The sequence below is a fragment of the Hemiscyllium ocellatum genome, chromosome 23 (assembly GCF_020745735.1).
Source record: "Hemiscyllium ocellatum isolate sHemOce1 chromosome 23, sHemOce1.pat.X.cur, whole genome shotgun sequence".
In the NCBI taxonomy this organism is placed as follows: domain Eukaryota; kingdom Metazoa; phylum Chordata; class Chondrichthyes; order Orectolobiformes; family Hemiscylliidae; genus Hemiscyllium; species Hemiscyllium ocellatum.
In genome coordinates, this window is record NC_083423.1 from 18,537,437 (window position 1) to 18,609,525 (window position 72,089).

The 72,089-nt window shown below is 41.5% G+C and overlaps 1 protein-coding gene across 3 annotated transcripts; it reads left to right on the top strand.

The window, feature by feature from the left end:
• Nucleotides 1-14,635: 14,635 nt before the first annotated feature.
• si:dkey-5i3.5 (uncharacterized protein LOC565091 homolog) lies at nt 14,636-36,180 on the top strand. Of its 3 annotated transcripts, none has more exons than XM_060843123.1 (3): nt 14,636-14,715; nt 31,069-31,549; nt 35,736-36,180. In XM_060843123.1, exons 2-3 carry the CDS (start codon nt 31,123-31,125, stop codon nt 36,098-36,100), a joined length of 792 nt encoding a protein of 263 aa, XP_060699106.1. In that variant the 5' UTR covers nt 14,636-14,715; nt 31,069-31,122; the 3' UTR covers nt 36,101-36,180. The 3 variants fall into 3 exon arrangements, with proteins under 3 accessions (XP_060699106.1, XP_060699108.1, XP_060699107.1); XM_060843125.1 differs by lacking the exon at nt 35,736-36,180 and adding an exon at nt 33,007-33,120; XM_060843124.1 differs by lacking the exon at nt 14,636-14,715 and adding an exon at nt 15,311-15,329.
• Nucleotides 36,181-72,089: the final 35,909 nt, after the last annotated feature.

The window sequence follows — 72,089 nt, forward strand, 5'->3', positions numbered from 1 at the left end:
GAGTTACTGTAATAGAGTTGCTCGGATAGTTACTGTGCAGTTACTAGGTTAGAATTATTCAATGAGAGTTATTGAGATAGCTATATGCTTCAGAGTCTTGGATGACCTGCAACAAAAACCTCAAAGCATGAAGTGCCATCAACAGTGCCATCAGATGTTCATCCAAATATGGTGGTAAGAAAGAAAGTGCAACAGCAGCAATTCTCTCCTGAGTGAATATGAATAGTAATCACAGAAAGCCAGCTCCGCTGGTTGGGAATATCTTTCGGCTATCTGACACCAAATGCTTGAAACAACTAATTTATTTGGAATTTGGTTAAAACTCACATAAAACCAGTTTATAGTCCAACAAGTTTATTTGGAAATGCAAGCTTTCAGAGTGCTTAATGGTACAGGGTCATAGGTCACAGATTTTATACTCAACAATCAAAGTGTCATACAACTGATGCGACATTCCAGAAAAGAGTCATTGGACTAAAAACATTATAACTATTTCTATCTTCCAAGATGCTTCTCAATCTGCTGAAGTTTGCTCATTCTTTCTGTTTTAATTTCTGACCTCCAGTGTCCACAGTACTTTGCATTTATTGATGTTTGTGAGAGTTTGCTATGTTCAAATTGCAGACATGTTTCCTACATCACAGTAATGACAACATTTCATTGGCTGCAGAAGGTTTTGGGATGTATTGAAGTTGTGAAAAGCACTATATAAATGGAAGTGTCTGTCGTTTTTTTTAAATGTGATATGAGGAGGAGTGGATTTTCACAGAGACTGGGAGCATCGTTGAGGCAAAAAATGAATATATTGAATCTGTCACAGCCACACATATCCATTCCCTCCACCACTGATGTTCAATAGCAGTAATCTACAAGATGTAGTACAATTCAGCAAACCCCTTAGACAGCACTTTCTAAACTGATGACAATTACCATCCAGAAGGACAATGACAGCAGTTACATGGGAAGACCACCAGCTGCAAGTTCCTCCCCAAGGTACTCATCATCCAGACTTGGAAATATATCACTGTTCCTCCAGGGTCACTGGATCAAATTCATAGATTTGCCTCCCTTAACAGCATTGTAAGTCTTCTAAAGTCCACAAACTGCAGCAGTTCAAGAAAGCAGCTCACAACCTTTCAAGGGCAACTGGTGATTGGTAATAATGATTGCCTAATCAGTGATGCTCACATCCCACAAATCTTTTTTTAAAGAAAAGACACTAGAAGCATTTTAAAATTGATCAGGAGGAATGATCACCTTTATGGACAAAAGACCTGTCATAGAGATGTACAGCATGCAAACAGACCCTTCAGATATTCAGATAAACAGACCCGACCAGATATTCTAGCCTAATTTGGTCCATTTGCCAGCATCCAGCCCAAACTCTAAACCCTTCCTATTCTTATACCCATTCAGATGCCTTTTAAATGTTGCAATTAGATTACTTACAGTGTGGAAACAGGCCCTTCGGCCTAACAAGTCCACACCAACCCGCCGAAGCGCAACCCACCCATACCCCTACATTTACCCCTTACCTAACACTACGGGCAATTTAGCATGACCCGCACATCTTTGGACTGTGGGAGGAAACCGGAGCACCCGGAGGAAACCCACGCAGACACGGGGAGAACGTGCAAACTCCACACAGTCAGTCGCCTGAGTCGGGAATTGAACCCGGGTCTCTGGCGCTGTGAGGCAGCAGTGCTAACCACTGTGCCACCGTGCCGCCCTTGTATCAGCCTCCACCACTGCCTCTGGCAGCTCATTCCATACACACACCACACTCTTCTAAAGGACTGGGTGAGATACATTCAAAGATATTGAAGGAAATGAGAATAGAAATTGTAGAGACACTGGCTGTGGTTTTCCAGTCTTTCTTCAACTCAGGCATGATGGAAGACTGGAAAATTGCAAACGTTACGTCCTTGTTCAAAAAAGGGTGCAAAGAAACAACCACCAGCTACAAGGCAGTCAATTTAACTTTGGTAGTGAGAAAATATCTGTAAACAATAATTTGGGGCAAAATAAACAGTCAATTGGAAAGATGAAGGTTAATTAAGGAAAGTCTTTCTGGATTTCTTAAAATCCAAAAAGGTCCTGTCTGATTATTTTGCCAGAACTTTATGACGAGTTTAATTGAGGCCAATGTTGTGATGCCTGATGAAAGAGCAGTGCTCCGGAAGCTTGTGATTTCAAATTACACTATTGGAATATAACCTGGTGTCACGTGACTTCTGATCTTGTCCACCCCAGTCCAAAACCGGCACATCCATGTGATGTGGGTGCACGTGGAATGCTGTTTGATACAATGTCACACAGAGACTTATGAGCAAAGTTAGATTTCACGGAACAAAACGTCAGTAGCAATGAGGGTATAAAATTCGCTGGGTGATAAGAAACAGAAAGTAATGGTTAATAAATTATTTTAGTGGGAGGCAAAAGAAAAGTATGTCGTGAAATTCCCCAGAATTTAGTTTGGAGACCCTTGCTTTTCCTCATAAATACCGTCATAGAGTCATAGAGATGTACAACACAGAAACAAACCCTTCGATCCAACTCGTCCATGCCGACCAGTTATCCCAACCCAATTTAGTCCCATTTGTCAGCACTTGGCCCATATACCTCTAAACCCTTCCTATTCATATAACCATCCAGATGCCTTTTAAACCAGTCTCCACCCCTTCCTCTGGCAGCTCATTCCATACACGCACCATCCTCTGTCTGAAAACGTTTCCTCTTAGGTCGCTTTTATATCTTTTTCCTCTCACCCTAAACCTATTCCCCCATCCCAGGGAAAAGATTTTGTCTATTTACCCTATCTAAACCCCTCATGATTTTATAAACCTCTTTGATGTCACCCCTCAGTCTCCAATGCTCAGGGAAAACAGCCCCAGCTTACTCAGCCTCTCCCTGTAGCTCAAATCCTCCCACCCTGGCAACATCCTTGTAAATCTTTTCTGAACCCTTTCAAGTTTCACAACATCCATCTGATATGAAGGAGACCAGAATTGCACGCAGCATTCCAGCAGTGGCCTAACCAATGTCCTGTACAGCGCAATATGACATCCCAACTCCTGTACTCAATACTCTGACCAATAAAGGAGACCATACCAAACGCCTTCTTCACTATCCTATCTACCTGTGACTACTTTCAAGGAGCTATGAACCTGCACTCCAAGGTCTCTTTGTTCAGTACATTCCCTAGGGCCTTACCATTAAGTGTATAAGTCCCGGTCTGATTTGCTTTTCCAAAATGCAGCACCTTGCATTTATCTAAATTAAACTCTCTCCGCCACTCTTTAGCCCATTGGTCCATATGATCCAGATCCTGTTGTAATCTGAGGTAACTTTCTTTGCTGTCCGCTACATCTCCAAATTTAGTGTCATCTATAAACTTCGAGTAAAAAATGAGGTCTGCAGATGCTGGAGATCAGAGCTGAAAATGTGTTGCTGGTTAAAGCGCAACAGGTCAGGCAGCATCCAAGGAGCAGAACATTCGACGTTTCGGGCTAAAGCCCTTCATCAGGAATGAGGAAAGTGTGTCCAGCAGGCTAAGATAAAAGGTAGAGAGGAGGGACTTGGGGGAGGAGCGATGGAGATGTGATAGGTGGAAGGAGGTCAAGGTGAGTGTGATAGGCCGGAGTGGGGTGGGGGCGGAGAGGTCAGGAAGAAAGGAAGAGCGCCAGAACATAACAACACGACAGTTGGAGGAAGAGCGCCTCATCTTCCGCCTGGGAACCCTCCAACCACAAGGGATGAACTCAGATTTCTTCAGTTTCCTCATTTCCCCTCCCCCCACCTTGTCTCAGTCGATTCCCTCGAACTCAGCACCGCCCTCCTAACCTGCAATTTTCTTCCTGACCTCTCCGCCCCCACCCCACTCCGGCCTATCACCCTCACCTTGACCTCCTTCCACCTATCACATCTCCATCGCCCCTCCCCCAAGTCCCTCCTCCCTACCTTTTATCTTAGCCTGCTGGACACACTTTCCTCCTTCCTGATGAAAGGCTTTAGCCCGAAACGTCGAATTTCCTGTTCCTTGGATGCTGCCTGACCTGCTGCGCTTTAACCAGCAACACATTTTCAGCCTTCATCTGTAAACTTACTAATTATACCTCCTATGTTAACATCCATATCATTTAAATAAATGACAAAAAATATTAATGAGCTGGACCTAGGTGTACAGGCTTAATTTCAAAATATATGAATGATATGAAACTTGGAAACATTGTTAACAATCAGGATGATAGAGTAGGACTTCAAGGGCCATGGACGAGTTGGTGGATTGTGCAGACAGGTGGATGAAGTTGAATGCAGTAAAATTCTTTATTTTGGTAGGAGAACCAATAAGGGAAAAGGGAAACATAATATTATAAAACAGGATGCAACTCTAAAGGGGATGCATGGGTAGAAGGATCCAGCCATTTGGGAATATTACAGCACACTCCTGAGTTAGACTTTATAGATGGTGTCTAGCACTGGGGAATCAGGAGTTACTCACTGTAAAATTCCGAGCTTCTGACCTGCCGTTATAACCACACTATTTCTATTGTTGGTCTAATTCAGCTTCTTATCAATGGTTATCTGATGGGGCAATATTTGGCTGATTGGATTTGGCCAACAGTTTGTGCACTGCACATATCTGAGCAATTTTCCACATTATTACGTAGATGTCAATGTTATGTCTGGAGCAGCTTGGCTTGAGGTGCAGCAAGTCCTCGTTAACAAACCTTCAGTGCAATTGCTGGAACGTTGTCAGGGTGCATAGCTCTTGCAATATCTATTGCCTCTGGTTTCTTAATGTCATGTGGAATTAATCAAATTGGCTGAAGACTGGCATCTGTGATACTTGAAATCTCAGCAGGAGAGCGTGATTTTGAAATTCTATAAAGCTGGTGGATGATGAATGAGCAATCAATCCTTATCTTACTGACAATATTTGTATCTCCAGAATGGATTAGAAATAAAGAGAACCTTTTCCAAAGTTCTGAGTTTACTTTGCAGCTGATAAAAATGAGTTGGTTTCAGTCTCAGAAACTAAGCAGGAGAATCCTACTTTTAAAAGACCCCAGATATCGTAGTGCTAATTATACATTTCAAACACTTCTGCAAAGCCTCCTTTAAAATTAGACAGTCAGTACTCTACTTAAGAAGATACTGAGAGCCCTAAAGCACTGATACAATGTGAAAATGCAACAAACTGTGAATTCCTCTCAAGAGAGTTCAATGAGTTTATCTAACAAATATGCATATTGGGGAAGGCAGAGTCCATTCCTTAACTTGTGTTTGTACTGATCTCAAACAAGGTAGCAGTAGGACTGCATTTAGGGGAAAAAGAAACTTCAGCTGCACAAGGAATTTACAGCACAGAGAAGGCCATTCAACCCATCAGGTACATGCTGATGCTTATCCTTCACAGAGACCTCATCCATTCCTACTACATCTCATTTTATCATTATAACCACCTTCTCTCTCTTGTGTTTATCTGGCTTTTTATGAAATTTACTCCTTGTGGTAACAAGTTCTGTAGTATGCATTCCTCACCCATCTATCTGTCACAGATGCATTTGTCCACATCAGTAGATATGTCCCCTATACGTTCATTGAGGCTACCCAGCATTGTGTTGTGTGGCACTAACTCAGCACTAAATTGGAAAGACTACACACAGATCTAGCAACTGAAAATTGGACCTCTGTGAAGCACTCTGGGCCAAATAGTAGCAGACTAATATTCAACAGTATTATGTAGCCTCATGGCCTGGATATCTCCCATTTTAATCATTGCCATCAAGTCAGGAAATCAACTGACTCAATGAAGTGCATACCAGGAGCAGCACCAAGTGAAATAAAATTATGTGTTATTTAAATGTAACACAAATAAGATATGTAGATTCCATTTATTTCAAGATCTCATGGGTTTAATTACAGTTAAGCTAACACACAAAATGCAAAGCAATCTCCAAACATAGTCTGCACCTTGACCTCTCCAATGCAGACTCTACGGATTATGGTCATGTGGTGACATCAGAGTACTTGGCTTATTCACATGTTGAGCTCTTAAAGGATAATCTCTCCAAAGGTGACAATAAAATACTAGGCGTTCCTAGCATCAACCTGATGAAGCCACAACATAGGACTACTTACATGCCAAACCTTGGATGCAGCAAGTCTGGACAGGATTAAACTGGCCTCATGCCTGATGCTTTTTCCCGAAACATCGATTTTCCTGCTCCTCGGATGCTGCCTGACCTGCTGTACTTTTCCAGCACCACTCTAATCTCCAGTATATGCAATACCCACCTCGGCCTAGGATTAAACCATCCAACAACCGTTAAATCAGATCTATGCGCTTCAGTCCTGTCAGGCCAATTAAACAACTGACAGCGGAGGGGACTCCAAATAAATCCCCTTCCTCAGTAATAGGGGAGCCCAACACATCAGTACAAAAGATAAGACTGAAACTGTTGCAGCCATCTTCAGCTGGAAATCCTGAGGTGATGACCCGGTGGTATTATTGCTAGACTATTAATCCAAAGACCCAGGCAATGTTCTGGGATCCTAGGTTTAATTCTGCCAGGACAGATGGTGGAATTTGATTTCAATAAAAATCTGGAGGTAAGAATCTACTGATGACTGTGAAACTATTGTCAAAAAATACTTAAATGGTCATCCTCACCTGGTCTGGCCTACAAGTGACTCCAGACCCACAACAATGTGGTAGACTCTTTGCTGCCCTCTGAACAATTAGGGATGAGCAATAAACCAATGAATAAAATAGGATGATCCTCTTGGCCTCCTCTGGAGGTTTCCAGCATCTCAGTCCTCAACCAAATCAATTCATTGCACAAATAAGAGGAAGCAGCTGAATGCATGAACTTTGCAAAAGCTATGGATCATGACAACATTCCAGAGCTAACACTAACCAGGCTGTTCCAGGACAGTAACAGGCTTGGAGTCTTACCTAATGGAAAGAAAGATGGTTATGGTTGCCAGAGATCAATCATTTCAGTCATCAAGCCTGCACGACAGGAGTTCCTCAGGGTAGTGCCCTTGCCCCAAATGTGTTCAGCTGTTTCATCAATGGCCTTCCTTCATCTTAAGTTCATTTATAAGGAAGTTTACTGGTGAATATTTAGCTCCGTTCACAACTTTCCAGATACTGAAACAGTCTGTGTCCACATACAGCATGATAGGTTTGGGCTAAAAATAGGCAAATAATATTTTTACCTCGGAAGTGCCAGGCAATGACCATTTCCCACAAGATCTAACTATTGCTGTTTAATGTTCAAGGTCATTATCATTTCTAAATGCCTTGCTAGTAATATCCTGGGAGTTAGAAATTCTATTGTCACTAATTCACCTCCTATGTTCCACTGCTTGTCCACCATCTACAAAGTACAAATCAGGAATGTGCTGGAATACCCTCCAAATGCCTGAATGGGCACATCTAATATAGCATTAAAGAAGCCCAACATTATCCAAGACAAAGCAGGCTGTTCGATTGGCACCCCAACCTCACCACCAATACACAGTGGCAGCAGTGTGTATTATCTACAAGATGCACTCTTGTAAATCACCAAGCCTCCTTTCGCAGCATGTTTCAAGCCAACAACCGCTATCACTGGAGACAAGAGCAGCAGAAAAATGACAATATCATCATCCTGACTTAGAATTATGTTGCTGTTCCCTCACAGTCGCTGGGTCAAACTCCTGGTACTCTCTCTCTCCAACAGCATTGTGGGTGTGCCCAAACGGCAGCGATTCAAGAAGAAAGCTCATCACCACCTTCTCCAGTGGAAGTTGGGATGGGCAATAAATGTGGCCCCAGCAATTCCTACGAAATTAATATGGTTGTCCTGAATTCCCTCCTGGATTTATTTGAGACCCTCTTACATTTATGGCTCTTCATTTTGAACCCTCTCACAAATGGAAACATCTCTATGTTTACTCTACTCTCCTAATTTTAAAAACCTTTATCAAGCCAACCCTCGATCATCTCTTTTCTAAAAGTGAGCCTCACACTACTCAATCATTCCTGTGATAGTGATAGTGATTCTTAATCATAATTTTGATCTCACGATTCTAACATATTGTTCTTCAGGACTTTTCACTTGGAAAGCATAAAAGAAGAAAACTCTTGCATTTCTATGGATTTTTCACAAATGTCACATCCCTCAAAGCCAGTGAGTTAATTCTGAAGCATAATCACTGTTGAATGTAGTGTCAATATGCACACAGTAAACTTCCCCCAAACCAGATTTTTTAAAGTGATGTTGATTGAGAGATAAATAATGGCCAGAACCCGAGGGAAAACTCTCCTTTACTTCTTCAAAATAGTGCCGTGGAGCTTCTACATCCACCTTAGCAGAGAGGTGTGGCCTTGGTTTAAAGCTGCATCTGAAAGATAGAACTTGCATATTTTATGTCGTGAGGCCAGTCAAATACCCTGACTGCCCTCATTAGTTAAACTCATCAGAATGCTACCTGCACTTGAAAAGATAAATTCTGAAGAAAGATTGCAAAAAAAATTATATATCCTGTTGAGTTTAGAGAATTGAGAGATAACCTATTTACATAGCAGCATTTGATAGGACAGACACCAAAAGGGGAAATCTGAAATATATTAGCATAACCTTAAAATTAAAGCATTTGGGAATGAAACGAGGAAGTATTCTTAATGGGAAAGGAAATGTAAAACTATATCCTCAAAATGCAGAGGCACTGTTGTTCAATTTAAATTTTTAAGGCTGAGATCAACATACTTTTGTTGTAGCAGGATATAAAGGGAGCAAAGGCAGTTAAATAGAGTTGAAATATAGGTCAGCAATAATCTAATTGAATGATAGAACAGGCACAGGCGGCCTTTCTATGTTCCCGACAGTCTCAGTGTCAAGATCTATTCTCAGCCAAATTTGTTGATTTCGGTGGATCATGTTAATCTATATGGAAAATCAGAGTTCCTTCTCTTGATTATTATATGATGAGATTTTCTGCAAAGTTTATCTTTATGAAAATTACGCAAGTAGCACGGTTAGATTGGAAGGTTCCCAGAATCCCATAGCCTGCCAACACATATTATTCAAAGTGGAAGATCAGCCCCACTGAACTTCAGGTCAATATGAGTCAGGTCTTGAGGAGTGAACAAAAAAAAGTACAAACAGTGTCTAGGAAAGGAGTCTGGTGTAAACATACAATGTACAGTAATGGAAAAAGAAAAAAAAAATCAAAAAGCACAGGTATATAGTACCTTTCACATGTCTCAAAGCTGCTTGACAGCTAACATCTCATTATCCAGCATTATGTGATAATGAGATAATCCATTGAAATGTGGGTTGAGGGATGAATATTAGCCAAGTGAACTTGCCTGATCTTCTTCATAGTTTACCATGGAATTTTCTCAAATCCACTTCAGAGAGCAAAGAGGATCCACAATTTAATATTTCATCTGCAAGATGGCATCTCTGTCATTGCAACTCCAACACCTCCAACACAGAACAACTGCACAAGAGTGTCACTGTGATTCTTAATCTAGTCAGGGAGGCAAGTGCCATCACTGATTGAGCCAAAACGGACACTTTAAAGAGACAAAACATTATTTGATAAAGACACATGGGACAAGAAAAGAATTGCCAGCTCACCACTGTGCTACTAGCTATTGAGCAGGACTCTGGAACCTGTGACACCTTTACACCATGGAATTCCCAGCTGAATTCTGATCTCAGCAACAAAAAGATGAAGCCAACTTTAATTCTGTTTCCCTCTCATGCTTCCTCAGTAAACAATGAATAGGTAGTTGAACTAATCTCATAAAATTCTATGATGTAAATTCAGTAAATGTACAGATTCTTTGAAACATATTTTTATCCTTTGCCCAACAGTGATACACCTCTATATTAGATGGAGGCACTCTATGCCTCTAAGTGGGTATTACTTCTCAATTGGATGAATGACTTTATGCTGCTAACTAGCTCAAATCACATTGGAAGGGGTTAATGTTCTGCAAAGTTCCAGGCATCCTCACATTGGCTGAAGTTGTTGTCTTTTTTACACAAATAGCTCTTTCTTATCTTTGTACTGAAGTTATGTTTTTTCCTTTTCGTCTTTCCAATGATGTCTCATCACAAGATCACAGCAGTCACAAGATCATCAGATGACAAAAAGGCTCCTTGTTCCAAAGAAGAACAGAAATTGCTGGAGAGACTCAGCACATCTGGCAGCATCTGCAGAGAGAAAGCAGAGTTAACATTTTAAGTCCAGTGACCCTTCTTCGGAATAGGTTCATCATCCTATCTATTTTCTTTAACCAAGTTTATATCAGCACTCAATTAGTTTAGAATTTGGAGGATTACCTGCATTAAGATGATCAAATTCAGTTCAGTTATCCCACACTTAGACTTATGTTGAATTGGCAAGAAGTATGTTTCCACAAATGCTGTTGGCTGCCACATCCAAGTAGCTGTTCTCAATGCGAGATCAGAGATTCAGTCCGTGGAAATGTGCATGTACAACCAGGAGGTGTGTGATAAAGGTACTATTATCATTTGGGAACTTGAGTTCTAAAGAAGTGGCAAATGGAACTTTGGCTTTTAGTTCAGTGAAAGTTACTCTTTTTTAAGGGTCAGATACACTTTGCTTTTAGCAGTGGGTCCAAACAGCCTCTGCAAGAAATCATGTGTTTACACTCAATAGCCAAGTGATTCAGCTGAGAAGAAAATTGACCAAGTATTTTTTTTAATATTGTCAATATACTAAATTCAAACGTGATTCCAGTTTGGTATTTTGGGGCATGATTTAAATTGATTGGTCAAAGTTTGAGTTTGTTTTGTCATCTCCAGGCAACCCAGCTACTCGAGCTGTTCGACCAAATGTTACATTGTGCCCTATTCAAAACACTTATAGAGTCATAGAGATGTACAGCATGGAAACAGACCCTTCGGTCCAACCTTTCCATGCCGACCAGATATCCCAATCCAATCTAGTCCCACCTACCAGCACCCGGCCCATATCCCTCCAAACCCTTCCTATTCATATACCCATCCAAATGCCTCTTAAATGTTGCAATTGTACCAGCCTCTACCACATCCTCTGACAGCTCATTCCATACACATACCACCCTCTGTGTGAAAAAGTTGCCCCTTAGGTCTCTTTTATATCTTTCTCCTCTCACCCTAAACCAATGCCCTCTAGTTCTGGACTCCCCAACCCCAGGGAAAAGACTTTGTCTATTTATCCTATCCATGCCCCTCATAATTTTGTAAACCTCTATAAGGTTACCCCTCAGCCTCCGACGCTCCAGGGAAAACAGCCTCAGCCTATTCAGCCTCTCCCTGTAGCTCAGATCCTCCAACCCTGGCAACATCCTTGTAAATCTTTTCTGAACCCTTTCAAGTTTCACAACATCTTTCCGATAGGAAGGAGACCAGAATTGCACGCAATATTCCAACAGTGGCCTAACCAGTGCTGTATCAGCTAGTTCTAGTAGCTTTTAACTCTCTCAAAGGTACAGTACCCCTTACACCTTCATAACATCAAAAATAAGAACTTTTAAAAAGAAATGTTTTATTCATAAACTTATAAATGCTAATTACTTTAACAACTAGTTTTTGAAATTACATAAAACATCACACTCTGTCATGCTTCCCTACACCAACAATTAGAGGTTATATTTACAAAATACATTAACATGAAATATATTGCAGTGCATTCTCAATTAGTCCAGAGTTTGAGAGACATTTCATATGGGTTCCAGCTTCTTAGCTTACTATGGCAGGAGGGGTTGTACATTGTAATCTTCCCTTGCAACATTGAGGCAGCTGCTCCAAGCTTTACCCTCATCATATGCAGCCTGAGTTCTGAAGGCACTTCAGACAGCTCTGTCAAATCAAACATGTGACAGGTCAGCTTCACTCCTCTGTAATGAACTTTACAGTGATTATCTTTTTTGTCCGTACAGGTACTAAGTGCTACAACAGTTGTAGGTTGTTATTCCCACATTCCCCCCAGTGCAATCATGAGACAAATTTTGGGCTCGCATGTTCTATTGCACTAATTGCTGCTGTGGAGCTTTGCCTGATTTATGACATCTGCAAGACCCCTTTAAATGCTCATACTTTTTCGATAGGTGGTTGTGCTTACTTGACAGCTCTCAGGCGCTTGATTATTGTTGCAAAATTTCATGTGACAAGTTTTTTTTGTTGGAGAAACTTTGACCTCCATGCAGCCGCTCAGAAATTGAAACCTATCCTCAGCTGCTCTCACACACCATGCCCCAAATTTTCACTCTGGATCACGTTAAGTCTGAGGCATTAAAATGGGGTCACCCTCAAACAATATTTGGTTTGCACTTTGCTGGGACCAAATATCAAAGTGTGAACAAGTCCTGCATTGGTTTAACTAGTGAAGGGAGTCATTACCTCGCACAGCTCTGGACATCAGTTTTAATCCCAACCCTAATGCCAAACTCATGATTTAAGCTCTGAAATTCACTGCTTAAATCTCTTCACCGCCTACCTTATTGACTAAGCTGCTAATCAACTGTCCTAATAACAATTAACATGGCTCAGCATCAATAATGTGTTTGTTGTTACACCTGTGAAATATCCCAGGACCCTTTACTTCACTTATGTAATTGCAGCTATTGTATCCAGTTCACAATGAGGTCTCTATTTAACAAAGGTTCTGATTCTCCAAGCTACATTCTGAGTAAAATAGATTTTTCAGCCAGATAGCCACACTCCAAACTGAACAGTGACATTCATACATGATGTTGTTTTGAGGTTTGGGAATGGACAACAACTTGATCCTTTCCCCTTCCTCAGGAAATACTGATGTGTTGGTGGGAATCGTTAAATTAAAATGTTCTCAGGAAGTTCCTCTATCCTGTGCCTGAAGCTCTTGACACAGTGAATATGCTAGAACTACAGTTTCAAACCCCAATTATCACTTTAGCTCAGTGTTCAAATCTCAGCCCAGGAATCAGGCACAGCACTTAGATGCTGGACTGAGGGTGTTGAAGCTGCCACTTTTCAGGTGAGATGTTAAATCAAGGCCTTGACATTCTGCACTGGTCATCCAAGGCAGAAGAGCTAACATATTCCTTATCCGATACTGTACACGGGGCAGTGTGAATAAGAACAATAGTGCATGATAGTTTTTGTACTGTGCAATGTTATTTTGATTAATGGGGTATTTTAACCTTATAGTGAATGCAGGGCAGTGATATTAGGAATAATAGATTATGTTCCTGAACTGTGGCTCAAAGTTTTCCCACTCACTTATAAGCCAAAGGTTGAAAGGTCTGACCCCATTCAAAGGTCACAAGTGCCAAATCAAGGCTGATATTCCAGTACATTACTAAGGAAGTGTTACACTGTCAGAGCTGCCATCTTTCAGATGATGCAATAACAGAAGACCTGTTGGTTCTGTCCAGTGAACATAAAAGATCAGGTGACACTATTCACAGAAGGAAAGTGTACTCTAAAGTCCATACCAATATGTATCCCTCATCCTATATTACAAAAATTAGATGTATCTGGTCATAATGACCTTGCTGTATATTGGCTGTTTTGTTACTGACAATACAGCAGTGATAACACAATGTGCACCCTGTAGTTGCCCAGTGATCATGACATAGATTGCCCATGTATTTCCCCATAGTTCTATTCTAGATGACTCAAGATTGTTTGTTCTAACATTAATTTGCAGAGAGAGGTTTTCATCCCGCCAGGAACTAAGAGCAGAATTGTCTTGGCGCCTTCTGAAGATGGTGTTAGATGTAAGGATTTAGGGTGAGAAAATTTAGGGTGTGAGGTAAGAGTATTAGAGAAAAGAAGTGGCCCTGTGTATCCATTCCTGCTGAAGGGCTTTTGCCCAAAGCGTCGATTTTCCTGCTCCTGACCTGCTATGCTTTTCCAGCACTACTCTAATCTAGCACTATGTATGGAGAAGAGTATTCGCGAGAAAGCAAATATTGGAGGATAACAGTATTAGAGTGGGGCTAAACCTATTCATGTGGTGAGAATACTAGAGAGAAAGTGGGGCTGGGAGAATTGGGGAAAACTGGAGAGCACTTCACGTCTCGGAGTTACTTTGACTGGAAAAAGGCTGTCACTGAGTCAACAGGTTCATGTCCCACTCCAACAAAGTCAGGACATTATCCACACTCCAGAGACTCAAACCTTCCGCTCAGTCAGAGCCCCTAACTACCCACTTACCTTCCTTAATTATATCTGGTTCCAATGGAAGATCCTGCAGAATTCAGAAAGCACAGTGGAGAAAATCTCTTCAGAAGCTAAGCCTATAATTTAAGGCAGTGGATTTTCTATTCTGGTAAGCGTTCAAGAACACACTGAAAAGGTTTGGGAATATTGAAACAGAGTCTGAATGATTGAATGCATAGAAGTCTAAGGGGGTAAGCTGAGGGAAGTATGGGGAGAGGGATAGTTGGCTTGGTCGAGGGGTTGGAGGGAAGTCTGGTGCATGGCAGGAGGGTTGGTTTTTTTTAGATTACTTTCAAATAATCATGAAGATTTCCGAAATTTGCATCATGTTAAATGATGGCAACGCCCAAACTGACATCACAAAATAAACTTGCTTTCACAAAGACGGTTCCAGTTATTCTGTCACAGGGCAGTAACTCGAAGCTAAAAGCTTTATTGGATTTCTTGGTCTGACGTTTTCTAGTTTGGGAAGTATTCCAGGCGGTAAAATGAAATGGTGGGGTATAGGAGAACAGCGCATCGGAAATTTAAATTTCCCGGGGAGTCAGTGGGTCGGGACTACACACTGAGAATGGTTAAACCTGGTCTCGGTTTCAGTGCGGAGAGAGTGCGCTTCTGTTGGCAGCGCCGCTTTCTGCTGCCAGTTGAAAGCGACTGCAGTGCAAACGGTTTTGCGGCGCTATATAAATGCAGTTTGTCTTGACCGAGTTCAAGCTGTCACCAATTAACCAGCGCCTCCAGTAATCAGGGCATACTTTGCTGCTTGCATGTCTCAACAGTTGATTTCCTAAAATTCCGGGTTCATTCTTTGTCATTCGCTGTCGACACTGAAACATCCCCCAAGCGCAGGGTATAAGCTTTATTCCTGATGAAGGGCTTTTGCCCGAAACGTCGATTGTACTGCTCATCAGATGCTGCCTGAACTGCTGTGCTCTTCCAGCACCACTAATCCAGAATCTGGTTTCCAGCATCTGCAGTCATTGTTTTTACTTACAGGGTATAACTAACCCACCCTTGCCTTGTGGCTTCAGTCTCCACCTTTCCTGACGTTTGAAACGCATCCAGCCAATCATGCTCTTCTCCCCAGATCTGTTTCCTGACAAGCTGGGGGTAAGAGAGTTCCTTTTCAATTTACCAGTTTAATTCTTCTGTTCATTTTCGTTCCACATCACCTTCTCAATCGACTGACACGTGATGCTATGTTTCTCTGTCCCAAAACCTGTGCACTTTTCTTCTCTGTGTCTCTTTCTTCATGAATCACTGAATTAGATTAGATTAGATTAGATTAGATTTCCTACAGTGTGGAAACAGGCCTTTCGGCCCAATCAGTCCACACCGCCCCTCCGAAGAGTATCCCATAGAGACTCACTTCCCCTCTGACTAATATGCCCAACACTATGGGCAATTTAGCATGGCCAAATCACATAACCTCTGCACATCTTTGTGACTGCGGGAGGAAACTGGAGCACCGGAGGAAACCCACGTAGACAAGGGGAGAATGTGCAAACCCCACACAGACAGTCACCCAAGGCTGGAATCGAACCTGGACCCTGGTGCTCTGAGGCAGCAATGCTAACCACGGAGCCACTATACAGTGTGGGGTGGACGGAGAATAGATGGCCCATCATCTCTGTGCCATCTCTACAAATGAACTGATCATTGGGTACCTTTTCCTTAAACTCTGTACATTATTCAAATACTGCAGCCATCTATGAGCCTTTTGAGTGCCTGCTTCCAACACACTGTCAGGCAGTGCATTTCCACTCCTGAGCCACTCACTGTGTGATAAAGCTTTTCCTCATATTCCTTTTGCTTCTTAGGCTCAGCCTTCTCCTTGATTCTTTCATTTTCTTCCTATTTGCTCTGTCCAGACCTCTTCTCATTCTGAACGTTTCAATCCGATCTCCATTCACCCTTCTCTGCTCCCAGAATCTCAAGTTTATCCTCAGCCATGTCTGGAACTATTCACATCAAGCTCTTCTGCACTGTCTGCAATGCTTTCACACACATTCCAAAGTGCATCTTCCAGAACTGGGCCAATAGTCTGCATTTGTCCCTCAGTTTGTGTATTTAACTGTGTGGAAGGAACACAAAGTGCTGAACAGTCTCAGCACATCTTGAGTTTTGAAGGAAAGCCATTCTGAACATAAAACATTAACCCTGTTTCTCTCTCTCTTCAAGTGCTGCCAAAGCTAATGTGTTTCTCTGGTATTTTCTGTGCTTGTTTCAGATTTCTGACATCCGTGATATTTTACTCTTTTTTTGGTATGATTTGGAGATGCTGGTGTTGGATTGGGGTGGACAAAGCTAAAAATCACACAACACCAGGTTATAGTCCAACAGGTTTATTTGGAAGCACTAGCTTTCAGAGCGCTGCTCCTTCATCAGGTGGTTGTGGCGTATCATAAGGTACAGAATTTATAACAAAAGTTTACAGTGTGATGTAACTGAAATTATATATTGAAAAAGACCTAGATTTTTTTGTTAAATCTCTCATCTTTTAGAATGACCATATCAGTTTCAGTTCTTTCATATGTAAATTGCAAAATTTTTTAAAAAGTTACATTCTCAAGTGAACTTTAACAATTGGTGTCATGTCAGCCCAGATAATGCATTGAAGGTGTGAGCTGTCCTGTGTGCGACTGTCTGTGCCACAGTGGTCAGACTGATTCTCATCTAAAAAAGTGATTTACAGAATCTTACATGGATTCATGCAGCTATTGAGCAAAGTAAAATGTAATTCTGCAAGTACAAATTCACCCCACAAACTTGTGTGTATGTGTATGTGTGTGTGTGTGTGTGTGTTTGGGGGGGTGGAGGAGAGGAGTGTGGGTTATGAGAGTCTGTGAGACAGTATGTGTATGTATGTATGTGTGTGTGTGTGTGTGGTGCAATGGGGTCACCTGTAGTGTGACGTGAATCCAAGGTCCAGTTGAGGCCACCCTCACAGGTACTGAACTTGGCTATCAGCCTCTACTCGGCCACCTTTTGTTGTTGTCTGTCCCGAAGTCCTCCTTGGAGGATGGTCACTCAAAGGTCCGCAGTCAAACGTCCTGGACTGCTGAAGTGTCCTCCGACCACTCTACGTAGAGGCTATAGCAATGGATGAATGGGCACCGCACAACAATCAACAGACAGGAATGTTCCATCCCAGTCGGAGAACACTTCAGCAGTCCGGGAATTCAACCTTGAACCTTCAGGTGACCATCCTCCAAGGCAAACTTCTGGACAGGCAACAGTGAAAAGTGGCCGAGTAGAGGCTGATAGCCAAGTTCAGTACCCGTGAGGGTGGCCTCAACCAGGACCCTGGGTTCATGTCACACTACAGGTGATCCCACTGCACTAACACACAGACACAGTCCTGCAGACACACACACTCTTCCACAGACACATGCACACACATACTCTCCTACAGACCCACACCTCTCTCATAACACTCACACATACACTCACACATGCACCCTCACAGACTTATACCCTTTACACTCACATGCATGTACACACACTATCTCACAGACACTCATAGCCCCCCCCTCCCCACACCCACATGCACACATATAAGTTTGTGGGGTGAATTTTCACTTGCAGAATTACATTTTACTTTGCTCAAAAACTACATGAATCCATGTAAGATTCTGTAAATCCATTTTTTAGATGAGAATCAGTCTGACCACTGTGGCACGGACAGCTCACACCTTCAATGCATTATCTGGGCCGACATGACTCCAATTGTTAAAGTTCACTTGAGATTGTAACTTTTAAAAAAAAATTTGCAATTTACATATGAAAGATCTGAAACCCACATGGTCATTCTAAAAGATGAGAGATTTAACAAACAATCCAAGTCTTTTGCAATATATAATTTCAGTTACATCACACTGTAAACTTTTGTTATAAACTCTGTATCTTACATTCTTTTACTCCACAGCTACCTGATGAAGGAGCAGCACTCTGAAAGCTAGTGCTTCCAAATAAACTTGTTGGACTATAACCTGGTGTTGTGATTTTTAACCTTATAATCTTATTTGTGTGTATGAAAATGTCTGTGTCTGCCTCTGAGTCAATAGGCTTCAGGTGTGAGCCCTGGACCAGATTCAAGCTCCCTCAAGGGTTCAGACACAAAAACCTACACTAATAATCAAATGTTGAATTTACCATTGGTACTAGTTTTTGGATGAAATGTTAACTGAGGCCTCATCTCGATGTAATAGGTTTTGCCGCAATGTTTTGTTTTGTAATAGAGCAGGGAAATAATTGATGGATAGTTAACCCTCGCTCAGTATCACAAAACACAGGGTTATCTGGTCACGATCACTTTGCTGTTTGTGGGAGTTTGCTTTCTGCAAATTGGCTGTCACAATTTCTATATTGCAACAAGTGCTAGGCTAGCTGGAAATAGCAGGGAGCTAGATTGAGACTGCTCCCCAACCTATTCCTGCTGCTAGGGATGTTTCTCAGAGGTGGGCAAGGATGCAGCTGCCACTGAATGCAGGAGAGAAACAAACTTAAATAATTAAGTGCTCAAGGGGTTGTGATTTGGAGGGCAATTGGTATTTTGACAAGAAGTGAGCAGCCTCGCCCCAGCACAGTAGACACAAACTGAGGAACTTTCATCGCAAGAAACTCCATTCTACAAAGAGGGGTTTGCCACCGTCTCCTCGGCCCAGACACTGCTGCCAGAAGCATTTTGCTCTCTGCTGTGAGGGCCTGCTTGCTTGCCTCTCAGACTTTATTTATGTGTTTCTGAAGCTGCCTCTGTTCTGTGATGTTTGTGTTGTTTGCCTCAGTAGAACCCACTTTATGCTGTGGGGCTATTAAGGCTTCAAAGCTAGTGGCCTTCTGATTGGGCCTACAGCATTAAGGACCTCCCTTCCAAAATTTATCGGATTGTGAATAAGGAAACAAAACTGGAGGCCACCTTCTGGAAAACAGCCCCTTCCTTATTCCGCTTCCATGTTCTCGTTTGGAAACCTCCATTGATTTTGATTTATTGCTGTCATGTGTAATAAGAAATAGTGATAAGTATTGTTTAGTGTACTATCCAAATAAATCATACCTTACTTATCTACATCAGTGTAATAGAACAGAGTGCAGAATATTGCGTAATAGCTGCTGAGAAAGATCAACTCTAATACACAAGAGGTTATCAATGGTCCCAATATTGGCATTGTAAAGCCCAAGGAATGTGCTGTTCCCTCTATGTGTATGCATGTGCTCATGGAAGTGTGTATGTCTGTGGTTGAATGTCACATATTCAGAATATCACATGACATCTACAAATGCTTGTACATTTATCTTCTGTAGGTTGGATGTACTGTTTTCAAGTCTGCAAATATTGTAAATAAAGCAACTAGAACCAAGTCCTTAGCAGTCCTTATTTTCAGATCCCTCTTATGGCCTTACTCCTCCAGTCTCTGTACCCTCTTGCTGTTCTACACCCTCTGTGATTTCGGCACCCCTCTAATTCTGGTCTCCAGTGCTTCTGCAATTGAAATCACTCTACCATTACTGGTCATGTCTTCAGCTGCTTAAACCCTAACTTCTGCAGTTTTTCCAAAACCCCTCTGCTTCTCTCAGCCTTCCTTTTAAGGTGTACCTTCAACTAACCTATCTAACCGCATTATTAACTTCACCTTAATATCTCTTTATGTAGCTCAGTGTCAATTGATGGCATTTGGGAGTGAAACACTTTTAGACACCTTACTATGTTAACAGGTGTTATATAATAGTCTCAGATTTTTGCCAGGAAAAGGGATGGAGTCATAGCTAGGGAACTGAGTTTGTGTTTCCAGTCTTTAATTGGAGGAAAGTTTTGCTTATCCAGCATTGATAGTTTAGCAACAGTGGAGGAATTGAGAGAAGTGGGGTATCATAGGTTTGAATGTCAGCATTTACATGAGTGCTCATGTCATGTCGTTGAGAGGCTGCGTATGTATGAGAAACAGTGGAAGCGAAGGATTGATCCTTGTGAGCTCCAGGAGTAATACTGCAGGAGTGAGAAGAGAAACCACTGCAATTGATATTATGATTGGATATTTAAGAATGAAATCAGAGACGTGCAGCACCATCCAGCTGGAGGACAGAAGGGGTAATTTGGGAGGAGCATTGTGGAGGAGAAAGTGAGGTCTGCAGATGCTGGAGATCAGAGCTGAAAATGTGTTGCTGGAAATGCGCAGCAGGTCAGGCAGCATCCAAGGAACAGGACATTCGACGTTTCGGGCATAAGCCCTTCTTCAGGAATGAGGAAAGTGTGTCCAGCAAGCTAAGATAAAAGGTAGGGAGGAGGGACTTGGGGGAGGGGCGATGGAGATGCGATAGGTGGAAGGAGGTCAAGGTGAGGGTGATAGGCCGGAGTGGGGGTGGGAGCAGAGAGGTCAGGAAGAAGGTTGCAGGTTAGGAAGACGGTGCTGAGTTCGAGGGATTTGACTGAGACAAGGTGGGGGGAGGGGAAATGAGGAAACTGGAGAAATCTGAGTTCATCCCTTGTGGTTGGAGGGTTCCTAGGGGGAAGATAAGGCGCTCTTCCTCCAACTGTTGTGTTGTTATGGTCTGGCAATGGAGGAGTCCAAGGACCTGCATGTCCTTGGTGGAGTGGGAGGGGGAGTTAAAGTGTTGAGCCATGGGGTGGTTGGGTTGGTTGGTCTGGGTGTCCCAGAGGTGTTCTCTGAAACGGTTCCGCAAGTAGGCGGCCTGTCTCCAAAATATAGAGGAGGCCACATCGGGTGCAGCGGATGCAATAGATGATGTGTGTGGAGGTGCAGGTGAATTTGTGGTGGATATGGAAGGATCCCTTGGGGCCTTGGAAAGAAGTAAGGGAGGAGGTGTGGGCGCAAGTTTTGCATTTCTTGCGGTTGCAGGGGAAGGTGCCGAAGGTGCCGGGAGTGGAGGTTGGGTTGGTGGGGGGTGTGGACCTGACGAGGGAGTCACGGAGGGAGTGGTCTTTTCGGAACGCTGATAGGGGAGGGTAGGAAAATATATCCTTGGTGATGGGGTCCGTTTGGAGGTGGCGGAAAAGACGGCGGATGATACGCTGTATATGGAGGTTGGTGGGGTGGTAGGTGAGAACCAGTGGGGTTCTGTCCTGGTGGCGGTTGGAGGGGCGGGGCTCAAGGGCGGAGGAGCGGGAAGTGGCGGAGATGCGGTGGAGGGCATCGTCGATCATGTCTGGGGGGGAGCTGCGGCCCTTGAAAAAGGAAGCCATCTGGGCTGTACGGCATTGGAACTGGTCCTCCTGGGAGCAGATGTGGCGGAGACGAAGGAAGTGGGAATATGGGATGGCATTTTTACAGGGGGCAGGGTGGGAGGAGGTGTAGTCTAGATAGCTGTGGGAGCTGAAAATGTGTTGCTGGTCAAAGCACAGCAGGCCAGGCAGCATCTCAGGAATAGAGAATTCGACGTTTCGAGCATAAGCCCTTCATCAGGAAGCCCTTCATCAGGAATTCCTGATGAAGGGCTTATGCTCGAAACGTCGAATTCTCTATTCCTGAGATGCTGCCTGGCCTGCTGTGCTTTGACTAGCAACACATTTTCAGCTGTGATCTCCAGCATCTGCAGACCTCATTTTTTACTCCTAGATAGCTGTGGGAGTCAGTCAGTTTATAGTAAATGTCCGTGTTGATTCGGTCGCCCGAGATAGAAATGGAAAGGTCTAGGAAGGGGAGGGAGGAGTCTGAGACAGTCCAGGTGAATTTGAGGTTGGGGTGGAAGGTGTTGATAAAGTGGGTGAACTGTTCAACCTCCTCGTGGGAGCACGAGGCAGCGCCGATACAGTCATCGATGTAGCGGAGGAAAAGGTTGGGGGGGTGATGCCAGTGTAGTTGCGAAAGATGGACTGTTCCACATATCCTACGAAGAGGCAGGCATAGCTGGGGCCCATGAGGGTGCCCATGGCTGCTCCTTTGGTTTGGAGGAAGTGGGAGGATTGGAAAGAGAAGTTGTTCAGGGTGAGGACCAGTTCAGTCAGTCAAAGGAGGGTGTCAGTGGAAGGGTACTGGTTGGTACGGTGGGAAAGGAAGAAGCGGAGGACTTTGAGTTCTTCATGATTGGGGATGGAGGTGTACAGGGACTGGATGTCCATGGTGAAGATAAGGCGTTGGGGACCGGGGAAGCGAAAATCATGGAGGAGGTGGAGAGTGTGGGTGGTGTCCCGAACGTAGGTGGGGAGTTCTTGGACTAAGGGGGACAGGACCGTGTCGAGGTATGCAGAGATGAGTTCTGTGGGGCAGGAGCAGGCTGAGACAATGGGTTGGCTGGGGCAGTCAGGTTTGTGGATTTTGGGCAGGAGGTAGAAACGGGCGGTGCGGGGTTGTGGGACTATGAGGTTGGAGGCGGTGGATGGCAGATCCCCTGAGGTGATGAGGTTATGGATGGTCTGGGAGATGATGGTTTGCTAGTGGGAGGTGGGGTCATGGTCAAGGGGCAGTAGGAGGAGGTGTCCGCGAACTGGCGTTTAGCCTCAGTGGTGTATTGTGGAGTCAACCTTGTCAAAGAATGCAGACAGTTTGAGAAAGACGGGGAGAGAGAATTTACCTTTGTCACAGCCTCATAGGTCATTTATGAGTTTGGTAACAGGGGTTAATAGAACCTGGTTGGAGAGATTCAAGTGAAGAATCCTGGGAAAGATTTTTGTTCAAGAATATTAGAGAAAAGGTGAGTGTTTGCAATTAAGATGGGATCAAGATTTGAATATTTTTGAAGGGGGATTACAGCTGATTCAAGACAGAGGGGGGACAGTACTTGAAGGTAGAGAACTGGTTTACAATATTGGTGAACGTGATTTTGATTTATTGCTGTCACGTGTAACAAGAAATAGTGAAAAGTACTGTTTAGTGTACTATCCAAACAAATCATACCTTACTTACCTACATCAGGGTAATAGAACAGAGTGTAGAATATTGTGTAATAGCTGCAGAGAAAGATCAACTCTAATACACGAGAGGTTATCAATGTTGTAAAGCCCAAGGAATGTGCTGTTCCCTCTACATGTATGCATGTGCTCATGGAAGTGTGCAGAAGCAGTTTAGTGGCAAAAGGATGAAGGGAGATATTGTACTGTTGGTTGTGAGGATAAGCTGAATACTCCGGCCTCCACTATGTTTTTGATCTGCTGCTTAACATAACTGAGTCCTTCCTCCATCACTGCTGTGACTGAGACACATCAGTCTGCTCTGCCTGTTGTTGACACCTGGTTATGTTCGATTTTCAACTTCAGCTTCGGTCAGCTTCTGAGCAGACAATGTTAACAGGATTGGAGGGTTTGAGTTTTGAGGTGAGGTTGGATTTTTCACTGGAGTGTCAAAGGTTAAAAGGTGACCTTATAGATGTTTATAAAATCATGAGGGCTATAGATAAGATAAATAGCAATGTTGGGGAGTTCAAAACTAGAGGACCTAATTTTAAGGTGAGTAGGGAAAGATTCAAAAGGACCTGAAGGGCAAGCTTTTCACACAGAGGGTGGTTCGTATGTAAAATGAACTGCCAGAGGAAGTGGTAGAAGCAGATACAGTTAGAACATTTAAAAGACATTTGGATAGTTACATGAATAGGAAAGGTTTGAATGGATATGGGCCAAACACAGGCAAATGGGACTAGTTTAGTTTGGAAACCTGGTCATCATAGGTGAGTTGGATTGAAGGAGGCTGGTGAGTGAGGGGGATGTGGAGGGGAAGGCTGAAGTGAGAGAGGAAAGTAGGAGTTGAGGGGGAGGCTTGGAGGATGAGGGATGTGTTGGAGGCAAGGGAGTGGTAAAGTCTGGGGATTTAGAAATGGATTGCACCCCCCCCCCCCCCAGAGTAGGTCTCCTCTCCTTGCTGCTGCCTCACTGCCCACACACCATGCTCCACCACACACCATGCTTCCCAGAGAGGTATCCTCCCCAGAACCAGAGGCCAACTCAGGGCACCATCCATTTCTGTGGAGTAAGGAGAGATCTAACTCTGTAGATGGCCATGGGATTGGTGCCTCTGTATAGAACTTACTGTTGCAGCCACTCTCACAGGCCTCTCAGACAGCACTTTGGTCACTTGTACTTCGTATGGGATATGATCCAGGTTACTGACATCCCCTTCCTTTAATTAGACATACTTCCAAACCTTCTGAATGATGTCAAATTCCTTTTTTGTGCTTATGCATTCTTTGCAACATTCGCAGCCTTTCTGATGCAATGCTTGTTCATTTAAAAAATATATTTAAAAGATTATCAACTATAAATGATTCTATCAGAAACGTAGTCTAAGTCCTAGTAGCCTTGCTCCCCTCCTGCCTTACCCAGTCTCAGTAGCCTCACTCCCCACCGCCTTATCCAGCCCAAGTAGCCTCACTCCCCCTGCCTTACCCCAACCCAAGTAGCCTCACTTCACCCTGTGCCTTCCCCAGTCCCAGTAACCTCACTCCCCACCTTATCCAGTCCCAGTAGCCTTGCTCCCCAACATTTAAACAAAGAGCAAAGCTATGTGTTGCTACACCTGCTTAGCATCCAGTGTTCCCTTGCTGGGTGTCCTGCAATGTTGTACCCTCAAAGCAAGGTCCTTTTCATTAATGGATGTAAAGGATACTTTTGTGACTGTTTGGAAGAGTAGGAGAGTTCCTTGGGTCTGCCCCAGTATTTATCTCAACCAACAAGAACTTGCAACTATATAGTGCCTTTATCCTAGTAAAGAAACCCAAGGTGCTTCACACAAATGAGACAAATGTGGCTTCAAGCAAAAGTGGAAGCAGTATGATGTGTCAAAATGTTTGATCAAAAAGAAGAGAGAAGAAAAAAGTGGAAAGTTCAGAGAAAATGTCAGGTCTCAGTTAGCACCATTGAAGCACCATTATTGGTGATTTGTGTTGCCAATGTTTGTGCACAAATTGGCTTGCTGTTTTCCTGATGAAGGGCTTAGGCCCAAAATATCGAATTTCCTGTTCCTTGGATGCTGCCTGACCTGCTGCGCTTTTCCAGCAACACATTATCAGCAGTTGCTGTTTTCCTACATTGCAACAGAGAACATGTTGAATACGCAAAGTACTTCAAGCATTCTGGGATTTACTGAGGTCATAACTGCCATATATTTCCAAGTTCTTTCTTAAATCATATCCAATGAGACACAGTGCCTACAAGAAAGGAGGGCCGTAAACTTGGCAGTAAGGGAACAGAATATCCAGAAATATTTTTAAATCCAAAACAAAAGCACAGACTATGCAGAGTTTCAAACTTAGAGCAGGATGAAACATTTTGTTTCTCTGGTCAAAATGACAACAATACAAACCAGTTTACTGCTAAACAGTAACAGCAGGACAAACTGGGAGAAAAACCGTGAGCAGGATCATGCAGGCACCTGTGTTAAAACTACTCTGTGTAAAACCCACTGCCAGTCAGTGGGATTTACCCATGAGGGTGATCTACTGTCATGTCATTATGTGATGCTGCAGATTTATGGATTAAAGTTGATGGGCATTCTATCACAATGCTTTCTCCAATCTGTTGTCAGGACTCAGAATTCTGGTAATCCCACGATTTAGACTCTTCATAATCAGCTAAATATTCATCCGAAAGTAAAAATCCCTTAGCAGGTCAGGCAGCATCTGTGGAGAGGGAAATGAATGACTCAGATCTGTTATCTTTCACTGAAGCTGGTAGAAGTTGGCACGAACAGGCTGTAAGCAGTACAAAGACCAGAAAAGGGAAGAACAGGCAAAGAGGATTGGGATAATGTGTAGAATGATTTTGGGATGATGATGTAAGAAAAAAGGAGATGGAAATTGGACAGATGAAGAAACAAAGGATTCAAAAAAGGTGTGAATAATAACCAAATCAATACCAGATGCTGCCCTAAAGAAGAGGACAAAGGTTGTAATGTGACATTGTTGAACCCAATGTCGAGCATGGAAGGAGGTAAAATACTTAACTAAAAGAAAGGATGTTGCCAAGGCTCCTTCCTATCGTAAAGATGTTGTGAAACTTGAAAGGCTTCTGAAAAGATTTACAAGCATGTTGCCAGAGTTGGAGGATTTGATCTATAGGGAGAGGTTGAATAGGCTGGGGCTATTTTCCCAGGAGCGTCAGAGGCTGAGGGGTGACCTTATTGGGGTTTATAAAGTCACGAGGGGCATGGATAGGGTAAATAGACAAGATCTTTTCCCCAGGGTAGGGAAGTTCAAAACTAAAAGGGCATATTTAAAGTAAGAGGGGAAAAATTTAAAAGTGATCCAAGAAGAAACTTTTTCATGAAGAGGGTGGTGCGTATATGGAATGAACTGCCAGAGGGAGTGGTGGAGGCTGGTACAATTACAACATTTAAAAGGCATATATGAAAAGAAAGTGTTTAGAAGGATATGGGCCAAATACTGGCAAATGGGACTAGATTAATTTAGAATATCTGGTTGGCATGGATGAGTTGGTGCAAAGGGTTTGTGTCTGTGCTGTTCATCTCTATGACTCTGAGGTGCTGTTCTTCAAGCTCCCTTGGAGCTTTTTTAGAATATTGTAGGAGACTGAGGATGGAGAAATGAGAATGGTAGTGGGGCTGAAGATAGCAGGCAGCTGTGGGCTGAACAGAGGTGTTTGAACAAAGCAATCACCCAGTCTGCATTTTGTCACCCTCATGTAACGGAGACTTTGTCTTAAGCAGCAAGACTGATCTGTCATGAAGACAATGTAGAACTTTGAAAGGAAATAGACAAATTGATGGAATCAGCAGATGGGCTGCAGGTTATAGAAATATGTTATGATTCATTTTAGTAGTAGTAACATGGAGTAATAATAAAAAGTAAACGGCATGATTTTAAAGGGTTCTGCAAGAGCAGAGGGTGTTTATGTCTTTGAAGGTGGTAGGATAAGTTGAGAATGTGACTAATAACACCTACAGTATCTAGACTTTATTAATAGGGGCATTAGGTACAAGAGCAGTGAGGTGATGTCGAACCTATTGTGTCCAGTTCTGTGTGACATATTTTCAGAATGTTGTGAACTTATTTGAGAAAGTACAGAAGATGATTTATGAGAGTGGTTTTAGTGGGGGGATTTCAGTTATGAAGATAAATTGGAAAAATTAGGACTGTTTTATTTGGAGAAGAGAAGACTGATGGGTGTTTTGATGAAGTACTCACAATTATGAGGGTAGGTAACAAGAAGCTGGTCCCACTTGTGAAAGGGTCAGGAACAAAAGGATACAGGCATAATTTAAAGCGATTGGCAAAAGAAGCAAAATTGGTATGAGAAATAACTTTTCCACACAGTGACTGGAATTCATTGGCTGATAGTGTGTTGGAGGCTGATTCAGTTGAGGCATTCACAAGGGAGTGTCATTTGAGAGGGCCACTGGAGCCTCCAATTAGCATCTAATCTGAAAGGTGACACTTCTCACAGCACAGCAGTCCCTCAGTCATGCAGTGAGTGTGATTCAGGATTTTGTGCCCAGGTCTTTACAATGGGATTTGAACAAATGAATTACTGACTCAGAGGCAGGGGTGCTACACATTGTCAAAAATGCGGTAATTGGCTGAAATCAAATGTATGAAACTATTTGGGAGCCCTGAACTTGCCTCTTCCTCTGGCAGTTCATTCTCTATACATAGAATTTCTTTGTATTTGTAGAAGTCTCAAGAAAAAAGACATTCAGCACCTAATATGAATTAATTTAGTTAACTCCTAATCTTAGTTTAATATCCTGGGAGTCTCCCTCTTCATTATCTCAGTAAAAGATTAAGCAAGGTGCACAGTAGGGAGAGGGATCCAATCCTGGTCTAGCTATGTATGTTATTGTTGTACAAGTGGGTATCAACAACAACAACTCATATTTAGATTGTTATGAAGATGTGGATGTACTGTACCTTTTAAGAAAGTTATTAGCTAATACAACTACCTGACAGCACCAAGTGTTCTGAAAAAAAAAGTTGAGTGAACAACTTGATTTGCTTGTTGCCTGGAGACAAAAACAAATTTGAATTTGACCAATCAGTTTAAATTATACCCCCAAAATACCAATCTCCAATCAGGTTTGAATTGAGTATATTGACAATCTTAAAAGCCAATGTCACAATCCAATGCTTTTGGGGGGAGGGGGAATAAGACCAGGGAAAATTGAATAGTTGGAAGGAGAACTGAGAATCCACCAGCATGTAAACACTGCCCAAAAAATGGCTGTCTTAAAGGTACCTTTATCGATCAGTAATGTGTGAAGCAGAATGTCCAAGAAGAAGAAAAGAAGACAGAAATATGGAGAAGAACCAAAAACTGCCTGGTTTTGAGATAAGAAGTTTTGTTTTGCGAATCTTAAATGGGATTTTTATTGGACTAATATTATAGAAGGGAAGATAAAAGATAGGTTAGAGGAAGGAGTTGTAAATAGTTGTTAATTAATTATTCTCTGTTATACTTTAAGAAATAAAGTTGTTAATTTTGACTTTAAATAGTTTTAGGCCTCTCAGGTCTTTCCAGATTACTGCATAGGATAAATCCTTTCTGTTTTGCTGGTTTAAATTAACCAAGAAGGTTTACCCCGTATCGTAACAAGACAGAACCTTATAAAATAAATAGCCACTTCATAGAAGAATTATCAGACAAAATTTGGTACTGTAATATTACCAAAAGCTTGGTCAAACAGATAAGTTTTAAGAAGTATCTAAAAGGGTGAGGGGAGACAGATGGGGATGTACATGAGGAGGGCATTTCAAAATTAGAGTCAAGGCAGATGGATGATGGGATAATGAGAATTAGATACACAATAGGCTTGAATTGGAGGAGCACAATGATATTAGACAATTGTGGGACTTGAGGAAGTAACAGATAATGGGGAAAGGCCAAATATGGATTTACGAACAAGGGTGAGCATTTTAAAATCAAGGTTTAGCAAACCAGGAGCCAGTGTAGATCAGTGAACTAAGTGCAACTGTTTTCAGTTGGTTAGATAATCTGCTATCTGGTTCTTGGTTGTTAGAGAAATATTCATCAGTAAAGGTAGCTCATTTGAACTCCTGTCTCTTTCCCCTATGAATCTTGCTAAGGTTGAGTTTGACTCTTACTCCAGTCTAACTCCCAGATCCACGTTCTCTGATACCAACACAGATGGGTTGTGCTAACTCACCAGAGATTAAATATGGAACCTCCAAGTAATGACAAGTTGCCCTTTAAGTTAGCTGATACAAACCACTATGGCAAAGTCTGGCAACATTGTCTTTACTTCCTATCAGGAAGTGTGCAGACTTTCCAGGAACAAGAAATGAGTGCTTGAGATAGCTACATACTAAACTTATGGAACTAATCTGTGCAACAGAAGCCCGAAACTAATACTGGGAATCAGGTAAACCTATTGTAGAGGGGGAAGGGATGATATGGTGCATATGAGCCAAGGAAGGGAACACTGAGAGCGTTCCTGGTAAAGAGTTTTGAAGTGGAAAAGTTTATGGGATGGATGATATAGAGACGTTTCTTCTTGTAGGTGAGCCATAAATATAAAACTGTCACTGATGAAATAAACAGGAAATTCAGAAGAAATCTCTTTAGCAGGAGAATGTTTAGAATGTGGAATTTGAACCTAAGTGAGTGGGGTTGAGGCAAATAGCATTTAAAGTTAAGCTAGATAAAAAAATAGAATGATAGAATGCAGAAGATCCACGAAGAGGTAGCTACATGTCGTGCTGTTGTGCCAATGACTGAAAAGTCTCATCTAAGTGAGGCAGCTTAATCCTACTGCAAATACCTCGTGTGGAGTGTTATCAATTGCCATGGGTTATTGCTTTCAGTTTTGGGCTCTGTTCTCAAGCCAGTGGTTGTTATAGTAACGCACAATAAAGCAAAGGTAGCATTACCATTTTCCTTCTCATCCCCATAGGTGCGGTGGGACGAAGAGGAGGAGAGCTCTCCTCTGTTCTGAGGAATATTTATTCTGCAACTAAAATCTGAAACAGGGAATGTGGCCATTTGTCACGCTGCACTTTGTAGGAACTTCTTTTCCTCACATTAGCTGCCTCATGCATTACGACAGTGTTTCCACTTCAAAAGTGCTTTATTGGCTCTAATGTTTGGGACACACTGAAGACATGAAAGATGCTATACAAATGCAAAATATTCCCAGAATCCAAATAACTTAGAGTAGGAATAGGACTATTAGACTGACCTGGATTACAGAAGCAGGGAAAATAATTGTAACTGCGAATCTGATAGCTTGTGAATGTAATGTGGGATTTTAGGAGTTGTTAGAATTCATGAGATTGCAGGAGATACAAATGCAAAAAGTACTTTGCACTTTGTCCCCCAGTGTTTCTGGTTTAGAAGGTTTATAAAGGTTTCTAAGTTTAGAAGTAAACATTTGGCTGTAGGTAATAGAGCAGAGGAATAGATGGCTAGCTTTGGAATCACGGCGTGTGCGTGTCTATCTTTAAAATTATCATGTTGCGAATGTAAAGAGCAATTATTTAATGATTTCTTAAAATTTATGATAGATATAACTTGTAACGGCATTACAGCAATATTCTGTTTGTGTTGGTTCAGTTACATCTTGGATGAATGTTTGAGTGTATCAGTATGTCATATTTAAAGATGAATTTCAATGCATGATGATTCATTAGAAGGCAGCTGAAACAAACAATCTGATAGGAGAAGATGATATTTTTCTGTCCCCAAAAGTTCAACATTTCTTTGCAACTTCTGAAGCTAGTTGAAGAGAATTTGTTTTTAATGGAAAATTCAGCACTGCTTTCTCTGTGTCGCTCCCTACCTCGCACAATAATTATAAGATTGTTGAAACATTAAGGCTCATCTTTGTTTCAACTAAGTTGAATTTTGATATGCTACATTGTATACTAGTATTGTGAAAGTAATTATATTAACGCTGCTTTATTCTACTTTTCTCCCCCACCCCACCCCAAGACCTTTCACATATCCAACCCCCTCACCCAGTTGTGATCTGCTCCCAAGAACACAATGATTAAAAGATTCTCCAGCACCATAACACTGTATGGAAACAGCACTAAAACCCTGAATGGTGCACCCAGGCCACTTCTTCTGTTCCTCCCCTGGTATGGAGCTAAGTGCCATGCCATGGATCACTACCGGCAGATTTATTACCCATATGGCTTCGACATTCTGAGCGTGGAAAGCAGCATCTTGCACTTTCTGTGGCCACAGTATGGCTTGTCCTATGCATCTGAGGTGTTGGACCTGCTTCAGAGCGAGCCTTTCTCCTCACGCCCCCTTCTCATTCACGCGTCCTCCATCGGAGGATTCCTCTTTGCCGAAATGCTGGTAGTCACACAGAGAGATGTGCCACGTTACTCAGGCTTCGGTTCGAGGATTATGGGCCAGATTTTTGACAGCTTGGTTGCGGGAGATATGGAACTCCTTGCGAATGGTGAGACACTCCTATGAATGTTTTAAAAACAAAATCAAGGGTCAAATTTCCTTTCATTTCTGCTACAAATATTAGCATAAACTGGCAAATAAATGCAGAAAAGGCTGGTAAGTTTTAAACGTAAGGGAGTTACGCCAAATGTCATTTTATTTTCTAAATGGGGAGAAAATTCAGAAATCTGACGAGCAAAGAAATATGGGAGGTCTGGTCCAGGATTTTCTGGTAAACTGGCAGGTTGAGTCAATACTTAGGAAGGCAAATGCAATTATGGCCTTTATTTTGAGAGTATTTGAATATAAAAGCAGGGATATATTTCGGAGGTTCTAAGGCTCTGGTCTGAACATATTGAAAAAATTGTGCACAGTTTTGGGCCCCATATCTCAGGAAAGATGTACTGTCCCTGGAGCAAGTTCAGAGGACGTTCACGAGAACAGTCCCAGGAATGAAAAGCTTAACGTACGAGGAACATTTGAGGTCTCTGGACCTACACTCAATGGAGTTTAGAAGGATGAGGGGGGATCTAATTGAAACTTACAGAATACTAAATGGTGTGGGGAGAGTGAATGTTGGGAAGATGTTTCCATTGATAGGAGAGACTAAGACCTGAGGGCACAGCGTTAAAGTAAAGGGAAGACCTTTTAAATAGAGATAAGGAAGAACTTCTTCAGCCAGAGAGTGGTGAAGCAATGAAATTCATTGCCACAGAAGGCTGTGGAGACTAGGTCATTGAATATATTTAAGACTGAGATAGATAGGTTCTTGATTGTCCAGGGAATCACAGGTTATGGGGAGAAAGCAGGAAAATGGGGTTGAGAAACGTAACAGCCATAACTGAATGGCGGACCAGACATGATGTGCTGAAAGGAGCAGAAATTAGGCCAATGTCTTATGGTCTTATGTATAAATTCCACAATCTTTTGCATGTTTCAATATTGAACTCAATTGGGGTGAAGCCCCATCCACAGTCAGCTGACTGCCGTCATCAATAATGTGAGATTCCACCAACTGCAGTTGTTCAAGAAGGTTGTTCAAATGAGCTACTCTCAGAGGTACAGGGTCTAGTCCACACACCTCCTCATATCAAAAAAAATTAACAAGAAGTCATCTGCCACAAAATGCAGCTACTAGAGGCTTTAGTAGAGTTTCGTTGAGGAACTCATTTTAAATAAGGTTATCGCAAGTGGAGGACTGGACAGCCTAAATAAAAATACTCATTTTTGTTGATAATCAGTTTCAGCTGCATGAATAAGACAAAACTAATCTTAAACACATTAAGGAATACTTAAATAGAAAGAGAAAGAAATGATAATGTTGTATCCTGGTGTTTGATTTGTGCTTTTTAATGAACGTTTTACATTGCTTAAATTCTAACTTCACCAGTGTTATTTCAAGCACATTTTGGCTTCAATGTCCAAATTCTGACCAAAGTGGCGACTCACCGTATTTTTCTTCTGCAGACAAAGAATTTGATGGCTGTGAAGTTCCACAAGCATTCACACCCTCAACTACTTGATATTTGTATGTGAGGCCAGGCAACAATTTTGTCCTTGGAGGAACTGGACATCCTAACTACGTGCAAACCGCTCCTCTTTCCCCGACATACGCACACTCCCACTGCCTAAAACCAATGATTAATAATGGGGAAAAGAATGAAAGGGTTCCTTAATATAATGCATTTCATGACTTTGGGATGTCACAAAGTTTTTTGCTATGAGGTTCTGTCACTATTGCAATGGAGGAAGTGCACAGCTAATTTATACACATTAAACTCTCTCAAACGTAAGTGTGAAATTGACCAAATATTATACTTTTATTGATGTCAAGGTATAGATATTGACCAGGGATACCAGGAAAAAATGCCTATTTGCTGTTAACAGACAGTGCCATGGGATCTGTTATATTTACATAACAAATTAGAATCCATGACCTTGTGACTCAGATGAATGATAGAGAAAGGGATACAGTTCAGGAGTGAATAATACTGGAGTTATAACTCCTTTGCATTTATCCCTTCAAAATATTAATTCATTTAACATGATAAATTGACCGTGAACCCTTGTAATATGTTGAACAATGTAGTACCCACTTCCTCCTCATCTTGGACTATGAGCTCAGGTTTCTGGAGTATTACAGAATCTCAGAATTGTTATAATGCAGAGGGAAGCCATTCAAGACATTGCATCTGTACCTGATCTCCAAGTGAGCATCTCACTTAGTGCCATTCTCCTGCCTTCTCCCTGCCATAACCCTGTTCCATTGATTATTTTCAAATAACTATCCAATTCCCTGTTGAATGCCTTGATTAAGTCTGTCACCACCACACTCTGGGCCATACATTCCACACCCAGACATGTGTAAAACAAGTATTTCTTCATTTATTTTTGCAACTTTTACTAATTTTGAAGAGGTTCTACATCATCCCCTACTAACAAAGCTACCCCATTACCCTCCCCTGCCTGTTTGAAAAATCACATACCCCAGAATATTTAGTTGCCAATTTTGAACTCCTTGTAATTGTTTCTCTATAATGGCTATAAGGTCACACTCATTAGCAATATTTGAGCCATTAATTAATTTTGTTTTGTTTTGAACACTAATGTACATTTAAGTAAAGAACCATTTAACTTTGCATTTTACCATTTTTCCCCATTTGATCCTATTTGTTACTCTTTTTGTGCGTGAACACTTTGTCCCTTCCGAGAAATCATAGAATCCCTACAGTGCGGAAACATATCATTCATCCCCTCAAGTTCACAATGACTCTCTGAAGAGGATTCCACCCAGAGACCACCCCCTCCCACCAAAACCATATCCCTGTAATCCTGCATTTCCCACGGCTAATCCATTTAATCCGCACATCCCCGTCCCACTCCCTTCCTGTTCCACTCTGGGTATCATGATCAAAATAGTTGGCCTGAAATGGCACTGTATCATAGAGCATGGAAACAGGCCCTTCAGTCTGTGCCAAAGCCTTTGAAACTTTTCCTATTCATATACTTATCCAAACGTCTTTTAGTCATATTCACCATTTTCTCTGGCAGTTCATTCCACACACAAACCACTCTATGTACGAAAGAAAGTTGCCCTTCATGTCCTTTTTAAAACTTTCCTCTCTAGTTTTAAAAATATGCCTCCTAGTTTTGAACTCCCTTACTTGAGGGGAAACAAAACTTTGCTATTCTCTTGTTTATTCCCCTAATGATTTTATAAAGTCTATAAGGTCACCATCAATAAAAACTGAAAGAATTGTGGATGCTGTAAATCAGAAACAAAACAGAAATTGCTGGAAAAGCTCAGTAGGTCTGGAAGCATCTGTAGAGAGAAATCAGAGTTAACGTTTCAGGTCTGGTAACTCTTCCTCAGAGCTGGTCACAGCACCCTGAAGGTCACCGCTCAAACTCTGACACTACAGTGAAGAAAGTCCCAGCCCATGCAACCTATTTTTATAATTCAATCACTTCATTCCGGCAACATCCTGGTAAATCTTTTCTAAACCTGCTCCAATGTAATAATGTTCATATTCTTTTGCTTTGAAAGCTGAAGTATTCCCCATCCCAAAGTGTGCCTCTCTAATTAGTTTAAAGCCCTGCTTACAGTCCTATTTATTTAATTTATGATGAAACTGATCTCAGGACAGTTCAAGTGAAGCCCATCTGATTAGAATATTGTCTTCTACCTCCGTACTGCTACCAGTGCCCCATGAACTGAAGTCCATTCCTCCTACACCAATTTTTAAACTACACATTTAATTCCTTGACATTATTTACCCAGTATCAGTTTGTCTGTGGCTCAGGTAGTTCACCTGAGATTACCTTGGCCCTTTTTTGAAATTCCTAATTGTTCAAATTCTTTTCAATCCAATTAATTTTGTTGGTACCAACAGGGACAATGATAACTGGATCCACCCGTCCCACTCCAAACTTCTGTCCTTGATTTTGCTTTGATATAACTATTGAAACTGCCAAAAAGGGATTTACTGATCCTTCTGTCCAGGCCTTAAATGTATTAATGCATTTCACCTTAACCATTCTATCTGGCAATATATTCCACATTTTCACAGCTCTCTGGATAACAAGGTTTCTCCCAAATTCTCTAATGGATTTATAAGTGAGTACCTTTTATTTATGTTCCATTCTCACCAAGCACACACCAAATGTAATGCTAATATGTTTTCAATATATTCCAGATATCCCACAGGTGCTGGTTCCTCCCATCCTCCAGCTATTCCTCAAAAGGATCACACTTTTCTATTTCTGGGTTTTGAGTGGTTACACAGTCAAGCATTACCAAGCTGGCGTGAAAGCCTTCTGGGAAAAACAGTACCATACCCCCATTCTGTTATTCTACAGTGAGAACGATCCATTGAGCAACTACAAGAAATTAGAGGCCATGCTGTATCACTGGCAGAAGAAAGGCATTCCTGCAATTGGGAAAAGCTGGAAGATGTCCTGCCATGCTGGGCATCTGCGGCAGCATCCTCAGGAATACCGAAGCACTTTGCAGAATTTCCTGCAGTCCATTGGCTTAATCCATTTGCCATCCAAATTATGAACGATGGTAAAAAGGACCAGGGAACTGAGGAGCTGCATGTCTGAACAGCATTAATTCGTTCTGATTTGATTCCTTTCACATCCTCTTGGACTCCTAATAGAAAGCTTCTATAAACTTGTTGGATAAAATTAATAAAAAAATTCTAATATTTACATGTGGATGGGTGTTTAGTTGGAAGAAGGGGCAATTTTAAAACTTGCTATCAGGCCCAGTGCAAAACGTGAAATGCTAATTCATTTACATACATTGTCAAACGTGTTCTCATTATTGAATTAATAGTAATTGTTCCTTGGTGGAAAAAAAATTGGTTTAATTTCACTGAATAGGTTCTTGTGTGATTGGGATGGTGTTATCACCAGGATCTACTTGTTACCTTTTCTTTCTTTTGTGGGATTGTCATTTTTGAAGATACCTCCACATCTCTACCTCAAAGTTTTAAGTGATACGTCCAACACGGAAAATGGGTAAAAAGACAAAAGTTGAATTTTACTTAGTATTCAAATAATCATTTCTGAATAATCTTATGATATCAAAATAAAAGGTCACTTGAATATAAACCAAACAAATTGAGCACAAGATGAAGATAATATTGAAGATTTTTGTGAAAAGTTAGACTTGGAACTTATTCTGAAATTATCTGGACGTGTTTCTTACTGTGTTTGGTGTATGTTTATATATTTGTGAATCTCGACGGCTTTGATCAGATTCAGAGAAATTATATGTCTTTTTAATGTTAGCTCTGCTGAAAGTGTGTTGCTGGAAAAGCGCAGCAGGTCAGGCAGTATCCAATTCCTGAAGAAGGGCTCATGCCTGAAACCTCGATTCTGCTGCTCTTTGGAGGCTGCCTGACCTGCTGCGCTTTTCCAGCAATACATTTTCAGCTCTGATCTCCAGCATCTGCAGTCCTCACTTTCTCCTCCATAATGTTAGCTCTGGCTCAGTTAGCAGCATGCTCATCTCTGAGTTACAAGTTTGTGGATTATAATCCCACTTGAGTCTTGAGCACAAAAATTAAGCACAACACCCTTGTGCAGTACTGAAGGAGTATTTACAAATTGAGACCTTGTCTATTTTCTAAGGTGAACGTAAGATATCCCAAGATCCTATCTGGTCATTAGCACATTGTGGGAGCTGTGTACAAACTGGTTACTGCATCTCCTACATTGAGCTGTAGTCACTGTTGCAAAAAGAACTTCGCTAGCTGAAATTCATTTTGAGACTTTCTGAGGTCATGAAAGTTGCTATACAAATGCAAGTTTTTAAAGATTGTGTTTGCTTAAACAGGCTTTGAGAGATTACCGCTAGAGAAAATAAAAATAAAGGCATTCTTGTAATTTATCTCAAAGAGATCACAACATCATTTGTAAAGAGAAGTATACTAGCATCTACCATTGTTACCATTAGAGCAACTTGTTAATTTCAGTGTATCAAGTATCACAGAGAAGTTGCATTTATGTAGCATTTTTCACAATATCAAGCAGCAATTAGATAAATGATTTTTTTTAACTGACGTTGATTGAAGGACAAATATTGGGCACAATACCAGCATGAACTCTTGGTGCTCTTTATCAAATAGTGCAATGGGATTTTTTATGTCCAATGAGAGGAAGACAGAGCCTGGTCTGACCATCTTGCAGAGATAGCACATCAAGATTGATAAATTTTTGATCTTGCCAGGAATTAAGGGCTACGGGGAGAGTGTGGGTAAGTGGAGTTGAAATGTCCGTCAGCCAAGATTAAATGGCGGAGTGGACTTGATGGGCCAAATGGACTTACTTCCACTCCTATATCTTATGGTCTTATCAACAATCTATTGCTCTTCAATATTACACTAAAACATTAGCTTGGATTATGTGCTTAGATCCTGGAACCCCAAGACTGATTCAGTGACAAATGTTTTCCCACTGAACCAAGTCAGGAACTCCAAAGGATATTTAGACATTATATTTCTATTTTATAATTATGATCAATTATAGCACTTCATATTGTCACTGCAAATAAATATACAAGTTGCTCTCTGGCCTTTATGTTTACTTATGCCACATGGATCAATGTTTGAGCACATTAGACTGTGTACCAGTCACGTGGTCCAGGTATGGTGACTGAGTTTAGTGACATCTAGTGCATTTTGTTTTATTCTTTCAATGGTATGTGATGGTCACTAGCAAGGCCAGCGTTTGTTGCACATCCCTAATTGCCCTTCAGAAGTTGATTGTGAACATCCTTCCTGAAGCATTGCAGCCCATTTGGTATCAACTTTCCTGTAGCTTGTCAAACAACTGAGTGGCTTGCTATGTATGCCATTTCAGAGGGTGGTTAAGAGTCAACACATATTGCTGTGGATCTGGAGTCACGTGAATACTAGACCAGTTAAGATTTCCTTCCTTACGACTATCCTACAGTGAACCAAAAAGGTTTATTTCAATGACAATCAATTATAGTTTCATGGCCCCATTATTGAGATTAGCATTCAATTCCAGGTGTTTTATTAATTAGTTGAATTTAGTGTCCCCAACAGGTCAATGCATTCCTTAAATGATTGAAGGTTATAAAGTATAGTTTAAAAAGGAAAAAGGTGTCCTTGTCAATAAGTATGGTAGAGAAACAATTGGAGAAAAATCTGAGGTATAGAATTTAATCTCCACTTGCAAAGTGATCAATCAAGAATAGTCAGCAGGGCTTTGAAAGGGGGAAAATCATGTCTAACAATTTGATTTAATTTTCAAGGAGGTGGCTATGTGAGGGTGGAGCAATTGATGTAGTCTACACTGACTTCAGTAAAGTTTCTGACAAGATCTTGCATGGCGGACTCAAGAAAAGTCAAAAAGCCAAAGGCCAAGAAATCCAAGGCAATTTGTCAAATTGGATCCTGAAATTGGCTTAGTGGTAGGAAGCAGAGGGAGATGGTCAAAATTTTGTGACTGGAAGCCAGTGTCCAATGGCATACCATAGGATTTGGTGATGGGTCCTTTGCTGTTTTCATATGTATATTAATGATCTAGACATGAATGTGGGTGGTATGATCAGTGAGTTTGCAGAAGACCTGAAAATTGATGATGTGGTAAGAATGCTAGATCCCTGGGAAGTACAGAAGATTAAAGGGACCTTCGTGAATGTGTCTATAGCTCCTTGAAGGTAATAGGACAAGTTGATAAAGAAGGCATCAGGGATATTTGTCTTTATTAGTCAGAACGTTGAATCAAAAGCAGGGAGGTTATGATAGAGTATGTGTAACATAAGTTAGGCCACAGTTGGAATATTATGTGCAGTTCAGATTGTTGCATTATAGGATGAATGTGACTGTACTTGAGAGGGTGCGGAATAGATTGTTGACGTTGACTGAGCTGGAGAAATTCAGCTTTGATAAGAAATTAGATAGACAGGGGTTATTTTCCATAGAGCAGATAAAGCTGAATGGGGTCTGATTGAAATTCTAGAAATCTGAGTGGCATTAACAGGGTAGATAGGTAGAAATATTTCCCTTTAGTAGAGAGGTCATTAACAAGGGAACAGAGTTTTAATGTAATGAGCAGGAGGTTTAAAGGAGATTTGAATTTTATTTTCATCTAGAGTGGTAGAGATAGGAACCCTCAAGATATTTAAGGACAATTTAGGTAACACTTGAAATGCTGTTGCATACAAATTTATGAGCCAAGTGTGAGAAAATTGTACTAGAATAGATGGGTGTTTGATGACTGACATGGTCATGATGGACCAGAGGGCCTCTTCCCATACTCTAAAAACTCAGACTATTCATCCAATCCTCTCGTAAAAACCACTGAAGATGCTTCCACTGCCCTTTCAGAAATTAACAACTCTTATCTATGAATATAAGTAGACTATCCTTGAAGAAACCATGCACTGCCAGGTTCATCATTGCTTAGGCCCTACTTACCAGGTGAGTTATCCAAGATCAGGCTTGTCTTGTGATGTTTTGTACTGTCACTCCTAATGTTAACCAAAATCTCTCCTCCAACAGACTCCCATGATTCAACAACAATGGTATCATCTCCCATACCCTGTTGTCATTTGTGACATCATGAAGGCAGCCTCAATCAAACTCATATCAGGATTCAAATCAGACAGGGCTGGAGTTTCTGAATGAACAGTTTCTCACCATAAGGAGAATTTGCAGGCAATTATTTAATGTTTGGCATTGTTGTCAAAACCACCACTTTGCAAAGGAGTGCAATTAGTCATTGCCATGTCAGACACTGAAGCAGTCAAAACTGGACTGGTAACCAGTTGTGATAATTACTTAACAGCAGAGCAGTTTGGAAATGTATCACTGGTAACAACTACACTTGGTGCAAAACAGGTAGCTATTCCAACACAAGTCAGAGAAACATGACTCAATACTTAAATGTTAATTTTCTTTACAATGGTTGTCAAAAGTTCCACCACCTTGTTCATTTTGGTAATTGGAGTCTCTGGGATGGCACTGAACTGAAACAGGGCTGACTTGTGTTGAGTTAGTTAATCTTAATCTTAAAATCACAATAGTTAGCTCATCGCCAGTGTCCTGAAACTAGAGGCAGGACTAGAGGAACAATAAGGTAAATTAGCTCTATTCCTGATGAAGGGCTTTTGCCCGAAACATCAATTTTCCTGCTCCTCGGATGCTGCCTGACCTGCTGTGCTTTTCCAGCACCACTCTAATATAGAGGAACAATTAGCCATACTTTCCTGATCATTATTCAATGATTTTCTTTTGGGTTTGAGTATGATAAAAGTTATGAATAAAAACTGCTGTGAAGTCTTACACTGTTCATTTTTACTCCATAGACTCAGATCTGAAGAGTGATGTTGGAGAAGGGAAGGGAAGAGGTCGAAAAGTCAGAAGTTATCACTGTTAATAAAAATATTCAGTACCCTTGAATTTATAAGCAAAAGTATTAGGGGAAAAAATAGAGAAATTCTGCTTAACATTTATAAAACCCTGGTTAGACCTCAGCTGGAATATTGCATTCAATTCCAAACACCACGCTGTAGGAAGAATAGCAAGACTTTGAAGAGGGATTTACTAAAGTGTTATGAAGGATGTGGGACTTCAGTATGGAGAGATTAAAAAAAAACAAGATTGATATCTTTGGAGCAGGAATGAAGAAAAATAGATTCAAATCATGATGAAAATCTTAACAGGTTTTGATGGAGTAAGTAGGGAGATGTTTCCAGTGCCAGAAGGATCAGGAAATTAGCAAAAGAACCAGGATAGACTCAATAGAAACTGGGAAAGGTACTGGAGATGTGCTTAAAGGTGAATGTTTTTCTTGTCTCTGGAGAAAGGGCTGGGATGAATTGGGTAGCTCTTTCAAACAGCTGACTCAGGCTCAGTGCGATAAATCACTTCTTACTTTACTGTATAATTCTGATACTATGCATCTCTGAAAATCCATAACAGAGGTTGGAAGAATAGGGTTAAATTATATAAGCTGTAATTTCTTTTTATTCAGTAACAAGACTGAGAGGCGAGCTGATAGAATTCTTTAACATTATGAGGTGACTTGATTGAGTAGATGTAGAGAAATATTACCACATTTGGAGGAACCCAAGAGTAAGGTCCATATAAATAAGATAGCCATTAATAAACCCAACAGCTGATTGTTATGCTTTTATTTGCAATGGTAACCTCCTAACATGAACTTTGTCTCTCATTGTTTTTCGTGAAGATCTGGGAAGTGAGATTCAAGTCCAGTAGAAGGCTTCAGGCTCAAGTGGAACTGATGTCATTTAATGGGTCGGCCTTGTAGACTAACAAAGACGGTTTGGTTAAGTGTGCGCCTCCCAGTGAATCCAACTTGTTACTTTTGGAATACCAATCTAATGCATCCTGGGCCTTCAAGTCCATGGTGTTTGGAACTTACCTTGAAAAGAATGTCAATGAAGTTTGCTGCAAACAAAGGGATGCAAACAATTTCCAGCAATGGATCCCTCATCTTGCTATCCTTCCCCAAATTGTGCTGTACCATCCTCAATCCAAGAGCTATGTTTGTATGCACTGCAGTGAGGGCAAGAGATTTGCTGTGGTCCGAGCTCTCTTTCCAGAGGAATGCATTTTTAAAATTCACTTTGACAATGGAAAGTACCATCTCCAAACAAGTGACTGTCGCTACTTGTCTGTAAATGATCAGCTGCTGAGCAAATGCTCAAAGCTGACCGCCTTTATTATGCACTTGAAGGCTGGCTATGTTGGCCACCTTCTCTGCTGGTAAGTGAGGGATCTTATATCCTCATTCATGAGCTGGACTTGTGTCGATTGGGATGCATCCTTCAGACATGCAGGATTTTTCATCATTAAGAGAGGCAAACCTTGGATCACATTGAAAACCACATCATAGAAGTATGTGACAATTAATTATGGTAAGAAAATAAGCTTCACACAGTGTGGTTGAGTTTTAATTTATTTGCCAGTTGCCAGATAATGGCTTGCCTGATGATGATAATTTACCTTTGAGCCAACAAGTTGTAAATTCAAGCTGTATCCCTGGCCATGAGTGCACAATCTCAGTTGGTGCTTCAGTCATTTGTCAGAGAAGATTATTTTGTATTTACATCACAAAAACAGGCCAAATGGAACAACTGGTTAATCCCAGTGTTTATGCTCCACATCAGCCTCCTCCCATGTTACTTTATCTAATCCCATGAGCTTTAATTGATATTAAAGCAAAACCAATTCAAGCAATGGATATGTTCTCACTTCATTATTTCAAAAAGGAAAAGCAGCTGTGTTATTTTTGACTATTCAGGCAGTAAAGCAGCCAGAGATTGTTCCCCAGAACATCCACAGGACCATGTTATAGCACAAGCTAACAGCTCCTCAGAGGGAAAAAATTAACAACTGGACAACTCAAGCAAGAGATGCATACTGAGGTTTTGTTTTGAGTAAACTCTTCTTTGAAGTAGGTCTGGAGATCTACAAGGCAGAAGTAGTAATATTTATTGCAGACACCTAATTAGCTTGTGGGCTGTGGCGCAGGGTCAATCGCTACCTATAACTTGGAAAGAAAAAGAGTACCGTGGGCGGCACGGTGGCACAGTGGTTGTGGGCGGCACGGTGGCACAGTGGTTGTGGGCGGCACGGTGGCACAGTGGTTAGCACTGCTGCCTCACAGCGCCTGAAGACCCGGGTTCAATTCCCGACTCAGGCGACTGACTGTGTGGAGTTTGCACATTCTCCCCGTGTCTGCGTGGGTTTCCTCCGGGTGCTCCGGTTTCCTCCCACAGTCCAAAGATGTGCGGGTCAGGTGAATTGGCCATGCTAAATTGCCCATAGTGTTAGGTAAGGGGTAATGTGGGGGTGTGGGTGGGTTGCGCTTCGGCGGGTCGGTGTGGACTTGTTGGGCCGAAGGGCCTGTTTCCACACTGTAAGTCTAATCTAGTATCAGTGACGCATTTAGGCAGACTCTGAGAGGGCAGAGAGTGTGAGCAAGCACAAAAAACACTAGCATGGCAAAAGCAATACAAATGCTGGGAGCTTCAAAAGACTCCATATTTACTGGAATAAAGAAGTGTTTGTACATTATTTGTCCATTAACCATTGAGCAAACAGCAGTGAAATCAGAAGGAGAACGCTGACCTGGTCAACTTTCGTCTTTGAAGTTCCATGTCATTGTGTACATGGGTTGCTGGAAAATTTAAATATGAAATGGGTAACTGGGTGCTGAGGCAAAGGTTTGGAAGTGGATAAGAAACCAGTTGAAGGGCAAGAAACAAAACTATTGCCAGAAGAAGTGAATGAGGGAGGGAAAATGAATAGAACCGCAGTGCTGGTACCATGGCTATTTCTAATGTACATTAACAATCTGTGTTCAGAAACTCAATGCAAAATTTCAACTAATATCAAACCCTGAGAGAAACTAGAAGTCCAAAGAAGCAGCTCATAAAATCACTGACTAAGTTAGATAAGTGGGTAGAACAATGGCAGACATGAGACAAATCCTAATATTGATAGTTATAATAGAAAACATGATTGTTGCCCAAATAGAGAAGGATGATTGTGAATGAGACCCAGGGGTTTTAATAGAGGGATATCAATAGTTGCCAAGGTTGCCAACTCTGGTTCGGTATATTCCTGTAGATCCTATCACATGACCTTGTAATTCTATCTTGTAAACATACCTTGTGTTTAGCAAATTAACTCTTAATAAAATCATGACTTATTCAGCAAGTTAAGTTGTACAATGAGTACAATTTATCCTGTTGGAGAATCAGTGTCACAGAATCATACACCAGGGAAACAGGCATTTTGGTCCATCTTTCAGTATGAAGGACAAACTTGTGTTTTACATTGTATCTTTCCTGATTTCAGGGCACCCCAAGGTGCTATAAAATCAAAGAGGTACTGTTGAAAGGTAATCACTGTTTTAATGTAAGAATTCGAGCAGCCAATTTGCACATTCAGACTGCAATGCTATAATCTGCATTTTAGTAATATTATTGGGGAGGGATAAATGTTGACCAGGATACAAGGATTAACTCATCCACTGATCTTCAAATGATGTCGTGAAACCTTTTATGATCAATTGAAGGAGCAAATAGCTTTGTTCTAATATCTGATTATCATGGTACAATCGTTTAATTCTGTTGCATTCTGTGTTTTACCTTTAACAGATGTTAAGACCATGTGATTAGGGTAGGATAACTTCTCTCTATTCCTTCCCTTCTTGATTGCAACAGGCTTTTTGATTCTATGACTGGGTGAAATAAGAAAAATACTCCAACTTTCATGCAGACACACGTCATAAGATGCTTCACCACCATCAACCCCCACCCACACCATATACACACGCTCAAGTTACAGACTGGAGGGATAGATTCACAATTAAATTATCAGTAAGGAAGTTGCAGAGGAATATTGATAGATTAGACAAAACTCTGGAGTGGAACGTGAGAAAATGTCAAGTTGTTCACTTTGGCAGGAACAATCTTACCAGTTATTTAAACCTCTACTTAATTCTCTGTTCACTTAACCAGAGAATGGTTGCAGAATTCTGAGGTGCAGGGGGATTCAGGTGTTCTGGTGCATGAGTCTCAAAATATTAGACTCCTCAGATACTGAAGCAATAGGCTTGAGCTGAAAAGTGGCAAGTTACATTTACTCCACACAAATGCCAGGCACTACCTCTCGAAAGAGACCATCTAACTATCGTCCCTTGGCATTCCATGGCATTACAATCACTAAATCACCCACTATCAACCAACTATCCTTGACCACTTTAGATTAGATTACTTACAGTGTGGAAACAGGCCCTTCGGCCCAACAAGTCCACACCGGCCCGCCGAAGCGCAATCCACCCATACCCCTACATTTACCCCTTACCTAATACTACGGGCAATTTAGCATGGCCAATTCACCTGACCCGCACATCTTTGGACTGTGGGAGGAAACCGGAGCACCCGGAGGAAACCCACGCAGACACGGGGAGAACGTGCAAACTCCACACAGTCTGTTGCCTGAGTCGGGAATTGAACCCAGGTCTCAGGCGCTGTGAGGCAGCAGTGCTAACCACTGTGCCACCGTGCCGCCCACAAAACTAGCCATACAAATGCAATGGCTACAAAAGCAGGCCAGAGGCTGGGAATACTGCAGTGAGTAACTGACCTTCATGACTCCCTAAATCCTGTTCACCATCTACAAATCAGGGGAATTAATATTGAAATACTCACTACTTGCCTGGATGAGTACAGCTCCAACGTCTTTTAAGAAGCTTGACACCATCCAGGACAAAGTAGCCTGCTTGATTGGCACCAAAAAATGCACAGCAGAAGTTCACCAAAGCTCTTTAGATAGCACTTAATAAAACGAATGACCACTACTGTTGCATATTTATATAAGTTTGGAGAACTGTCAAATGATGATGCCATTGGCCAATTTAGGCAGAAACAGCTTAGTCTGATCTTGCTACCTGTAGATAAATATTTCCTTCATAAAGCCCCTGCTGTGTAACCCACGTGGACCGCAACAGTCCAAGAATGCAGCTCACCACCACCTTCTCAAGGGCAGCTAGGGACAGGCAATGAATTCTGGTCCAGCCTCTGAGTGAATTTAAACAACGGAAGCAGGGAGGGTACATAATCAAAAAGGCGAAAAGATGGTATTCTTTGTTACAATAGGAATTAAACAGAAATAGAGATTTATGTTTCAGTTATACAGAGCATTGATGAGACCGCATCTTGAATTTTTGACTTCCTTAATTAAAGAAGGATGTAAAAACGCATTGGATATGGTTTACAGGAGGTGTGTTAGACTAATACCTGGAATGAGTGGTTTGTCTTCTGAGGATGGGTTGGACAAGTTGATCTTGTTTCCACTGGAGTTTAAAAGAGTGAAGGGTGGCTTGATTAAAATGCACAAGCTAATGAGTGGTCTTGATAAAATGGATGTGAAAAGGATTTTACCTCTTCTTAGTCATTCCAGAAATTGAATGCACTGTATTAAAATTAGGAGTCATCATTTCAGGACTGAGATGAGAATTTTATTCTCTTACAGTGTTGTGTAATTTTGGAACCCCCTGCCTCAGAAGGTGAAGGACGGATCATTGAATATTTTTAAGACAGAGATGGATAGATTCTTGTTAAGCTGGGAATCAAGGGTTATCAGTGGTAGGTGGCAATGTGGAATACGAGCCAAACACATCAGCCATCATCTTATTGAACAGTGCAGCAGACTCAAAAGGCTGAACGGTCTACATCTGCATCTATTTCTTACGTTTGTAAGTCTGAAGCCACATCTCAGTGACTTTTTAAAATCCAATCAATAATTTCCAATCAGTAAATTCTTAGCCATTTTTAAAAGGATAGCTTGATAAGATAGAACAAACTACAAGAATATCATAAGGCAATGATTACTGAAATCTATGCTTCTCTCTTTATTCTAGGGGTAAAGGTTTGTGCTCATTTTCAGAACCTCACTCAACTCTCACTGTTTCAATTTGAAATCAACCTGAATTCTGATCATGTAAAACTCAGAACAATCAATGGGCAGCTTCTGGCACAGGTATGTCATGCAGGATAGCCACATGATAGCATGTGGTGTGGTCACATGCTATGGGAACTCAGTGTGGTCACAAGTGGTCACCCAGTCAGGTTACTTTGTGTGATCACTCAATGTGGTCACATGATGTGTCCCTCAGTGCAGTAACTTGGCATAGTTGAATGGAGTTATTGTGTTATGTGGCCATTCAATGTGATCATGCAATGAATGCTCCAAGAGTGCATTGGATTTGGCAATCCAGATTATAAATCACTATGAATAATGGTTAATTAGTTGTTTTTAAAATATGTTTGATCATTGCTGGAAAAATATTAATAATGAAACGTGCAACCCATAGAAGAGTGAGCTTGTGTAGACCACTATAGCAGTAGTTATTGGCTGATTGGTTTGTAACTGCACTGTAACATTCTGACATTGATGATACACTGGTAAATTTGACATTAAATTATTTGGTCAATAGCATTTCAAAACTTCAGTCTATCCTAATTTACATTTTAAAGAAATTCACTGGAGGTTGGTGTTTTGGTTGAAAACCTGCAATTAACCAACATATGTTACTGAAAACAGAAGTACAGCAAAATAAGAAAAGGGTCAAGAAATTCAATGAGGTGGTACTGTAAATGATGTTAAGGAAAAAGAATTGGAATTGTGAACTGAGCATGTGTACTGAAACAAAATATAGCAACAATTATATTGATAAAGTTCCCGTGATCTTGAGAAAATACTTTGCATTCAGAGACAGATAAAGGCAAAACAAAGAATTTGCATTAACACAGCATTCTTCATGACCTCAGGATTTCCCTTAAAGCCAATTAAATATTTTTAAAGTTTAGTCATCATTGCAATATAGAACTGTGGCAGCCAATTTGCATACTGCAAGCGCGAATATGTGGCAGTAGAGAAATGATCAGATAACCTATTTTTCGTGATGTTGCTTGAGGGATGAATGTTGGACAGGGCATTGGGGAGAACTCGTCTGTTCCTCTTCACTGCAGCACCCCTGAGAGGACAGACACAGCCTTAGTTTAACATCACATTAAAAGGTTGGCATCACTGACAATGAAACATTCTTTCAGGATTGGGTTGGAATGTCAGCCTGGATTTTGTGGCCAGCAGTCAGGAGTGGGACTTCAGTTTTGGATCTTTAGATTAAGGGAAGAAAGTGCTACCTACTGAGCCAGTGTTTATTGGATAGACCTTGAAAACAAGCGTACTCCCAAATTTTATGAAAATGTCACTTCAAATCACACTAAGGTGATTAATTCTCCTTTAATCACGTGCCAGTAATCCTCTTCACTGGCACTGTCTGTACTTGTCAGCAGATTCAAGCAGATTTGCCTTATGCTGTTTTGATTCATACTATTTACTTGGTCATCACTTGTCTTTGTTTCTTCAGTTGGGAGTGTCAGAGGCAGCTCCCTGAAACTGTACCTCAGGGAGAGGAACAAAACAAGGTAGGGAGGGAAGGAAAAAACAAATATGTGAAAGAATCAAGAATGGGATTTTCTGGGACTTATTCATATCCAAAATTATTTTAATTTTTCTGATGGAGATAATTTTAACACTAATTGAGATTCACAAAGCCAAATCTCCTTGACTTCCATCAATAAATTCCCAGGTTTTTTTTGAGTGCAGCAAACTGGGAAGAAATAATTTGGGTGAGTTTTAAAACAAAAGTTCCTCCTAATGGGATTATAGATTTAAGAAGTTTAAGTTTTCTTGCACAAAATTAAAAGACCAGAAACAGAGCATTCAGCCTAATTGTTCCTTAATGGAGTTTATGTGAACCACCTTGTCCCTTGTCTTCACAAGACCAGCACATTTATTTCAAGTGTCCTTTGAAACCCTTTCTGATGTCACAAATTTTCATTTTAAAATGTAGTGTCTTTTTAGTTCTGAGGATGTGGACATCAATGGCAATGATTGCCCACCCCCTAGGACCCGTTAAAAATGGTGGTGGTGATGATCCTTCTTATAAAATTCCTGAATTATCTTCAGAAGAACATGAAGATATTGGACAGAGTGCAAATGAGCTTTTTTCTGAGAATTGTTCCAGTGCTAAGGAATTTCATTTATGAATAAAGGAGATGAGAAGCTGAATCTGTTGTTGAGAAACAAAGATTGAAAGTAGGTCTGATTGAATTATTCAAAATTGTGAGCAGTCTGGACTGAGTAAATAGGGAGAAAATGTCTCCATATCTGAAAGGGTTGAGAATCTGAGGGCAGATTTAAAGTAATTCCTAAAAGCGATATGAGAAATACATTTTTCACATGGTAAGTAGTTAGAATGTATAATGAAGTTTGAAAGTGTTCTGGAGGCAGGTTCAGTTGAGGCTGAGGTGTTCAAAAGGGAAATAGGGTTATTGGAAAAGCACAGTATGTAAAGATAGATGGACAAGGCAGGAAAGTGGCACGGAACACCATGCTCATTTGCAGAGAAGTTAGATTCCCTATATTGTAGAAACAGGCCATTTGACCCAACAAATCCACACCAGCCCTCTGAAGAGTCACCCATCCAGACCCACTTCCCTCTGACAAATGCACCTAACACTATGGGCAATGTAGCATGGCCAATTCACCTGACCTGCACATCTTTGGACTGTGGGAGGAACCCACACAGACAAGGGGAGAATGTGCGAACACCACACAGACAGTTACCCGGGGCTGGAACTGAAGCCGGGTCCCTGATGCTGCAAAGCAACAGTGCTAACCACTGAGCCACTGTGCCACCCTGTGCAGACAGTAGGGGCCAAATGGCCTGATTTGTATTGTAATTATTTAAAAATTTGTAATTCTATTGGCCAACAGTGCTCTGATTCTGCTATTAGATAGAGTTCCATGGCATTGACCTAGGTATGAAGGAAAGTCAGGCTTTCATGGGTGAATTTTCCGAAGTTTTAATGCAGCTGCTTTGGCAGTAGTTTGATCTCTGCTCATGGAGGTAAATGAAGTTTTTGTCAAATTAATACTGAAGTTCTAGCAATGGACTAGAAAAAGCTCTGAGGAAGTGTTCCACATTCTTAAACTGCTGAAGATCTAAATTGGAGAAAGGCCAATTTTGACGGTATTAGGCAAGAACTTTCGAAAGCTGATTGGAGAAAGATGTTCGCAGGTAAAGGGACAGCTGGAAAATGAGAAGCCTTCAGAAATTAGATAACAAGAATCCAGAGAAAATACATTCCTGTCAGGGTGAAAGGGAAGACTGGTAGGTATAGGGAATGCTGGATGACTAAAGAAATTGAGGGTTTGGTTAAGAAAAAGAAGGAAGCATATGTCAGGTGTAGACAGGATAGACCGAGAGAATCCTTAGAAGTGTATAAAGGCAGTAGGAATATACTTAAGAGGGAAATCAGGAGGGCAAAACGGGGACATGAGATAGCTTTGGCAAATAGAATTAAGGAGAATCCAAGGGTTTTTACAAATATATTAAGGACAAAAGGGTAACTAGGGAGAGAATAGGGCCCCTCAAAGATCAGCAAAGCAGCCTTTGTGTGGAGCCACAGAAAATGGGGGAGATACTAAATGAATATTTTGCATCAGTATTTACTGTGGAGGAGGAAGTGCTGGATGTCTTGAAATGGTGAAAGGTGGATAAATTCCCAGGAACTGATCAGGTGTACCCGAGAACTCTGTAGGAAGCTAGAGAAGTGATTGCTGGGCCTCTTGCTGAGATATTTGTATCATCGGTAGTCACAGGTGAGATGCCGGAAGACTGGAGGTTGGTAAACATGTTGCCACTGTTTAAGAAAGGCAGTAAAGACAAGCCGGGGAACTATAGACTAGTGAGCCTGACCTCAGTGGTGGGTAAGTTGTTGGAGGGAATCCTGAGGGACAGGATGTACATTTATTTGGAAAGGCAAGGACTGATTAGGGATAGTCAGCATGGCTGTGTGTGTGGGAAATCACGACTTGATTGAGTTTTTTGAAGAAGTAACAAAGACAATTGATGAGGGCAGAGCAATAGATGTGATCTGTATGGACTTCAGTAAGCTGTTCGACAAGGTTCCCCATGGGAGACTGGTTAGCAAGGTTAGATCTCATGGAATACAGGGATATCTAGCCATTTGGATACAGAACTGGCTCAAAGGTAGAAGACAGAGGGTGGTGGTGGGAGGGTTGTTTTTCAGACTGCAGGCCTGTGACCAGTGGAGTGCCACAAGGATCAGTGCTGGGTCCACTGCATTTTGTCCTTTACATAAATGATTTGGATACGAACGTAAGAGGTACAGTTAGTAAGTTTGCAGATGACACCAAAATTGGAGGTGCAATGGACAGCGAAGAGGGTTACCTCAGATTACAACAGGATCTGGACCAGATGGGCCAATGGGCTGAGAAGTGGCAGATGGAGTTTAATTCAGATGAATGCGAGGTGCTGCATTTTGGGAAAGCAAATCTTAGCAGGACTTATACACTTAATGGTAAGGCCCTAGGGAGTGTTGCTGAACAAAGAGACCTTGGAGTGTAGGTTCATAGCTCCTTGAAAGTGGAGTTGCAGGTAGATAGCATAGTGAAGAAGGCATTTGGTATGCTTTCCTTTATTGATCAGAGTATTGAGTACAGGAGTTGGGAGGTCATGTTGCAGCTGGACAGGACATTGGTTAGGCCACTGTTGGAATATTGTGTGCAATTCTGGTCTCCTTCCTATCAGAAAGATGTTGTGAAACTTGAAAGGGTTCAGAAAAGGTTTACAACGATGTTGCCAGGGTTGGAGGATCTGAGCTACAGGGAGAGGCTGAACAGGCTGGGGCTGTTTCCCTTGGAGCTTCGGAGGCTGAGGGATGACCTTGTAGGGGTTGACAAAATTATGAGAGGCATGGATAGGATAAATAGACAAAGTCTTTTCTCTGGGGTGGGGGAGTCCAGAACTAGAAGGCATAAGTTTCGGGTGAGAGGGGAAAGATATAAAAGAGACCTAAGGGACAACCTTTTCACGCAGAGGATGGTACGTGTATGGAATGAGCTGCCAAAGGATGTGGTGGAGGCTGGTACAATTGCAACATTTAAGAGGCATTTGGATGGGTATATGAACAGGAAGGGTTTGGAGGGGTATGGGCTGGGTGCTGGCAGGTGGGATTAGATTGGGTTGGGATATCTGGTCGGCGTGGACAAGTTGGACCGAAGGGTCTGTTTCAATGCTGTACATCTCCATGACTCTATGACTCTATGCTGCAAAATCTTTTTTTAATAAAGAGCTTTAAACTAATTAAGGAAGGGGAGGGTGATAGTTTAAAGGATGTGAAAAGCATAGGCTTGCAAAGCAAATGGATATGGCAGCATTGTAAGGAAGCTAATTTGACAATGATACCCAGAGTGGGACAAGATGGAACAGGGTACTGAAGCATCAAAAAAGCAATAAATAGGGAAAAAGAAGGAACAGATTAAAAAAGGGAAAATTAATAGTTTTACTTAAATATGAATAGTACTTGAAACAAAATAAATGAATGAAGAGCACAGAAAGAAGTAAAATCTTAGCCATTACAGACAAATGGTTACAAGGAGCTCAAAGCTGGGAACTAAATATTTGTGATTTCTCAAAGAAAAACAGGCAGGAAGTGAAAGGGGTGGTATAGTTTTGGTAGTACAAGATGGAGTATGAATATTAGCAAAAAACTACCTTGGATCAGATTATATAGACTCCAAATTGTTGGACATAAGAAATATGAAGCGGAAGATGGTATTGCTGAGAGTAATATATAGGCCCCCAAATAGCAGTTGTGCTGTAATACAAAGAATAAATCAGGACACAATAGGGGGATATAATAAAGTGCATTAATCATGGGGAATTTTCATTTTCATGTCAATTAGGAAAATAATATGTTGTGGATCCAACCAGGAATCAGGCTTTTTAAAAATTCATTTGTGAGACATGCATATCACTGGCTAGCCAGCAGTTTTATTGCCTGCCCTTAGTTAGCCTTGAAAAGGCAGTGGTGAGTTGCCTTCTTGTACTGCTGAGTCCACCTGCTGTGGGTTGTTCCACAATGTTATTAGGGAGCTTGGAGAGAAGATTCATTAGAATAGAACTGAGGGTAAAAAAACAGTTACCAAAGGAGCTGGTATTGTTCTTATGGGTGTAGAGAAACTTAAGGGGAAATTTGCAACAGTCAAAGTCTTAAAGTGTACTTATAGAGCAAACAAAGGAAAAGTATTTCAAGGAACAAACCAGGAGAAACCTATTTAATGTGATTGTCAGAGTACCATTTGCAACAAGAATTTTTTTTAAATGCAGGAACTTGTAAAGTTTTGAAATGTGCCATCCAGAAAGGGTGATGGAAGCAGATATGATAACAAGATTGCTCATGGAACATTCTCATTAGGCATCAGAGTAAGGAAGGCATCAGAGTCCCCTACTGGCACACTCCTGTCTGATTATATGTTCCCACCTCCAAACTCCCTTCTGGGGAGGGTATTAAATTCTACAGTGGCTTTCTATCTACTCCATTGAGTCTCTTTAAAATTGAAACTCTTTAGCAGCTTGAATAAGATTGCCTGTCAACCTTCAAAATGCAAGATAATCCAAACCAAGTTGATGCAATTGGTCTGTAATAATTTAACCCTTGAAGTTCTGGGGGGATGTCCAGTGGTGGTGGAGGGGTGTGGGAACAAGAATTTCACTACCTATGTTCGCAACTTAACACTGATTTCTTTTAAAGGGGCTTACTGAGAGGTTCATAGAATGTCCAAAAAAATCAGGTTGAAACTCTCCAACCAAGTCAGGAGTGTAAAATGGATGAGCTGAAAATGTGTTGCTGGAAAAGCGCAGCAGGTCAGGCAGCATCCAAGGAACAGGAAATTTGACGTTTCGGGCATAAGCCCTTCTTCAGGAATCCTTATGCCCGAAACGTCGAATCTCCTGTTCCTCGGATGCTGCCTGACCTGCTGCGCTTTTCCAGCAACACATTTTCAGCTCTGATCTCCAGCATCTGCAGTCCTCACTTTCTCCTGTAAAATGGATGAATATGGATGAACTACTTATAAGTTACCATCCACTGGTCCTTTCCAATGCAATTAGATACAACCAACTTCAGACCTCCTGACAAGCTTGAGTATTCTTCCTCGAGCTCTAGTGTGTTAACTTGACTACACATTTCTTAACACTTTGCATTTGCCCTTGTCCTGTTTGAATATTCAAATCGACTTTTATTCATTTCTCAGAGTCCAATTACATCAACCACTCCTGCCACTAAGAACAAAGCCTGAGGATCTTCCCCCATGAGAACCATAACAACATCAATGATTTGCATTTATATAGCGTTATCATTGTTGTAAGTTGCTTCAAGGCACTTCACTGAAAGTTATCAAATGAAATTTGACAGTGGGCAATATTACAAATTGTTATGACAGATGCCCAAAAGCTTGGTAACATCTTAAATGAGGAAATTAAGTTAGAGAAGCAAAGAGGCTTAATGAGCTTAGGGCCAAGGCAGCTGAAGGTATAGCTCCCAATGATGGAGCAATGAGAAACAGGTGCAAGAGTGGTAAGAATTTAGCAAATGTAACATCGTGAAGAGATTTAAATGTAAGGAATCAAAACGTTAAAATCAAAGCACTGTCAGACCAGGAGCCAAATTAAGCCAGACAATAACTGACGAGTAAATGGGAGTTGATGTAAAATAACACATCTACACTGGAGTTATGGTTGAGCTGAAGTTTGAAGCACTGAAAGAAATAATGTTTTTCAGAAGCCTATTAATGGCATTTAAATGCCACCAAAATTCACAAGAAACTTAAGAGAATTCACCCTTCACTGCTCCACAGTTTATTAAATTATTAATAAAACCTGCATTAATTATATATAAATACAAATAACTGCCCACTTTCTCTAATCCAACTTTTTGAATAGAGGAGGCAAGCTGTCATCTTGGCTGATGGGAATGACACTGAGGAGACCACTTACTTCATGGTGAGGTGGTGTCAAGGCAAAGTAACATTCCAAGAAGCTAACAAACAATACCTGCGCCGGACAATGAAACTCATCGGACAGGTTGTAGCCAGTGCTCAGCAGGCAGGTAAAAGAAAAACTGGAACAACAATATTTATTAAAATTATAGTAAGCTATTTAGGATGGAAAATAGGAAGGAATATTTTGTACAAGGAGTAGTAGACATCCCGAATTCTCTTCCTCCCAAAAATGGTGTAGATGCTGGGTGTGAAGATCAATAGTTGTGTGTTGGGGTGTAAAGGTATCAAAACGAATGGAGCATGTAATGGATCTCCATGATGCAATTGAATAGTAATAGCAATATTGGAGGACCGAATGGTCTCGTCTTATTCCTAGTTTTCTATGACACTATCTTCCTGATTGCCACTTTGCAGAAAGAAAGCACAAAATACAAATTTGAAAACTGTAAATTTTACAACAGTGTCTTCAGTCACAGAGTGTATTCAAGTGGTTCTTTTCGAATTTGGTTAAATGTAGTTAAGAGATGACTCAACAATAGCAATTTGCTTAAATATGAACATTTATTAATATAATAAAAAATGGAAAAGAAAGGGGAAAACAAGACTGAAATATGACCATCTATTAACTAATAAAAAAAGAAGTGAGAAAGGAAGAAAAAGATAGCAATGTGCCTCATGTCTTTCTGCAAGTCAGGGACCCCTTGATCGATGGCTGGTCTGGAGGCTTAGGTTTGGTCCTGACACCATTCACGATCCTGGTCCAAGGTGAAGTCCAAAAACCTGGAATGAGACTCTCTCTATTATATATAGTGTGACAAACAGCCAGCAGAGAAAAACAGACATGGAAAATGAGCTGCTTGCAAGTACAGAAAACAAGTTGGGTTGTGCCATCAGGGGCAGCATGGTGGCTGAGTGGTTAGCACTGCTGCCTCACAGCACCAGGGGTCTCGATTTGATCCCAGCCTCGGGTGACTGTTTGTGTGAAGTTTGCACATTCTCCCAGTGTCTGTGTGGGTTTCCCCCCACAATCCAAACTTTTGCAGGTTAAGTGAATTGGCCATGCTAAATTGCCCATAGTGTTCAGGGATTGTAGGTTAGGTGCATTAGTCAGGGGAAATGTAGAGGAATGGGTCTAGGTGGGGTACTCAGAGGGTCAATGTGGACTTGTTAGGCCAAATGGCCTTTTTCCATGCTGTAGGGATTCTATAAGGACTCATTCAAGATCAAACAGCTCTCAAATATCATCAATAATGTTAGCCCTTCAGCCCATCCTATACAAACAGCCCCTTTAGATTCTGACTTCTTAACTTTTTGCTTGGGAGTGGGGATTAAATAGCTAATTCCTCAGAGAAGGCTGATACCAGCTACATCACAGAGGCCAGGTTTGCATAAAAAACTATTAGAACTTGTACATATCATGCAGATTAACAGCTGTTGTGTATATTATGGCAAGTAGCAGCCCCTCTTTATAAGTGGCAGTCCCTTCATAGACTGCAAGGTTTTTAAACAAGAATAACGAGGCTGAGAATAGGGCCCCTTAAAGATCAGCAAGATCATTTATGTATGAAACTGCAGGAGATGGGGAAGAAATTAAACAAGTGTCTTACATCAGTGTTTACTGTGGGGAAGGATATGGAAGATAGAGAAAGTGTAGAAATAAATAGCAACATCTTGAAAATTGTCTATATTTCAGAGAAGGTGCTGGACAGCTTAAAACACAAAGATGAATAAATCCGCAGGACCTGATCAGGTATTCCTAGAACTCTGTAGGGAGCTATGGAAATGATTGTTGGGCGCCTTACGGAGATATTTGTATCATTGATAGTCAAAGATGAGGTGCCTGAAGATTGTAGGTTGCTAATGTGTTGCCACTATTTAAGAAAGATGGTCAGGAAAAGCCAGGGAACTATAAACCGGTGAGCCTGACATTGGTGGAGGGCAATTCAATGGAAGAAATTCTGAAGGACTGGATTTACATGTATTTGGAAAGGCAAGGGATGATTAAGCATAGTCAACATGGCTTTGTGCTTGGGAAAATATGTCCCAATAATTTGATTGGGATTTTTGAAGAAATAACGAAGAGGATTGATGTGGGCAGAGTGGTGGATGTGACATATATGGACTTCAGTAAGGTACTCGACAAGGTTCCTCATGGTTGGCTGGTTAGCAAGGTTAGATGTCATGGAAAATGGGGCAAAGTAGCCATTTGGACATAGAACTGGCTTGAAGGTAGAAAACAGATGGTAGTGGTGGAGGGTTGCTTTTCACACTAAAGGTCTGTGACTAGTGGTGTGCCACAAGGATCGGTGCAGAGTCCACTGTTTTTTTTGTCATTTTTGTAAATGAGTTGGAGGTGAGCATAGATGGTATGGTTAGTAAGTTGCAGATGACACCAAAATTGGAGGTGTAGTGGACAGTGAAGAAGGTTACCTCAGCATTAGGTTCTTACCCCGAGGTTTCACACTCAAGATGCAATTCGCGCACATCAACTTCTGCAAACATTTAAAGTTTATTAAAGCTTTTACAAGCTAGGTGACCCCTCTGACACTCTTCATTGGTCATGCGAAGTCGAGTCAAAATGAGGCCCCAAACAAAGAAAACACATCCCTTTAGTACAGGTCAGTTGGTAATGCTCACAGGTACTCTGGCAACTCCCCCCCCAACCCGCTACCACATGTTACCCAAGGTACAATGGTAGGATGAGATCATCCTCAGAGATAATGCAAATGTAAATGCCCTAATCCTGGGGAATCATTATGCAGACAATTTCCTGACACCATGATTCCCCAAGACAATGTAGATGTGATCTGTCCTAGCTTGGGAGTGGCTCTGCAAACAAGTTCTGGCTCTGCTACTTCCCCAAATAATGTAGGTGTGATACGCTTCAGTATCAGGGATGATCATGCAAGTGAACCTGATTGGCTGAGAGATGGCTATGAAAGTATTTCTGAATGGAAGGGACTGAATGAGAGTTTAATTTGATAATAGTAGGTGGGTAGTGGTAAATGACTAGTAGGGAGTAGTCCACATTCCTGTATGAATGCCGTCAAGTGGGCAGAAATAAAGTTGGAGCACAGAGGCTGCTGGGAAGTTTAGTTAGTGCTTATTTAAGTACTTACCTCAAACCCAGTGGTCTTTTTGCAGCAGAGAGCAAGGAGCTGGGCAGAAGTGAGGTCAGAGCACAGAGTCTGCTGGGAAAGTTAGTGAGTGCTATTTAAGTAGGTGTGTTCTAGGTCCAGGTCCTACACAGTTTGTACTGGAGCCTACCAGGGAGAAGGCAAATCTGAATCTGGTGTTGTGCAATGAACTGGATTTGATCAGTGACCTCGAAGTAAAAGAGTCATTAGGAGGTAGTGACCATAATATGATAAGTTTTAATCTGCAATTAGAGAGGGAGAAGGGAGAATCGGGAGTGTCTGTATTGCAGTTGAACAAAGGGAACTATGGAGCTATGAGGGAGGAGCTGGCCAAAGTTTGATGGTTCAATACCCGAGCAGGGATGGCAGTGGAACAGCAATGGCAGGTACTTCTGGATATTATGTAGAAGGTGCAGGATTGGTTCATTCCAAAGAGGAAGAAAGATCCTAAGGGGAGGCAGGGGCGGCCGTGGCTGATGAGGGAAGTTAAGGACTGTATAAAGATAAAAGAGAAGAAGTATAACATAGCAAAGGTGAGCAGGAAGCCGGAGGACTGGGAAACTTTTAAAGAGCAACAGAAGATAACTAAAAAGGCAATGCACGGAGAAAAAATGAGGTATGAAGGCAAACTGGCCAAAAATATAAAGGAGGATTATAAAAGCTTTTTTATATATGTGAAAAGAAAAAAAAATGGTTAAGACTAAAATTGGGCCCTTGAAGACAGAAATGGGTGAATTTATTATGAGGAACAAGGAAATGGCAGAAGAGCTGAGTAGGTACTTTGGATCTGTCTTCACTGGGGAAGACACAATGCAGTCTCCCAGGTGTAATAGTGGCTGAAGGACTTAGGGTAATGGATGAACTGAAGGTAATTTATATTAGGTGTTGGATAGACAGTTAGGTCTGAAGGCTGATAAGTCCCCGGGACCTGATGTTCTGCATCTCACGGTACTTAAGGAGATGGCTCTAGAAATCGTGGACGCATTGGTAATCATTTTCCAATGTTCTATCAATTCAGGATCAGTTCCTGTGGTTTGGAGGGTGGCTAATGTTGTCCCACCTTTCAAGAAAGGAGGGACAGAGAAAACAGGGAGTTATAGACCAGTTAGCCTGATGTCAGTGATGGGAAAGATGCTGGAGTCAATTATAAAAGATGAAATTGTGACTCATTTGGATAGCAGTAACAGGATAGGTCTGGGTCAGCATGGATTTGCAAAGGGGAAATCATGCTTGACTAATCGTCTGGAATTTTTTGAGGATGTAACTATGAAGATGGAGAAGGGAGAGCCAGTGGATGTAGTGTATCTGGACTTTCAGAAAGTCTTTGACAAGGCCCAACATAGACTAGTGAGCAAAATTAGGGCACATGGTATTGGGGGCAATGTACTGACTTGGATTGAAAATTGGCAGACTGACAGGAAGCAAAGAGTAGTGATAAACGGCTCCCTTTCGGAATGGCAGGCTGTGACCAGTGTGGTACCACAAGGTTCGGTGCTGGGACCACAGCAGTTTACAATATACATTAATGATATAGATGAAGGTATTAAAAGTAATATTAGCAAAATTGCTGATGACACAAAGCTGGGTGGCAGGGTGAAATGTGAGGAGGATGTTATGAGAATACAGGGTGACTTGGACAGGCTAGGTGAGTGGACGGATGCATGGCAGATACAGTTTAATGTGGATAAATGTGTGGTTATCCACTTTGGTGGCAAGAACAGGAAGGCAGATTACTATCTAAATGGGGTCAAGTTAGGTAAAGGGGAAGTACAATGAGGTCTAGGTGTTCTTGTCCATCAGTCAATGAAGGCAAGCATGCAGGTACAGGAGGCAGTGAAGAAAGCTAATGGCATGCTGGCCTTCATAACAAGAGGAGTTGAAGGTAGGAACAAAGAGGTCATTCTGCAGCTGTACAGGGCACTGGTGAGACTGCACCTGGAGTATTGTGTGCAGTTTTGGTCTCCAAATTTGAGGAAGGACATTCTGGCTATTGAGGGAGTGCAGTGTAGGATCATGAGGTCAATTCGCGGAATGGCGAGACTATCATATGTTGAAAGATTGGAGTGACTGGGCTTGTATAAACTTGAGTTTAGAAGGATGAGAGGGGATCTGATTGAGACATATAAAATTATTAATGGATTGAACACTCTGGAGGCAGGAAGCATGTTTCTGCTGATGGGTGAGTCCAGAACCAGAGGACACAGTTTAAAAATAAGGGGTAGGCCATTTAGAATAAAGTTGAGGAGAAACTTCTTCACCCAGAGAGTGGTGGATATATGAAATGCTCTGCTTCAGAAGGCAGTGAAAGCCAAGTCTTTAGATACTTTCAAGAAAGAGATGGATAGAGCTGTTAGAGATAGTGGAACCAAGTGTTATGGGGATAAGGCAGGAACAGGATACTGATTGTGGATGATCAGCCATGATCATAATGAATGGTTGTGCAGGCTCGAAGGGCCTAATGGCCTCCTCCTGCACCTATTGTCTATTAAATATCTTTTCTTGGTAACTGCTCCTTTCCCTCTCCAAGGCTATGGTAAATGTGAGGCAGTTGTGATCACTGTCAACGAAGTGTTCTCCTACGCGAGATCTGACACCTGTCCTGGATCATTGCCAAGCACCAAATCCAAAATGGCCTCTCCCATCATCGGTCTATCTATGTACTGAGTAAGAAAACCTTCCAGAACACAGCTGACAAAAACAGCTCCAAACCATCTGCACTAAGGAGGTTCCAGTCCATATTGGGAAAGTTGAAATCACCCACAACAACAACCCTGCTACATCTGCATTTTTACAAAGATCTTACCAACTGGGAAAGTGGGTATAACGGTTTAAAATACTTACCTCAGGGGTTGGGCTCTCCATTTGTCAAGAGGTGTGAGGGAGGAGCAGAAGACTACTGGGAAGGTGAGTAAAAAACAAAGTTTTTTGAATAGAGCAGCGAGGAGAGTGGGAGGAGAGAAATGAGGGTTGCCAGGAAGTTTTTTTAATTATCTATCCTCAGAATGTAAAGACAAGGTGAAGAAAGAGACATTCAATAGCAATCATGATGTAAATCCTCTTTCTGTTGCACACTTCAGGGAACAACAGGAAGTTCTGGACCATGGGATGCAAAAGCACTTTCTCTGTCTTAGGAGATACTCCCCTGGATTTCTCTATAGAAATCCATGCAGACAATCTCCTAACAGTCATGGCTCTGAACAGTCGCTACCTGTGCAGTGATCACAATGGAGTGCTGAGTGCATCAAACAAAGTTATCAACAATGATAGTCTGTGGGAATTTTAGACTTTATCCAGACAGAGGTAAACTTTACCTCTACTCACCAGCTTTTCTTAACTTGCTCAAGCAGTCTCTGACTAGGCCAGCATTTATTGTCCACAGGGCAGTTAAAAGCCAAGCACATTACTGTGGCTTTGGAGTCACACACTGGTCAGATTAGGTAAGGATGACAGATTTCCTTCCCTAAAGTACATTAATGAACAAGATGGAAGCATTATGAGAATCAACAGTGACTATCAATTGGTTAGCTTTTTAATTTCAGGTTTTTATTGAAGTGAAATTTCATTACCTGTGAACCCATGTCCCCAGATCATTTGCCTGGGGTTCCGGATCACTTTTTCAGTGACATTACCACCACATTGCTGCCTCCCTATATCTTAGGAAAATCAATTGAAAGGTTGAATATAACTTGCCTCTGGAAGAATTTACTGGGGTAAGCAGGGGTGGCGGGTGGCAGGAGAGAGTGTTGCACTGCCATTTTCAGGGAGATAGAAATGGTAGTGCAGTACTTAATATCATCTTGTTCCTGTCAATGTCTAACCCCTGAGTATTTTGATGCAGCTCAGAAATCAGATAACCAGCACTCTGACTCAGTACCACAGAGAATCTACTTAAACTTCTAACTTCAAAAAAAAGTAAATAAAAAATTGTGCACGCACACTGCTCAAAATCAGCCAGCTACTTCCAAAAGGTTGAAAAGACTTCAGCACGCTGCTTCATATCTTAACTATAGAAATATAGTGAGCAGGAGTAGGCCATTTGGCCCTGAGCTAACTCTACCATTCAATATGATCATGGCTGTTCACCCAACTATATAACATTTACAAAAAAAATTGTATGTACTCCCCTTCAACATTTTCGATTACAAATTTGTGCAACCACATTTAAAATAGAAATTGTCCCCGTAAACTGGCGGGTTGTTGCAACCTTGTCCCATTGCTGGCACTGCAGCTCCACCACTGGTGGAAGGATGTAGTTTTTGGACGATGAATGCACATAGGGAGTTTGTATTGTACATGTGGACGAAAGCAGATTAAAATAAGGAGGGAGGAAATGGTTAAAATTAGGGACTGAATTTTGCCTTTATAACTTTGCTTCATTCCTTAGTTTCTATTACCTGATCAAAACACTGCCCTTCATCCTTTGGAGTAGATTTCGTTTTGCTGCAGAGAAAGTGAGGACTGCAGATGCTGGAGATCAGAGTAGAGAGTGTGGTACTGGAAAAACACAGCAGGCCAGGCAACATCCAAGGAGCAGGAGAATCAATGTTTCAGGCAAGAGCCCATTCCTGATGAAGGGCTTATGCCTGAAACATCGATTCTCCTACTCTTTGGATGCTGCCTGACCCGCTGTGCTTTTCCAGCACCATACTTGTGTTTTGCTGTGTTTGAGTAATGGAGCTGATAGTCATCAATTCATTTTACATCTCATCTTAATTTTAGTTGCCTTTACGTCAATTGAAGTAACAATCAGGGCAGGTTTAAAGCAGTCTTCCAATTCACTGATACCCATTTTATACCACCACACCAAATCAGATTTATCTGCAAGGCTATGAGCACAAGGAGACCTAGAGACTACAAAAAATAACATTTATCTCTCACATACTACTGGGAGTAAAATCATGGCATTCATTTTAAAAAATGTATTTGAACATTTCTATTTATTATTTATAAATATATTGGAAATGGGACAAATGTTGTTTAACTAACTGGTTCTATTCATCCAATTGTCAATTAAGAGCCATATTCTATGTTCTTTGTTCTATAATTCACAAAGGAAGATGATGCATCCTGAGGAGGGCTGTATTTTTGACCAATGAGGGAGTAGAGGTGTGAGGCAAGTAAAAATGTGTGATAATCTGATGAAACCTCTTGCATTCCAACCAAATAGAGTTTGTCCACCTACTAAGTGTACAGATATTGGCTCTCTCATGTTAAGTTGTAATAAATATTCAAGTTGTTGTAGAGGTGAATTATCTGCTTTTATATTATATTCTATGGAATGCTCCCTCTAGGTATAACAGTCAGTGAAGCAGATGTTGGGATGAAATTGCTGCAGCGCGTTTGCTTATATTGGTGTTGGTGACAGTGGCGTTGGCAAAGTGGGGTGTTTGATTTGGGTTGGGGGAGTGTGGCAAGTTCCCAGTGTTCAATCAATCAGGTACAAACACAACACTCATCACTGGAGAGTGGATTCAGAAACCAGTAGTTGCCCCTCATGCAAATGGAAGCTATGGCTCTTGGTTAGATTCAAAACCAAAAATGAAAGGATAATAGCATGGACTAGTCAGGGATACTAGAATGGCTCTGTCAAGGGAAGGTCATGCTTAACAAATTTGATTGAATTCTTTGAGGAAGTGACAAAGAGGATTGATGAGGGTAGTGCAGTGGATATTGTCTAGATGTATTTTAATAAGGCATTTGAAAAGATCGCTTCACATAACTGCATCCTTCATCCTTGATTCAAGGATACTTGGTAACACAAATTGGAATTGTCAGTGAGGAAAGCATAATGAGGAGCATTGAATACAATCTCTCAAAAGACATCAAAATCCACTGAACCATTTATTAAAAACGCAAGATGTAAACCATTAGATTCCATTATAGTCAGGTAAAATCTGAAAATGGGAAGCCAAAACGGGGACTAAACATTCTGGTAAAGTTTTAAGCCTTTGTCATAATTGAAATTGCTTAATTCATCCAGTTGGAAATAGAATCCTGACATTCAGCATCTCTTAGTAAACACTTTCTTTTATTAAAATTCAACCTCATGTGAGGAGGCATGGGGTCAACAGTAGTTGATTATTCAAACTCACTTCTATTTCGTATTCAGGTGAGAGAGCGGTTCACAAGAATGTGGGACCAGAAGATAAGGGTGCAACTGGACAAATCGTTCAACTTCAGTGATGGAGGAAGTGATTGAGGAAATTGTGCCATTTATCTGAGCCTTTCTGTTCAATGTTAAGCCTGTGTCTAAAGTGATTCCTGTCTCTCCTGAATCATGTGGGCTGAGATATTACTTTTTTTTGATGTGAAATATTGACAGGAATGCAATTTTTTAAATACTTTTTTTGCTGAGTTGGATATTACTTTTTTCAAAAAAAGTATATGTAACTCCAAGTAAGATGTGGGCATTGCATAATAATGAGTTAACTGAACACTTTTAACTACTTCAGAGGGTAGTTAAAAGACTAGCATGTTGTTTTGGGACTGGTTTCACATCTGGTTCAGTCCAAGTGGCTGGTTTCTTTCCTTTAAGGACAAGAATGAACACTTCCAAAACCTTTGTGGTCTCGTTTGCTAACACCAGCTTTGCATCTGGGCTCTTATTTTGAACTTCATTCAAATTCTCAATGAGGTCCCATTAATTGTTTAGATTATTAATGCACATCTCAGTATTGCCAGCCCAGTAACATAACCATCTCAATATCATGTCTACAATAATAACCCAGAGAATGGGAATGTGTGTTAATCATGAAGAACAAATCAGCAAAAAACGGGATTGCAAAATGACAGAGGACCAACAAGCCAGCAATAAGTTCACATCATTGGTATGTAGAACCTCAGAAAGGGTATGTGAATCTCCTCATGTCTGTGACAATGTAAGTTTCACCAATTTAGTGAAACCTGAGGGATACTGAGGAAATGAAGCAGTGTCCCAGGTCATGCCCCTTGAATGAGATATTAAAGTGTAGCCCTATCAGCTCTTTCAGAGCAGTATTGAAGGACATACGGATTTAGTTGAAGAAAAGTAGGGTATTAGCCCGATGTCCCAGCCAGGAATTCATCCTACCATCCTACCATTGTCAACCATTCATTTGTCTCACTGGTGTCTGAAGGATTTACTCTGTGGATTGTGATTGATCATTGCCCAATAACTGAGACTATATTTCAAACAAATTCTTTGTATGAGAAACACTTTGAATCATTCTGAGAGATGGAATTTGGTGCTTTGATAATTGTGAGTTATTTCTTGCCACTGTGTAGCAACTGATATGCTACCATTGGAACGGTGGTCACAGTTGATAGATTTCAAAGACAAACTCCTTCGTGCAGAATCTCGAATCTTGGTCAGATAGAGCCATCAGTTAATAGTGTTTTTCCCCTCTTCCAGCAGCTTACTCTGCTCTATGCGACCTCTGCTCATTTTCCCAGCCCTGCTCAATTCCCATATGAAAGCTCATATGCTCATGACAATGAACATTTGGTATATGCGGAAGTGTTAAAATCAACAAAGTGTTTCAGCTCCAGCCATGCTTATAGGCTACAACGTGAAGCAACTACAGGAAGCATTAAAAACAAGAAATCAACCAACAATTAACCAATAGGGGGTCCTTCATGTTGCTTCATGTATTCAGTCGTACTGAGATCATCAGTGGATATTTGGGCTGTTACAAGCTGTTACAATAAGCTGAGCTATTGTACACAGTTGATATCACAACTGCATGTTCTGCACACTTCACATCATGGTGTGATTCACTCTGTCATTTTAAATCTTAGGATCCCATATCACAACATTGAAACATTTCAGATGTACTTCATTGGCCTTGAGGAACTTTAAGTTGTCTGGTGTTCATGAAAAGGTGCCACATAAAATGGCACTTCTTACTTTTTTTTCCCAATTAGATCAATAGAATCTATTGGGATTAATTTATTGCCCTCAGATTTTGTTATCCAGCAGATCTACATGTATGGGAGCTGAAGGCATCATGTTTGCCTATTATTCCCTTCTCAGTGTAAAAGCTGACTGAGTGTGTCCAGGTTCAAACATGAAATAACAGACAGGTTAAGTCCCTGGACAGTGTGGGTCACCAGATTCAAATGAGAAAATTGGGCTAAAGAATGGTCTTTCTACATTTTCATTTCAGGGCTGGCTTTTCCTGTGGTACTGAGGAGGCTATTGAAAGCTTTGCTTCTTAATGACACCGCATGGCTGAATATCTAGCCTCAGAATCACAGAGGTGTCTACACTGGTCTTAAAATGAACATTGTTACCTTGTCCTAATTTCCTGCTTTCCCTCCTGTTTTACATAATGCCTACAGTGCAGAAAGAGGCCATTCAGCCACATTGAACTTCCAAAGAGGACCCACCTCAGACCCATTCCCCCACACTATCCCTGTAGCCCTAAATTTCCCATAGTGAATCCACCCAATTAACACCTCCCAGGTCACTGTAGGGCAACTTAGCATGGCAATCTACCTAACCTACACATCTTTGGATTGTGGGAGAAAAACAGAGCACCTGGCAGAAACCCAGAGACATGGGGAGAATGTGCAAACTCCCCACAGACAGTCACCCAAGGCTGGAATTGAACCTGGATCCCTGACACTATGAGGCAGCAGTAATAATCATTGAGCCACCTGCTGCCCAAATGCAAGGAGTTGGGCTGCAGTCAAAAAACCTTGAGCCCATAGTGATTTGAGCATGCAACCTTCTGACCTGGAGTCAGATGTGTACTGATGTGCCTTATTCCTTGCAATTATTGATATCCAAAGAATTGTCCATGTCCTCTTGAATATCTCAATTGAACCTGCCACTACCACAATGCATTTCATACTCTAACTAATTCTGTGTGAAAAAAAAATCTCACATTCCATTTGCTAATTTTTAAAATCACATTAAATCTTGTTCTTGTTCCATTTACAAGTGGGCGCAGTTTCACCCTATTTACTCAATCCAACCCACTTATGACTTTGAAAACCTCTATCAGATCTCCTCTTAGCAATCTTCTCTCAATATAGAACAGTCCCAACTTCCTCAATCTATCCTCAAAACTGAAATTTCTCATTCCTGGAACCATTCTTGAAAGCTTCTTCTGCACTCCCTCCAATGCATTCACATCCTTCCTATAATGTGGTATGTAGAACTGTTACACAATGTCCCAGCTGAGGTCTAATAGGTGAACTTATGGAAGCCAAAAGAGAAAATGAAAGTATTTATACCTCACCATATGCAACTTCAGCAGGTACCCAAAAAAATGTACAAAAAGCTAATTGAAGCACAGTCACTGCTGGAAGTGAAATCCAGGCACTAATTTGTGCGCAATGCAATCTTACCAATGTCATTGGGATAATGACCAGATTCATCTGTTTCATTGATGTTGGTTGAACAGAACATCGCAGAGATCTTCCCCACCCTTGTGGATTTGTACCTTGGGTTATTTTACATCACCCTAAGGTAAGTGAGGCCTCAGTTTAATATCTCATCGATAATCAGCAGCTCCCACAGTATGAACTGGAGTGGCAGCTTAGATCTTGGATTCAGGTCTCTAGCTGTGTGCTTTGGATTCTCAACCTTCTGACATGGAGAGAATTATATTACAGTTGATACTTTAACCTCACTTCTAGGGCAGGATCATTTTCACTTTCATCTCCATTCATTCTGCCTGGAATGCTGGGTGTGATTCCTGTACCTGGTGGAATATCGCGTTTTATGTAAATATATGCATACCATCTACAATGGCCATAGTAAGCTTTTAAAGCACACATCTACGTACAAAAGACTCATTCTGCAATGAAGCATTCATTATGCCCTCTGCACAAAGGCAGGTCCTTGGTTCATTGTCTTCTGATGCTTCATCCTCAGCCATTTTCTTGATTTTTGTCAGTACTGGTTCGTAGTTGCTTTCCACTCAGAGAAAGAGCAAAGAGGCAGATTCTAAGTCTATCTGAACTCGAACAGGAGTCGAACCTGCATCGTTGGTACTATTCTGAACTACAAACTAGCCGCCATAGCTAATCAGCCCTGCTTCTGCAATGACTATATAAACTCAAACCTAGAGAAGAGACATTGCTGACTTCACCTTCTGCCTATTGATAGAGAACTAAGTTATATTATAGAGAAGAAGTTGCAGCCATCGTTGTACTGGGAAGAAGGAACACTGAGTACCAGAGAAAGTCTAATCAGAACCTTGTTTTTATCACAATTAGAGAGTTGTGTACAGTTCTGGTCTCATAATATAATAAGTGAAGAAAGTGCAAGGAAGATTTATAAAAATAGTATCAGAAAGGCTGAACGGAACAGGGTGCTTTTCTCTGGGAGAAAATCGGCTGAGGGGTGACCTGATAATATTATATTGAAATTAGAGAAAGATAAGATGCTTCACTTATGGGAAGACCAAAACTAGAATCCTAGGATAGTCACAAATAAATCCAAAACGGAATTCAGAAAGAAACTTCTTCATAATGAAAGTGGTAGAAATATAAAACTTGCAATGACAGGGAGTGACTGAGACAAATATAGCACAGATGCATGAAGGAAAGCTAGACAGACACATGATGGAGCAAGAAAGAGAAGGATATGCTGGTAATTAGGTGAGAGAAGGGTTTTCTGTGTAACAGTAATATTAGAATAGACTTGGCCTGAACGCTCTGGTTTTTGTATTAACATTCAACACAATGAATGTGCATTTGTGTGTGGGGCGTAATAAACAACCTCAGATACTAATAGATTCATATTATTAAACATAATAACTTCACACACCATTAAACATCTCTATACATGACAAATTAAGTCCACATCAACATAAAGGACATTGGTGCCCTTTGGGGATTTGTCCCAAAAGTTAGTGTAAGCATACAGGATAACATACCTGCTACTTCCTGAGGAGACTTTGAGATGTGATCTATAATCAGTACCTCATGTATGTTGCATGTAAATGATTTTGTTTTATTATTTCAATTACTTGATTGAATAAAGAGGATTATCTAATCAATTTTGCACTTCCTAATCCTTGAATCTTGTAGTACTTGTCAAAATTCTATACTATCCCATGTAGAAGCAAAGGTATATCTGACAAAATCCAACTATACACACACCCTCACTCATATCCATCCATTCTGGCACACCCCCAACCCCACTTCCATCCAGCTGAGCTTATCTACCTTACCTCACATTAATCTATCCATCAAACCTGTTCATGAGTTTGCACAACATGCAGCAAGAAATGAATGGGCCTAAAGTCATTGCTTTTGATCCTAAGTTATGAAGATGTGGGTGTACTTTAAGAGAGTTAAAAGCAGCAGAACTACCGGTCACAGCACCAAGTGTTCTCAAGAAGACAACAATATAACACTTGTTCGAACAACTCGATTAGCTCGTTGCCGGAGACAAAAAAACAAATTAGAATTCAGCCAATCAGTTTAAATTATACCACGAAAAATATCAAACTCCAACCCTTACTTGTTTGAATTGAGTATATTGACAATCTTAAAAGCCAATGACAGAATCCGATGCTTTGGGGGTGTATAAGACCAGGGAAAATTGAACAATTGAGAGGAGAACTGACAAGCCCAGCATGTAAATAGACTGCCTGAAAAATAGCTCTGTTAAAAAGGTATCTTTCTGTGCCACAAAAAATTCCAAAGGAGAAGACAAGAAGACAGAGGAAGATCCGAATAGAAGAACGAAAATTGCTTGGTTTTGAGATGAGAAGTCTTGTTTTGTAAATCTTAACTAGGAGTTCTATCTGGGTAAGTTGTTTTTTCCCTATAAAGGCGTGCAGGAGAGGAACCCGAGGCACTACAGGGGTAGTGCCTCCAACCCGCCCTCCTCCTGTAATCTAATAATAAGACCCGTTGTGGTAAGCAGGTAAGTGCTGCATATTGCTTGTTCTATAGTTTAGACCTAGTTTTTTTTTAAAGGTTACTTTTAGAGGGATGGCAGTGAAGGCAGTGCAATGTTCCTCTTACAACATGTTTGAGGTGAGGGATGCCATGGTCGTCCCTGCAGGAAGTGCAACCATCTCCAGCTCCTCCAAGACCGTGTTAGGGAACTGGAGCTGGAGTTGGATGAACTTAGGATCATTCGGTAGGCAGAGGGGGTTATAGATCGGAGCTTTAGGGAAGTAGTAACTCCAAAGATTGCAGACAGATGGGTGACAGTGAGGGGGACTGGGAGGAAGTAGCCAGTGCAGGGACCCCCTGTGGCCATTCCCCTCAAGAACAAGTATACTGTTTTGGAAACTGGTGGGGGGGACGATTTATCAGGGGTAAGCAATGGGGTTCAGGCCTCTGGCGCGGAGCCTGTCCCGGTTGCTCAGAAGGGAAGGGTGGAGAAGAGCAGAGCAATAGTTATTGGGGACTCGATAGTTTGGGGCACAGATAGGCGGTTTTGTGGGGGCGAGAGAGACTCACGTTTGGTATGTTGCCTCCCAGGTGCAAGGGTACGTGATGTCTCTGTTCGTGTTTTCCGGGTCCTTAAGGGGGAGGGGGAGCAGCCCGAAGTCGTGGTCCACATTGGCACCAATGACATAGGTAGGAAGAGGGATAAGGATGTTAGGCAGGATTTCAGGGAGCTAGGTTGGAAGCTCAGAGTTAGAACAAACAGAGTTGTTGTCTCTGGTTTGTTACCCGTGCCACGTGATAGACAGTCGAGGAATAGGGAGAGAGAGCAGTTAAATGCGTGGCTACAGGGATGGTGCAGGAGGGAGGGATTCCGGTTTCTGGATAACTGGGATTCTTTCTGGGGAAGGTGGGACCTCTATAAACAGGATGGTCTACACCTGAACCTGAGGGGTACCAGTATCCTTGGGGGGAGGTTTGCTAGTGCTCTTTGGGGGGTGGGGGGGTTAAACTAACTCTGCAGGGACATGGGATCCTAGACTGTGCAGGACCTGGAGTGTAGGGAGGTTAGGAACATGGCATCAATCTCGAAGGAGAGTGCCTGTAAACAGGAAGATGTCTTGAAGTGTGTATACTTCAATGTGAGAAGTATACGAAATAAGGTAGGTGAACTTGCAGCGTGGGTTGGTACCTGGGATTTCGATGTTGTGGCTATTACGGAGACATGGAGAGAACAGGGACAGGATTGGCTGTTGCAGGTTCCAAGGTTTAAATGTTTTAGTAGGGTCAGAGGTGGGGGTAAAAGAGGGGGAGGTGTGGCATTGCTTGTCAAAGATAGTATTACAGCGGTGGAAAGAACGATGGATGAAGACTCGCCATCTGAGGTAGTTTGGGCTGAGCTTAGAAATAAGAAAGGTGAGGTCACCCTGTTAGGAGTTTTCTACAGGCCTCCTAATAGTCCTAGAGACGTAGAAGAAAGGATTGCGAGGATGATTCAGGAGAAGAGTGAAAGTAATAGATTAGATAGATTACTTACAGTGTGGAAACAGGCCCTTCGGCCCAACAAGTCCACACCGACCCGCCGAAGTGCAACCCACCCATACCCCTACATATACCCCTTACCTAACACTACGGGCAATTTAGCAGGGCCAATTCACCTGACCCGCACATCTTTGGACTGTGGGAGGAAACCGGAGCACCTGGAGGAAACCCACGCAGACACGGGGAGAACGTGCAAACTCCACACAGTCAGTCGCCTGAGGCAGGAATTGAACCCAGGTCCCTGGCGCTGTGAGGCAGCAGTGCTAACCATTGTGCCACCGTGCCGCCCATAAATAATAATAATAGGGTGGTTGTTATGGGGGACTTTAACTTTCCAGATATTGACTGGGAAAGCTATAGCTCGAGTACGTTAGATGGGTCGGTGTTAGTCCAATGTGTGCAGGAGGGTTCCCTGACACAATATGTGGACAGACCAACAAGAGGTGAGGCCATACTGGATTTGGTTCTGGGTAACGAACCAGGCCAGGTGTTAGAATTGGAGGTAGGTGAGTACTTTGGGGACAGTGACCACAATTCGGTGACTTTTACTCTAGTGACGGAGAGGGATAAGTGTGCA

Coding starts and splice junctions, on each gene's coding strand:
- si:dkey-5i3.5 (XM_060843123.1), top strand. CDS start 31,123: ATGATTAAAAGATTCTCCAGCACCATAACACTGTATGGAAACAGCACT. Junction 31,550..35,735: donor TATGGAACTCCTTGCGAATG/GTGAGACACTCC, acceptor AATATATTCCAG/ATATCCCACAGGTGCTGGTT.